Source organism: Panicum virgatum, chromosome 8K (genome assembly GCF_016808335.1).
Source record: "Panicum virgatum strain AP13 chromosome 8K, P.virgatum_v5, whole genome shotgun sequence".
Lineage (NCBI taxonomy): Eukaryota > Viridiplantae > Streptophyta > Magnoliopsida > Poales > Poaceae > Panicum > Panicum virgatum.
This window is the reverse complement of record NC_053143.1, coordinates 7425809-7497343: the sequence shown is the minus strand read 5'-3', so window position 1 is coordinate 7497343 and position 71535 is coordinate 7425809. Positions and strand designations below refer to the sequence as shown.

Here is a 71535-nt window from a genome sequence, read left to right as displayed (position 1 = left end):
GTTGGCGCCGCCGTCGGTGGACGCTCGTGGTGGGCGGACTTCGTCTCGTTCCCCAGGATCTTCGGACGAAAGCTCTGTCCAGTGCTGTGCTAGGCCAACAACGATGGCGCATGCGGGCATCGTTCCCTTTCCTAGAGGCGTTGTTGTGTTGTCCTTGGAGACGTCGTCCTTCTGTCTCATCGCTGCGGTACTATCTCCATCCTTTCGGCGCTGCTTGTGGTGGGTCATCGTCTCTTGGGTGGGTGCTCTGGGGTGGAGCCGAGGCGAAAGCCTTTGCCTGTCCGCAGGCCGATGATGGCGACGCCTTTGGGAGCCGTTTTCCTTTGTGGAGGCATCATTCGTTCGCTCCTTCCCCAGTCGTGCCCACCATGGCTGGTCGCCTTACTCTGTACCTGCCTCGCTCCGATATATGCACTGTCGTCTTGGAAGCCTAGGTCGTGGCGGATGCTTTGTCGCCCTGTTGTGATGTCTGCAGATAGTGGATCGTTGGCGGATGCTTTGCCGCCGTATATTGGCGGATGTTTTGCCGTCGTGATTGTGTTGCTTGGTGGATGCTTTGCCACCTGTGGTTACTTCGAGCTTGGCGGATGCTTTGCCGCTATGGTCGTACTTTTCGGTGGATGCTTCGCCACCATCTCCTGATTCGTGTTGATGATAGTTTTTTTGTGCAGGTCCAATTCTTCGGGTGGCTTTTATTTGGGTGGCTTGCTTGGAGTGTCTGCCCCTCTGTGTTTCTTCTGTTGTCTGTTCGTGGCTGTGGCCATTTGTGAGTTTGTCTTCAGTGTTTCTTTTTCGTTAGTCCTTTGTGTTCTTGTGTGGACCAAGTTCTGTTTGACCGCAATAAGGTTGTGTCTGTAACTGCTTTCTTTTTAATGAAAAATGTGCTCAGTCACCGTCGCGAGACGGCACCCTGGCAGACCGAAAAAACCAGCGAAAGAAAAATGATTCCGCCAAACTTCGGTGTTTTTTCTCACGTCGTCCTCGCGCGTACCCGCCCATCGCTGCCTCCCATCGCTCCGTGAAATCAGCCAATCAATCACAGTTTGGAAGGTGAGCGATCCACAGCTTCCATTCTCCTCCGATCCGCGACGCCATCCCTCGGCTACACCTTCTCATCTGTGCTGCGAGGACGAGGGGAGGAGGGATGGGATGATGAGGCGGAGCAGGGACGCCTTTGAGGGGCGGAGGGCGTTTTCGCGCCCGCGCGGCCGGCGCTCGAGTCGCCACCCCGAGAGACGCGGCGGACAGTCCCAGATCTGCGGCGCGTCACCCTATGGCGGCGGTGGGACGATGCTGCCCAGCTTGGCCCACGGTTCCGATCGACCGCCGCGATGGCCGGGTGGGACGACGAATCCTCCCGGCACTCATGGTCGAGGATATCCCCGTCCGCGAGTCCCGCGGCAAGAGGCGGGCCTCCACCTCCTCCTCGCCGGCGACAGCGCTGGATTCAGCACCAGGTGCGTTCTCATCCATTTAATCAGCATCGGATCCTGAAGGCGCAGGGCCCGCAGTCCACGGTGAAGCAGCTGCGCGTGTCCATAAACCTCCAGGACGACGAGATCACCGCGTCGGGGAGGGGCAGGATGAACGCCACTGGGGGAGCCAGCAGCAACAACGGCGGTGGCGCCCGGAAGAGGAAGACGCCGGTGCCCGGAACGGGGAGCCAGCAGCAGCAGCGACATGGAGCACGAGGGTACCGGAGTGGAGGAGGTCATCGTCGCGGAGGACAAGGAGCATGGCGGAGGTGCTGCGGGAGGGTATTCTGATGGCTAACGTGACCACTACTCCTTGACAAGTGTAAATTTCAGCGGAGAACAATGTCAATATTGGCCATGACGTGAAATCAAGGTGGCACTTTTCTGCATGTATTTTCCGAGAAGCAAGTACGATTGAAAACTGTGGCCCAATAAAAGAGAAAGAAGCAAGCACCTACAGGCGCTTACAAAGTTACAATTAGGAGACCTGACAGTTACTGTGTCATTTCTCAACTGAAACGTTTTTTGGATGTCCCTGAAAGTGTTTCTCATTGCCTGGAAGGTTCACATTACGGAAGAGGCATTCTTGTGCTTGGTGAACTTATGGAGGCAGGCTTAGTCTACACTGCACTTGTTCCATCATAGTAAGTTTCTTTCATGGAATTGCTTTGGGTGTAAAACTTCATGTATTTGCATTGCTATCTTATGTTTCAGTAGTCCTACTTTTTACTGGCTGTTGTGATAACTTTTAGATGTAACAATATATACTTATGATCCGGTGAGCAACATGCCACTCCCTCGATCCGCATGCATGGCCATTGTTGCTCATTAGCTTTATATTAGCTTCTCGGTTTTAATTTTAACCTATACCATAATGAACAGCTTTAATTTGATTCAATGTGCGTGTGAACAACCTTCAGATTTTCCATGTTGCCTAATTTTGTCCTCTAGAATCTAGACAATGAAGAACATTTATTGTACGGAAATAGATGAGTAAGACAAAGCATGCAGCAGCATCCTCTTCAAGCAGTTGTGTCCATAATTTTCTGTTTCTTGCGAGCTATGGATCATATAGATTCATAATAGAAATAGATGCATACGTATACATACACAAAAAAGGGTCATTAATTTCCGTTCTAAATGTTGTTGGCGAACAGGTATATCAGGGGCCCATTTTCTATTTACTAATCATATCGCTTACATGTTTCTTCAACATCCTTAATACTTTCCCTGTTATAAATCAATTTTTAGCAAATTTTGAGCATGTAAATGCTTGGATGTATTTAGAAAAATCAATGTAGTAACATATTGTTGCCACCTTGTTTCCTTGAACATGGACATGAACAAAGTTTTTGTGACTTCCATGTTTTTTTTAAAAAAAAATCCTCCTATAGGGGCATCCGGTAGTTCAATCTTATGCATAATACTAAACCTATAACTCAACTTATCCAAGTTTCTGTTGCTTATGTGTGGAGCATTGTTGATTGGGAACATATCAGGTGCAAACCAACCCCTTCATACAAACCGTGCAAACTTCAATCTGGGCCACCGGATCAACATCCAAGGGGTGCATAGAGGGAGTGGGAGGGGGGATTTACAAAAGTGTGATTAGAGGCGGGCGGTTAATTGTAAAATTATGCCCCTTGGATGTTAATCCGGTGGTTCAAATTAAAGTTTGCACGAAGGGGTTGGTTTGCACCTAATATTCCCTTGTTGATTTGATGTTGACAAGTGAACACCGTTTACTCCTAACATTGTACTAAAGGATTTGCATGAATTCCAATTGTGAATGGTCACTTAATGATTCTTATAGTATTCTTGAAGGCTGCAAAAAATAATTGAACAAGTATATTCAGTTCTTCCAATCTACAATAAAATTGTCCTAGCATTACTTGATGTTGGAGTTTGGAAGCTTCCAGAGACATATGCAAATTTTCCATAGGTGTCCCTGTTGGCCCTATGTTAGCAAAAGCAATGAAATCTGTCTCGGAGATCATTGATAAGTTTCAGGGTCTTGAGTATACTTGTGAGTACAAGTATGATGGGGAAAGGGCTCAAGTATTATCAAGCCTCATGACTGTTTAGCCCTTCTTATATTTTGACCCATGTTCATCTCAGTTGACACGTCATAATATGGAATCTAGATACTTTTCATGGAGGATGGATCAGGAGAGATTTATAGTCGGAATGCTGAAAGAAACACCGGAAAGTATCCAGATGTTGTTGATGCGATTTCTAGGTATATATCGTTTCATAATTCATATATTTTCGCCTACCATTGTAAATTTATAATTCTGTAGTTTCCAACTGAAGAAGCACAAAAATAATGCAATTGTAGTTATAGCCTTAGAGAATCCCCATGATTGTTTCTCCTCTGCAGATACTTAGCGCAAGGGCCCGCAAGGGTGTTATCATAAATGACATCAAAGTTTCAGTCTATACTTTTAGCTTTGATATTCTTTACATAAATGGACAACCTCTTCTCCCGGTACAACTCAAAATTCGTCGAGAGTAACTGTACTTCTGTCCTGTAGACTCTCAATGTACGATAGATATCATTTTGTTTTGCTACTGAATTACCTTATTTGTGCTATCCCATGGTTGCTATCAGTTTTCAGCCCCTTTGTTTTTAAATATATAACGTCAAGGACGAGTTATTTTGCCCTTAATGTCGTATACTTAAAGATGGAGGGAGCATTATTTTTTCCTAGAATATGTGGCTCGTATGTATCTTCAGAAAACCAAAGGAGTATTCTACTCTGAAGCTATTAAATATAAAATTTCGTGGTATTGAATCACACAGAGCACACACATGTGTTCTTCTTTCTCCAGAGGTCTAATTATTCCTTTGCATTGAATATCTGGCATCATCTTTACAACTCTTTCGAAGAAGTGGTGTATTCCTTTTCTTTTGGGCAGCATTGGATACTCTTTGGACTTAGTACCGATTGCTGCCTTTTATGGGAGAGGAAAACGAACAGGTACATGGTTCTTTTTCATCTTGCACACTGAAAGTGAACTAAATTTGAACATTTCTATTTGTATTTCTTCCTACAACTGTTTCTGTCTGTTAATTTGGCAATTTTAAAAAGCTCGATTGCTTTAATTTTTTTCCTCTACTAATGCCTGTTTCTTCCGCCCTTGTGTATATTAGGTGTCTTTGGATCATTCCTCCTGGCATGTTATGATGAGCAAAACGAAGAATACCAAACAATATGCAACATAGGTAGATTTTTTTTAAAAAAAATGAAAAACTCAAGCTGCTACTTTGAGTTCTCTTCATTCTTTAAATCTTGATGCATTTAGGTACTGGATTTTCTGAGTAACAGCTTGAAGAACGTTCTTCAAGCCTTCGAAGTAGAGTGATAGAAAAACCAAAGGTGATGAATTCCTTCACCCCTTCTGTTGAATGGCAATTTCTTATTGATATTTTTTTATTGTGTTCTGTTGTCCTTCATAGTAATGCTTTCAGTTGTACAGGCATACTACAGATTTGACCCGGATGTGTGGTTTGAACCGTCAGAGGTAATATGCACATTAAACCTCGATAATTTATTTTCAGTTCACTTTATTCTTGGTTTCTTTGGAGACTCTGTTTATGCTTTCAAACCTGACCCCCCTGGATTTTTGCTCATCTAAAACCAGTCCTATAATAACTCCGCCTATGTTGACGGGAAGACTCTCTCTCTCCTGAGTCGTCTCAGCATAGCCGGTCCCAAGCCCGGGTAAAGGAGGAGGGTTGCGTTAGATTTTGGCAAACCAACATAAAAAATAGCCACTCTAATGGATTTGAAACCCACAAGAAACTCGTTGGGGGCGTAACCCTCTTAGCGACGCGCTACATCGGAACCCGGGTGTGGTGATAAATGGGCAAGGGCCGGGTCGCCATCCCCCCAAGGGCGCGTCGTATCGTGACCTGGGGTACGATGATAAGTGAGCAAGGGTCGGGTCGTCACCTAAATGGCGCGCTACATCTGCGCCCGGGTGTAGTGAAAAATGAGCAAGGGTCTTCACACTTCCCTCGACGAGTGCGAAGGGTAAGGAAGCTAGCCGAGCCAACTAGGATTCGTATAGGTAGCTGGAACGTAGGGTCCCTAACGGGTAAGTTGCGAGAGCTAGTTGATGCAGCAATTAGGAGGCGTGTAAATATTCTATGCGTTCAGGAGACTAAATGGAAGGGCCAGAAGGCGAAGGAGGTTGAGGATACTGGCTTCAAGCTTTGGTACACGGGGGCAACTCCGGGTAGGAATGGTGTAGGCATCTTGATTGATAGGAGCCTTAAGGATGGAGTCGTAGAGGTTAGAAGGCAAGGCGACCGGATTATCCTCCTATGCCCCTCAGGTAGGCCTTAGTGAGAGCACCAAGATGCAGTTCTGGGAAGATCTAGATAGCATGGTTAGTACCGTGCCTGCCAGCGAGAAACTCTTCATAGGAGGAGATCTCAACGGCCATGTGGGTGCGACTAATGTAGGGTTCGAGCGAGTGCACGGGAGTTTTGGCTATGGTAGAAGGAGTCAAGAGGGGGAGGATGTGTTGAACTTCGCGTTAGCCTACGACTTGTTGATAGCGAATACCATGTTTAAGAAGAGGGAATCCCATCTTGTGACGTTTCGTAGTGGACAACACTCAAGCCAGATCGACTTTATCCTTATTAAGAGGGAGGATAGACGTGATTGCTTAGATTGTAAGGTGATACCTGGGGAGTGTGTTGTCCCTCAACACTTGTGGTGGCAGATTTTCGTCTTTGGGTACGTGTCCATCGGGACAAACGTGCCAAGATTGCGAGAACAAAGTGGTGGAAGTTTAGAGGGGAAGCGTCACAAGCGTTTAAGGAAAGGATGCTAGGTGAGGGGCCTTGGGAAGAAGGAGAAGACGCAGATGACATGTGGCTAAAGATGGCAACATGTGTTCGGAAGGTGGCCTCAGAAGTGTTTGGCGTGAGTAGGGGAGGCAAATAGGAGGGGAAAGACACCTGGTAGTGGAACGACGAGGTGCAAAGGGCTATTAAGGAGAAGAAGGAGTGTTTCAAACGCCTCCACCTTGACAAGAGTGCAGCCAACATCGAGAGCTATAAATTAGCGAAGAGGGTTGCAAAGCGGGCAGTGAGTGTAGCAAAGGGTAAGGCGTATGATGACCTGTATCAGCGGCTAGGCACGAAAGAAGGGGAGAAGGACATTTATAGGATGGCTAGGATCCGCGAGCGGAAGACAAGGGACATCAACCAAATCAAATGCATCAAGGATGGGACAGATCGACTGCTACTGAAGGATGAGGAGATCAGGGATAGATGAGAGAGTACTTCGACAAGTTGTTTAATGGGGAGAGTGAGGGCCCTACCCTTGAGTTAGATGACTCTTTTGACGATACCAACAGACATTTTGTGAGGAGAATTCAGGAGATAGAGATCGGGGAGGCTTTGAAGAGGATGAAGAGAGGTAAAGCGATGGGCCCTGATGGTATACCCATTGAGGTGTGGAGATGCCTAGGAGATAGAGCAATAGCATGGTTAACTAAGCTTTTTAATCTCATTTTTCGGTCAAACAAGATGCCGGAAGAATGGAGGAGAAGTATATTAGTACCTATCTTCAAAAACAAGGGCGATGTTCAAAGTTGTACTAACTACCATGGGATTAAGCTGATGAGCCATACGATGAAGCTTTGGGAGAGGGTTATCGAGCATCGCCTAAGAAGAGTGACAAGTGCGACCCAAAACCAATTTGGGTTCATGCCTGGAAGGTCAACCATGGAGGCGATTTTCTTAATACGACAATTGATGGAGAGATATAGGGAGCAGAAGAAGGACTTGCACATGGTCATCATTGACCTTGAGAAGGCGTATGACAAAGTACCGAGAAATATCATGTGGTGGGCCTTGTAGAAGCACAAAGTCCCAATTAAGTATATTACCCTCATTAAGGATATGTACAAGGATGCGACGACGTTTGTCCGGACATGTGATGGCGACACCACTGACTTTCCTATTAACATAGGCCTACACCAGGAGTCAGCATTGATCCCTTATTTATTTGCTTTAGTGATGGATGAGATCACAAGGGATATACAAGGTGAGATCCCTTGGTGTATGCTCTTTGCTGATGATGTGGTGCTAGTTGACGAGAGTAGAGCAGGGGTTAATAGGATGTTAGAGCTGTGGAGACACACGTTAGAGTCGAAAGGGTTCAGACTTAGTAGGACCACGACCGAGTACATGATGTGCGATTTCAGCACGACTAGGCATGATGGGGGAGACGTTAGTCTAGATGGGCAAGTGGTTGTCCAGAAGGATACTTTTCGGTATTTAGGATCGGTGCTACAAAAGGATGGCGACATTGATGAAGTTGTTAGGCATAGAATTTCAGCTGACTGGTTGAAATGGCGACAAGCTTCTGGCATTCTTTGTGACAAGAGGGTGCCACAAAAGCTAAAAGGCAAGTTCTATAGGACAACAATTCGTCCGGCGATGTTATACGGTGCTGAATGTTGGCCTACAAAAAGGCGACATGTCCAGCAACTGAGTGTAGCAGAGATACGGATGTTGCGGTGGTTTTGCGGGCACATAAGGAGGGATAGAGTCCGGAACGAAGTTATTCGGGATAGGGTCGGGGTGGCACCAATTGAGGAGAAACTTATCCAACATCGGCTGAGATGGTTTGGATATGTCCAACAAAGGCCTCCTGAGGCACCGGTGCGTAGTGGGGTTATTGAGCGGGTCGATAATGTGAAGAGGGATAGAGGTAGACCTAAACTGACTTGGGATGAGTCGGTTAAGAGAGATCTTAAGGATTAGAATATCTCTAAATAGATAGTTTTGGATAGGAGCGCATGTGTTCGAAGATTTGATGCGACGGATACTGTAGGAAATTTTATAAGAACTGAACAGGGCCATTGTGTTAATAGTTATGTATATGTACAGAGCAGAAAAAGAGATAATTCCCTCAAACTCAGCCATGCGTGTGCAGTGGTCGCTCAGCTCGCCCCCAACGTCGCGCACATCGCGTCCTCGGCTATCCCGGCGCCGACGCCCGCACAGCCTCCTGCGTGGTCTCGAGCACCCGCACCGCCTGTGTGGTCGTCGCGCTCGGCTGCCGTTTGCACCTCTGTCCTATCGCCTCCTCGACGGCGATGCCCCTGGCCCTTCCACACCTCCCAGCTTGGCCTCCTCAACGGCAGCACGGAGGCACCGCGAGAGAGAGCTCGATGGCCTGCGAAGCGCCCTCGTCGGAGCAGCGAGGCTGGCAAGAAGGCTCGGCAGCGGAGCGGAGTGAGAGAGAGACCAGAACGGACAAGAATAAGGGCTAGTTTGGAAGCCCACCTTCCCGGCCTTTTCCCCGGGCTGGCGCCCCACGCGGAAATCAGGCCCGGCCCAGATTTCCCCGGCCTTTGGAAGCCGACCCGCGGGGGGAGCCCAACCCTAACCCCACGTTTTCCCTGGGGCTGGCGCTCCCCACCTCTTGGGTCCGGGCGGCGCTTCCCTGCGCGACGCCTCCGCCTCCGCCTCCGCCTCCGCCTCACGCCGCCGCGCCAGCCTCCGCGTCCAGGCTGCGCCGCCGCGCCACCCTCCCCGTCCAGGCCGCGCCGCCCTCCATCTCCTCCACGGCCTCTCCGTTTCCTCGCCGTCCAGCCGCCGCCGTCTGCCTCCCCGTCCAGCGCCGCTCGTCTGTCTCCCCGTCCAGCACCGCGTGGTCACCGCCCCTCGTCAGCGCCGCTCGTCGGATCCGCAGTTTCTGCTCCGCCGCCAAGTAGGTCCTCCTCCTCCTTCCCTTTGCAATTTCTTTATCTGTGAGATCTGGCGATGGCACTTATTGGCCTAATTTCAGTGATTCTTAATTTATCTTGCTACATTATGGATCCTTAATTGCCTTGGTGTTGGAGTGTTTGTGATTGGGGAGTTCAACCAGTTCTTGTGGTGTACTCTTTTCTTTGTTGAAGAATTTGCCTTCTTTTGTACACGGAAACTGTCCTAGATTTTGAATTATTTCTGTAGCTTCCTTTGTTTGGTAAATTTGATTTGTATTTGAACACTGAGCTGCTGTCAGTAATTGAATGATAACAAGTTGACATACCAGGTTCAGGAAGATGATACAAGTAGCTCCATTGTATGGACATGTGCCATACTGAATAAGAATTTATGCTTTCGTACTTGCTTGGTGCTGTGCTAAATGCCATTCAATTATATATTTCAAAACTAAACATAAAACAGAGCTTGAATCTTCTGATGCATTGTAAGCATATAGAGCTTATTCTGCTATGACTTTGAACTTTGGTCTCCTTCCAATTAAATGGTGATTTAATTGTTTTTTCCCAATGGTTTCTGGCAACCAAAATGGAGCTGCTTTTCCTTTTAGTTCAGTTTTCCTGATGCACAGCACATGCCTTTTCTTTTGCTCTGCATGCTTTCCACCTAAAGCATAACTTCCGATTATGTGTTGTTTGTATTGAAATTATGTGTGGATTAATGAACTCTGGTAACTGGTTTGTGCTTGTGTGTTTACGTGAAACAGTATGACATAAGCATTAATAAGTGATATTTGAATCTGTGGTCAGTTTGGTATACAATTCTTGTTTTCAATTGTGCCAGTTCTAGCTTATATTGCCAAGTTATTTGGCTAGTTATCATAAAGGGAAGTGCCATTAATTAGGAAGTTTATGTACCTGAGTAGTTTCAGTGAAGGCAATCCTTTGCACTTGCAGCATGTCTTGGTTCTTGGAGGAAGATATTGTACCTCCAGCCAAAGGGGGTGCTATAGCTTCCTTTCAGACTATAGTTCTAGATAGCCCGCCATAGCTTTTTTAGAGGGCTGGTGTGCAGACCAGTATGTATGTATGTATGTATGTGTGTGTGTGCGCGCGCGCGCTTGCTTTGGTAACATGAGGATGAGGATGTTCAGACTGTTTTTGTGTGTTTTTATTCAGACTGTTCGTGCCAATAGATTTAGAGTTTCAGCTAAGAAAGCTTCCCTTTCCTGCTGGAGCTAGCTTTTAGAGCTAGCCAATGAAAAAAATCGTGGGCTATTGAAAATAGCGTTTGACCTTTTCTGGCCGCTATTGGTGCTATAGCGCTGCGCTATGGCCGCGCTATAGCGGCAGCTAAGCGGAGTAGCGTTAGTTGATTGCTGCTCCGCTTAGCTGCCGCTATAGCGCGCTATTTGTTTACAAGTGACAGGAAAAAATAAAAAACTATGATAAGTTGATAATAACATAATAATAGCCAACATAATACATGAATTTTTAACATAATCCATGAGTTTCCGACATAATAACAGCCAACATAATCGATGATAAGTTGATACTTGATAACATAAGCTATTTTAGGCCTGGTAGCAAAAGTAGGGAAATAGCGGCGCTATGGCGCTATTAGCATTTAGCGGTGCAATAGCGCGAAATAACGTCGATAGTGCCAATAGCGTGAAAATTAGCAATAGCGTCGCGGCACTTGCTTCGTCCCGCTATAGTGGCGCTATAGCCAATAGAGTTTTAGTTACTAGTACAATTTTTTTTACTATAGCAATGAATTTAGCACCCAAGTATAGATAATCATGACTTAAATCAATTGGCGTCCATTGTATCTGCCTCCTTTTAATGATTCCATGCAAGAGTCTGTACCTTTGGCCTTCACAGCTAATTCTATTTTGCTACCTGCATTTGACCTTGTTCCAGGTACTTCGTACTATGCTTCCATTGGCGTTCATTAGAAGATCGATGTGTTGTTTATTTCCGGATCGACATCATGGAAGGCTATCCTATTTCTGTGATGGAATTACATCTATTTATCTAATAATTGTGGGCTATAATTTGAATAGTTGTGCAATTTTTTTTATTTGTCACAAAAATATTGCTACAAATCATGTAAATTATTTTTTAATATTTCATATAATTCTTGTTAATGGTAGTCAAAGGAAATAATAGAATTTGGTAGCTACACGTGAGAGCCCAGAACACTCTGGCGTGCATTACGGCTACACGTGAGAGCCCAGAGGTCGTCTGGGCCTGCCCCCTCGCGAGCCTCCATCTTCCAAACAGTCACCGGGGTGGGGGAGGTCTGGGGAATTGCTGCCCAGGGAATTATGTGGACGGTGAATTTTCCCGCCGGGGCTAGACAACCCGGTGCTGGGCGCGACGCGACGTGGTGGTCTCTCCTGAGACCTCGATGGCCAGCGTCACGCTTTTTGCCAGGACACCTGGTGAGCCGGCGTGCACCGGTGCCTCTCAGGGGCCTTCTCTTCTAGTATTAAGAGTATATGATGAGAAGACTAAAGGTCAAAATAAACTAGGGTGTTCCTCGTCTGTTGTGATTATGGGGCGATAAAAGCCCAGAATAGGCTACCACTTCTGAGCAAGTAAGTTTTCTGCCGCATGCTATTTTCAATGGGTTTGTGTTTTATATTGTTTCAATACTGACTGTCCAAATTTTGGAGGTTGCTGACATGTACCGTGCTCAAAAAATCAACCATGATTATAATCAAGAGGATGAGGGCTTATGCCGGTTTACTGGATTGTCTTGCCGTCTGCAATGATAATTTGGTGTGGATTGGAATACTTAAATTTCAACAATATCCCCCTTTCCAGCATTATAATACAATCTGAGTATTTTGCTTTTGGAGGGGTTTCGCATATGTTGGTCATTCAAATATTGGTGCAACGAACCTTTGTTATTTATTATTGAGATTTTATAGTAGTTCTATGCATTCTAATTATTTTGAAACAATCTAATTTTAAACACGTGCATGTGGCACGTGCATCTCCACTAGTGGACCAAAATAGTGAAAGAAGTTCTGTACTGTTTGCAATATTTGAAACATATCAGAGTTTTGAACCTAGCGGTTTCAAAATGTTTAAAGCCACTACACCACAACACCAAATTAACGACGGGAGCCAGTCGCTAAAAGTGCACTATTACCAATGTACAATCGCTTACCGATGTGCGGTCCGTCAATGATTCTTGTTTTACAGACACACCTGTCACATACTCACTGTCCTTCTACCCAATTTGGGAGCTAGATTCAGCTCGAATCGAGCGAGGAAGAAAGGGGAATGGAAGAACATAGCAAGAACTAGGAAGAACAGAGGAGGAAGACGATAGACAGGTAGTTCAGAATCTGTTTTCGCATACCCAACCCTCGGGCAGGTCGCCGGCCTATATACTTTCAGTTTACACGGCCATGGGCCAACAACAAGATAACTTGCCCCATGGGCTGGCTGATAACGAGGCCCAAACGAACTCCTTTACAACCAATGTTTGAACTAGCCACTTGCGCCTGTCGTCTGCTTCGCGGCCGTGATAGCACCGTCCGTCGGTAAATATATCCATATTTACCTTCGATTAGTCAGTCGGCAAAACCTTATACTACATCGAACCGTCAGTCGGCAAAAGTAATTCATTTTGGCACCGGTCGTCTTGTAAATTTTACTTTTGCGCGCGAGTTTATTTTTGCGAGCTCGCGCACAAACTGAATATTGTAAAAGCCACCCGGCCCACATAACACACGTAAGAACAACAAACTCTAGTCCTTAGCCTGTGTTCTAGACTCCCAGCCTCCCGGCCGCCGCACACACAGCACTGCTGCCCGCCCCTTTGCAAGCTGAGATCCTGCGGCGATGCCCGCGCCCCAGATTCTCCTCACACCGGCGCCTGCCCCGCACAGTGCCACCGCCAGCCCCTCCTCGCTCACAAGACCGCCTCTCGTGGGCGCCTCGCACGCTGACCTGCCACCCGCCCCTCCTCGCCCCCAGGGCCGGCGCCCACCCCTCACCGCGCACAGGGCCGCCACTCGCCCCCTCCTCGTGCACATGCCTGCCACATACAGCGCCGCCGCCCGCCCCACGCAGCTTGTCCTCGCCACAGCCCGCCCCCACACAGCTTCTCCTCACAGAACGCCAGAATCCCCTCCTATCCACCGCCCACCTTGTCCTCCTCCTCACTGAACGCCGCCCAAATCCCGTGCCTGCAATTTCAGTACCCTCCTGAAGTTCAATTAAGGTAATAAAGCTATGTTCTTTTTAATATAAAATGCTACATCATTTGCTTGAAATAGATTTGATGTTATTTGATAATCTCACTACTACAGAAACTGTTTTTACCACAGCCATTTTCACCGCCGGTCAGCCCAATGACTATGGGGCCGGCGGTGAAAATGGTCCCCTTTATAAACCCTCCCCCCTCCTCCCTACCCGAGTTCTCCATTTCTCCCCACCATTTTTTCAGCCATTTCTCACCATGGTGTTCAAGATTTTGGGCCTCTTTTGAAGTATTAATATCAACTACTCAGTTTGAGGTTAGTAACTAGCAACCATTAAATTCTTTGCTTGTTCCTTTGGGTAAATTTCAAATTTCAAGTTTGAATTTGATGGATGGAGGGGCATGTTCATTGTAGAAGCAAAATCCATGTCTTGTTTTATAATGATTACCTAGATGCACATGCAATTCATATCTTGTTTCGTTGTATTGATTTTGATATGAATTTTACATTGATTTGTCATTTATAGATGGAATGAGGGTGGATGTATAGTTCAAAGGCTCCGGATCCCAAGTTTGTGAATGGTGTTGATTCATTTGTGAAGACCGCTCGGGCACTAGATCTAGTACACTGCTTTAGGTCAGTGTAGTCTAGATCTATAGAAAAGGCACTAAATTCTGCTGCTTAGTTTTGGGACTTTACAAGTTTCCTCTGCTCCAGGGACTGTTTAGGACTATATTCACTCTGCAGGACCATCCATCGCTATGTCGGTGTTGTGGTGTAGTGAGCTTTCATAAATGTTCCTATATAATCTAAAAAGTTCCAAATATTCAAAAGAAGCTATGCACTATTTCAGAATGTTTGAAGAGACATCAAACATTATAAATATTCTAAACTTATCCAAAAAAAGGTTTATTATATTTTGAAATGTTTGAAACATTTATAAATGTTCCAAAATATTGAAATAAGTTCGGTAGCATTGCAGAGTGTTTCAAAAACATTTGAGGATGTTTCAATATTTAAATGGATTGAAAAACAAAATCTCAACCCATTTTAGAATGTTGAAACTACTGTAAATAGAAAGAGAGGCCCGATGAATATAAAGATTGACTAGTATCTCAGTGCATTTCTGGGAATGGCCCTCAAATCATAGCCCTCATATAGCTTTTGAGAGCTGGTCCTCACCTCATAGACTCCAAATAATGCATCTAGGTCCAGCAAGAACTTCAATATTTTAGCCTTGCTGACGGTCCTTAAATGCCAAATCCGATCGTCAACTAGACTCATTAATAAAGGAAAACTATACGCCTTACTCACATATTTGTATCACTAACCTTGCTCCACAGTTGTTTTTGAGTTTCGTACATTTTAGATGAGCAAGAGCAGAATAAGAAGAAAACACGCAACAAACGCCACACAACTACGCAGAAGATCGCATCCAGCATTACACACTTACAAAGAGGGCCCATCTAGCAGAGCAAACGGGCGCGCCACGCATAATGCACACAAGGAAAGAGACAATGGCCCACATGTCAGCCTGCCAGAGAAGGATAAGGACAAGGGGCGCCAAGGTGGGGTCGGCCGAACCTGGCCTGAAGAAAGTCCAGGTGCATTTTGAGGAGGAGTAGCTGCCAAGTCACCTGATCACATTCCATATATACATTTGGCGGGAACCGACCTCCACTAGTATAAATAGGGCCCCCTCTCACCCCCCTCAACACACATACACACACTCTCATTCCACTCATTTCCAAGGAGGCTCTCTCTCTCTCTTGCTCTTAGCTAGGTAGTGGAGCTAGGCTAGTCTTCCTTAGCGAATCAAGTCGTCCTCGGGGTCGTTGAGCAATCCTCAGCTCCCAGTATGGCTTTGTATCTGACTTGTCAGACTTCTATTCATAATATAGAGTTATGACATGGTTGCTTTACTATCTTGATAGTTTATCAATCCATGCTTAATTCGTTCATGAGTTATGCTAAGGTCTTGGTTAGGCCAGATGATCCGGGTACGGATAGGGGTACGTTGTGCTTTTGGGCTTGCTCTAGCGTTTTACTTGTTCATCCGATGGGTTGGAGACCCGGGGATGCTAGGGTAGTGACCTCATGCATGAGCGTGGTGCTCGGTATATGTGGGATCCTTCGGATATGACCGTGCTCCATGGTGTGACTGGGGTAGACGGTAGGTGGTGACAGCCCTGTCTGTCCGGCATAACAGTTGTGTTGCGTTTAGCGTACTCCCCGACGTTCGGGTTCGGTGTAGGATTTTAAGCAAAGAGGTAACGGGACTGGATGTACTCCAGTGTGGGAGCTTCTCCCCGCTATCCCATTTTACTGGCACCTGTACCATGTCCTAACATGACCCCAGCTTTGGACAGAAGCACTAGGTCACCTAACCTAGCCTAAGCTCCAGCTGACTTAACGTAGGTAGATTAGTTCTTTCTTTTGGTTGTTTCTCTCTTTTATTCCTTCCTCCTAGATTGTAGTTGTGTGCTGTCTCGCATTACCCTTGCTTATTTCTTTATCTTGACTTACCCCTATCAGAGTTTTGCCTATTGCTTAAGGCACAATGTCATGTTTAATGTTAAGTACAATATCTTTGCCACTGCCATCCTTTGGGAACAAATAAATAACAATACTCTTACTCTCCGGGTGAAATACAACAACGGTTGCTAGGATGGGTCAGTGCCCTCATTTCTAGTGATTGGACTAAGGACCATCTGTAATCTATAGATTATACTACGAGAGTGGCACCCCTTGGGTGCAGTTGCTAGGATGGGTCGGCGCCCTCATTTCTAGTGATTGGACTAAGGACCGCCAACAGGCTTTTCTGAGGCCATTGCCGAGGTCTTCGCAAACCCGTTAGCGACTTAAGAAATGCCAACAAGCCTACATCCATCCTGCAAGAGGATGTTGAGTGAGACCCACGGATGGAGGGCTCCCTAGAGACCCCTAGACCTAGGGGTGAAAGGGGAGATTTGGAGGTCTCCCTAGTTTAGGGGCTCAAGTAGAGGGCCTACTAGAGGTAGAGGCCTCTCTAGTTGTTTCTCTTGACTCCACCCATCAAATTTGAGATAAGGAGATTAATAGAGAATCTGCTGGAGTTGCTCGAAGAGACTAGCCAAACTTGGTTGTACAGGTAAAAAAGAAGAAAAAATCTAAAAATATAATCCAATGGACTAGCCAAACTCCTCTACTCGCTATCCACCTCGCCATCCCCACTCCGTCGCTCGGTAAATTTGCCGAGGTGCTCCGCCTCGCCATCTCCCTCCCGCGTCCTCCTGCATCCTCTCGCGAGAAGCATGGGCTTCTTTTTCCTCTGCCTCCGGGCTTCTTCGTCCTTGTCTTCTCTCGCCCTCTGCATTTTCGATTTCCTCTTGCCCGCAGCTCCCATGCCAATAGATCATTTTCAACAACGAAAAAAACATGCTCCACAGCGTCTATGCCAGGCACTGCCCCGCCAGCTCCTTCCTCTCCTTACAGTCTTCGTCTCATGGCGGCATGCTCCGCAATGGTACAGCCGGCCACCGCCGAGGCCGCTCCGGAGAGCAAGCCGGCCGGGCGCCAGCATGAAGTTCTCATTCCGCCCCAACGTGGCCATCTTGGTCAGCATCTTCACCATGATCTTGTCCCTCACTTTCCTCCTTCTCATGTACGCCAAGTTCTGTTACTCATCCTCCACGTCCCTACCCGCAGCGATCCACCCCTCGTGCTCGGCAATGACGCGGCTGCACCGCTGGGCGGCATCCCCATGCCAGTGCCTTGCCCGCTTCGACGATGCCGACCACCTTCGCCTCCTCCCGCACTGTTGTGTGGGGTTGGATCCGACGTGGATATTGTTTGAGTATGAAGAGTCAAGATTTGGAGAGCCTGTTGGTTTCTCCACCCTTTGAGAAACTTTTAAATTTTTTATCTAGTCTTTTGTCTTTTCATTTAGCTAGAATTTTTACCTAGTCTGTTGGAATTGCTTAGGGACTGTTTTGGTGGCCTTCGGTGAACGGCGGGGCATATGACAGAAAAAGCATATGATGGAATGGCGTGCAGCTGCGCATGCGATGAATAGATTCAGTCAAAAAAAATGCCTCTAAAACTACCAAAGAGGTTATTTAGATGGCTTCGAATAATTTGGAGCGTAAAATATTCAATTTTATAGTTCAGCATAGAATAATATATATATATATATATATATATATATATATATATATATATATATATATATATATATATATATATATATATATATATATATGCTGTATCTGCTTGAGTGTGAGAACCAATGGTGGTCATCCTTGGAAGATGAGAGATAGACATCATTGTGTGTATTTTGATGTATCTCTTAGCTCCTGATTTGCAGGTGTAGAATGCAGCATAGCGGTCGACGGCGCAAGGTGAAGGGCAGGCGAAAAATTCATGCTGAAGGATTATGGTGAAGGATGAACGCGAGTAGGCTTGGTGAAGCGAAAGGTTCATGCCAAGGGACAAGACGGTGAAGGGTGAATGCGAGTAGGCTTAGACCGAGGGACCCGAGGTGGCCGGATGGAGTCATGGGCGGTCCACATGGTACACGGATGACCAAGAGTACATGGTGATGAAGATGGCGTCGACCAAGTTGGCGGGGGCGATGACGAGTCAAGTAGGCGGCCTGTGCGGTGGGCGCGTGCGAACGACTTGAAGGCGTCAAGGCTCGATAGGAGGTCGGACCGCGTCGACATCGGCGGTTTCACCGGTTTGGCCTCAAAACTGAGGAGACAGTCACATCGTGCAGTAGTGTGTGAGAGTGTTTGACAAGTTTGACCTCAAATCCTGGGAAGACAGGTTTGACCGGTTTGGGCCTCCAAAATCGGACGCGGACTTGATGCGGTCAAGATCCGATCGGAGGGCACGTGGCGCCATTGCGAAGCTTGCGTCGAGACGAAGTGAAGTCGTGAAGGTGACATATTCGTTCGTTGCTCTTAAAAAAGATGCACGTGGCAGCAGCAGCTAGCGGCGGCGGCCGGTGCACACGAGCACAGCGCTCGATCGAGCTCGGCAGCCAGGCGCGCACGAGCCAGATCGGCCACGTGCAGTGGCGTAGGAGGAGGGGGCTACACCGCGCGGCCCAGTCACGCCCAGTGGGGGGGGGGGGGGGCGTGGTTGTACATCGCTTCAAGGGATGATTTTGTAAACCATCACCCAAAGCGGACGTTTGGGGCAGCCCATTTAAGTGTTGTGTATATTACTGGAGAGAATCTGTTGATGCACGCATATTTAGACGAAAGTGCTGACATCATGTGATTCACATGCATGCAAAATTGGAATTAAAAAAGCCGAGCATCCAAATTAATTTTGGATTGCACCATTATCTTTCTTATGACAAGATCTTACAAACAAAATCACACTTCCCTATATTTGCACAATGATTTTTTTAAGCATTTTTTAATGATGAATACTTAATTTCAGAAACTAGGAATGAATATTTTAAGAACACGAACAAATAATTATTTTCTGCGAACAAAAAGTTAAACAAAAATGAACAAATAATAATGTATAACGAACAAAATATTATAGATCACGAACATTTAATTATATAGAATAAATAATAAAAAATAAATATCGGGAACAAATAGCTCAATGTCACAGAACAATTTAATCTAAAACCCGAACAAATAATTTGACATTGTGAACAAATTAGTTACATGCATACAAATAATTAGAAGATGAAAGGAAAGAAAAGTAGAAAAGTTTTTGTACATCGCTTCAAGGGATGATTTTGTAAACCATCACCCAAAGCGGACGTTTGGGGCAGCCCATTTAAGTGTTGTGTATATTACTGGAGAGAATCTGTTGATGCATGCAGATTTAGACGAAAGTGCTGACATCATGTGATTCACATGCATGCAAAATCGGAATTAAAAAAGCCGAGCATCCAAATTAATTTTGGATTGCACCATTATCATTCTTATGACAAGATCTTACAAACAAAATCACACTTCCCTATATTTGCACAATGATTTTTTAAGCATTTTTAATGATGAATACTTAATTTCAGAAACTAGGAACGAATATTTTAAGAACACGAACAAATAATTATTTTCTGCGAACAAAAAGTTAAACAAAAATGAACAAATAATAATGTATAACGAACAAAATATTATACATCACGAACATTTAATTATATAGGATAAATAATAAAAAATAAATATCGCGAACAAATAGCTCAATGTCACAGAACAATTTAATCTAAAACCCGAACAAATAATTTGACATTGTGAACAAATTAGTTACATGCATACAAATAATTAGAAGATGAAAGGAAAGAAAAGTAGAAAAGTTTTTGGATAAAACTAAAAAATAAAAATATGATTGAAAGGAATAAAGAAAAAATAAAAAAAGGAAAAGGAAGAAAGAATTACAGTGGAATTGCAAATAGCTACATGGCTACATAGGCTAGAATCAATGCCTTTGCATGGGTATACGCATGCATACTCTACATGCACGCATGCATAATAAATCAACTAGAGAATCAACGCATCTACATAGCTGCATGCATGGATAACATCTGCAGAATGTGAACGAAAAGGGTTAAATATTAGGGGCCGTGAGCCCTTGGAATTGACCTGCGTGGCCGGTGTTGCTACTGGAAATAAAACAACTAAACATGTAATAAGGAAGTTTAAATAAGTAATAAGAGAAAAGAAAAAAATAAACTAAATAAACTAAATAGATTGGCAAGATGAAAAATAAAAATATAAAAATGACGATGGGAAAGAAAGGGTAGCAGAAGATGGAACAAGCAAGGAAGGAATAAAAAGGACGAGAGATGAAGAAAATGAGAAAACAAAGAAAACAATCTATCACGTACACAGACACACAGCAAGTTAGACTCACGAGCCATCAGAAACAAATTAAAAAACTATATATTAGGCTGAATTCTATATAACAGTCCAAATAAGATTCAGACTAGAACTCAGTGCGCGGCGTTGCCGCGCAGTTCCGAGTCAGGCCATTGTTTTTCTTGTAAGCTATTGTCTAGCTAATGGTTTGTTGTAAGATAATCGTGCCATAATATTAGCATTTAGATGAGTATCAAATAATACAATACTTCCTCCGTTTCAAATTATAAGTCGTTTGACTTTTTCAACCTCAAGTTTTGATCACTCGTCTTATTAAAAAAATTATGCAAAATATCACTTCTTTTGTCGTGGTTTGCTTTATCAATACAAGGTCTTCAAGAATGACTTCAATTTTATTATGTTTGCACAAATTTTTTGAATAAGACAAGTGAGCAAATTTAGAGTAAAAAAAGTCAACAAACTATAATTTGGAACATAGGGAGTACATACAAGAGTGATCAACGTGAGATTTTCACATGCTTTATTTGTAACAACATACGTAAGAAATTTTGATTAGTGCCTTAGTATTCCTTATTTTGTTTTTCTTGCCCTCTAAACTAAGCTTAGCTAAGTCATAGTATGGAGATGTGTACCTGTCGTCTACTGCATTTTTATGTTGTTCTGACTGCAAAATCGAGATAAGTACCTGAAAATATGTTGATAGTATCCCAAAACTCCTCAAGAAAGAAACATTCATGCAAATTCAGCAGACGTCAAATTTTGATTGCGGACAAAAGATATTGCACGGAAAGGACATCAAATCCTCATGCAATATTTACATAAGGAGCTGTTATATTATAGGGATCAGCCATCCAAAATCATGCAATCCCTACTTGTGAAGTATGACAATACCAACATTGAAATTTGAATTGAGAATCTCGAGAAGCTCCATTGTACAGCGTGAACCTATGAAAGTGATTGGGTGCTCTAGCCTAAGAGGGGGAGGGGGTGAATTAGGTACTTTAAAAACTTAGACCTATGGCTCCAACTAGTTTGCACAAAACTTAAACTAAAACATGCTATCTAGATGTGCAACTAGGTTGTTCTAGTGTGAAACCCCTATCCCAAAAGAGTTTAGCAACCTATAGCTTTTCCTATCAAGAAACTATTCTATGAAAGTAAAGGCACACAAATTGCTAGTATGAAATGCGGAAGCTTAAGGAGCGGGATAGGAGATAGCAAACTCTTGACGCGGGTGTTTATCCCGTGGTTCGGTTAGCCACAAAGGCACACCTACATCCATGTTGTTGTAGCACTCACTAAGAGTATTGCTACTCGGCCACCAAGTCTCTTCCGTGAACACAATCACGGTCACCTTGGCCCCGGGTTCCACTAAGGAGCTTCTCCACAAAGGATGGGGGTCTCCACGTCCCCCGCACAAAGATGTCGTCGCCGCTCCACACTAAGTCGGAGGGTCGATGACGTTGCCGGCGAGCTCCACGCTCCAAGGTGCCGGCGCACCAAGCTCTTGTTTTGGTTCGCTAAAGAACCACAGCACAAAGGCTCGAAGCCTTGCAATCTCACTCACTAAGAGCTAATCCTTTACACAACACTCTCAAAGTGTGCTAAGGGCTAAGGATATGATCTTGATACTTTTGTATGGCTTGGAGATGTTTTTGGGTGTGTGTGAGATGTCTAGCAACTCCAGCAAACTTCAAATGGCCGGGGTGAGGCGTATATATAGGCCACCAAGTCTTGTAGCCGTTGCTCCAACGGTCAGCTGAAAATCTGCGTATCACCGGAAGAACCGATGCCTCTGGCATGGGTAGCGTCGGTTCTTCCGGTCACTCATAAACCGAAGTAGCCGTTGAAGTCCTGACAGCTGACGCAGTGACCACAGGTTGAACTGATGCTTTGTTCCGATGCATCACTGGTTCATCCGGTGCTTAAGAATCTTCTCCTGACAGCTGACGTCATTACACCGATGGTATGCACCGATGCCTCACCGGTTCAACCGGTGCTGAAGAATCTTCTCCTGGGTCTTGACATCGTCTCTGGAACATAGGACGCCCAATGCACCGATGCCTTGATTCTGAACCGTCGGTTCAACCGGTGCCTATAGGCTGACTTGGCTTCGATTCTCTTCTGTAGGGGCGGCCCTTCGGGCCTTGCAATGCCTATCTTCTCTTTCTCTTTGTCATCACTTGAACCTAAAAGCCTGAGAATGGTCATCTTAACAATCATGTTAGTCCAAGTGTTGTGTTGTCATTCGATCACCAAAATTACTCGAAATGACATAAATGGTGCCATGTTCGTTACAACCTAAATCTACAGGAAGATCAATATGTTTGGATGTAGGGGCGGAGCTAGGAATGCCCTCCATCCCGGGCTAAACCAATGAACAAGTGCTAGTTTGATTAAATTTAAGATAAATGCTATTACCTTAGGCCTAATTACTATAGAGATTTACATGGCACGAACTAGTTTGGACCCGTGCTGCAGCACGGCCAGCACGGGCCCTGGCTCTGCCCCTGTTTGGATGTCACAATCTAAACCAATAGTCTCAAATCAGATCGATGGATCATATAGTATAACTTGGAATCTTTTTAACGGAGATGAATACCTGTCAGGTTTTGAGCTAAATAGCAAGCAGTCCAAAGCTGCAAGCAGTACTACTTCCTTGATTTTATATGCAACCACTCATTTCAGTAAATCAACGTGGATGGGGGTCTGCCGTGGGAGAAACGTGTGTCGTGGACCGCAGCTTGGGTGGAGCAGGTGAGTGGCAGCGAGCCGCAGAGGGACAGCAGTCCATGTTTCATCGCCGTGGAGACGAAGGCTCTAGAACACCGGCTGCTTCACCGTGTTCGAACGTCTCATCAATATCCAATGGCTGAGATAAAAGGACGACGTGGCCCAATGTGTGGCCTGAGTCTCTGGTGCAGATTTCGTTACGTAGAGATAATGGATATGCTAGCGCTATTGGGCCAAATGCAATTAAAAACGGCCCAATAACCCTTTCTGGGATTCTCTAATTGCAATGAATTCTCTAATTGCAGAGCGCGCGATGTATATTCTTTCCGTAGGTGGGGGCGCCTCACGGGCCCGAGGCCCAACTCTGCCACGGTGCCAAGGTCCAGGCAGCCAAGGCGGCGCTTTTTTCTTTTTTATATTTTTAAAAAATAAAAATTTCAAAAATATATGTTTGTTTTGAAATATTTCAAAAATATCCCCCGGTCGCCCCCCCATAGGGCGACAGGCCCTAAGTGTAATTTTTTTTTCATCAAATTCGCAACGAGGTCCCTGGCAAAAAAAAAGGGCCGGTCGCCCCCCCCCCCCCACCACGGGCGACAGGGGGCCTGTCGCCCCCCCCCCCTCGGGCGACCACTGGGCCCAGCCCACAGCCGCGGCAGGGGGGCCTGTCGCCCCCCCCCGCGGGCGACGGGGGGGGGGGGGCTGTCACCCCCCCTCGGGCGACCGGGGTAACCCCCTTATATAAGATCCAACCCCCCCTTCCCTCCTCATTTGAGCCCGAAAATTCCACCAATAATCCAGAAAAAAAGAGAGAGGTGAGGAGAAGGGAAGCGGCGAAGCCCTGCCGGATTCAGCACTTGTGATCTGCAGGTTAGTACATTTAGTTTATATATTTTTCTATTTAAGTACTACGCATTTAAGTAGGAGTAATTTAAATAGGGGTGAGTAATTTAATTTAATTAGTGCTATAGTAGAACCATTTAAGTAGGAGTTTAATGATACTTTAGTTTGTAGTTACGTAGTAGTAAATTAGTTTAGAGACATGTTTATAAATTAATTATGATTTAGAATAGAATTTGACATATGCAGTATAGAATTTGAGTGTCATCACGTAGTTATGAATACTTATACGTTGTAGTTGAATTTCATACTTAGTTTTTACGGATTATTGAATAAGGTAGTGAAGTAAAGAGTATAACTCGATAAGTATTATGTGATATATAGATATGTCGAGCAAGATGCAGTTTCAAGTATTTTATGGTGACTACAATGTTATGTATGGGCCAAATGGAGTAGATCTTTCTGCCTTTAAGTGCACATCTAGCGCCATAGATAAACCTCTGGAAAGGAGTTTTGGTTCCATATGTAAGTGGCTGCAGCGTGGGTTCCGTGTTGATCCGTTGACACATGTGATCACCGTCCAGTCTCTTGTTAATTGGGAGGTAGAAAGTGAATTATGGGAATTGATGATGATACACAGCACTGATGACTGGCAGAAATACATGCAAGCAGCTCTAGAGCGTGGGTGGCCTCTGGCCATTGTTGTTCAAATCCGGGAGAAGACACAAAATGAAATCCAACACTATGCAGATCAAGGAACTCCGAGTATTCGAAGAGAGACCAATTATGTTGAGCAAGATGAGTCAGAAGAGACAGAGAACCAAAACATGGGACCACAGGGCCTTGCTGATGAGGGAGAGAGGATACATAGCATTGTGAACGAGATGGAGGCAGAAGACCAAACCGCAATAGAGATGGAAGAATATGAGGGCTCATCTGATGACGAGCAGTACTCATTGCCAAAAGAGTGGAAGGAGCATGGTTTTGGCAGTCATGTCGCAGAAGATGTACGAAATCAGGAGTGGGAGTACAGAGGGAATGAGGTAGTGCAATGTGCAACATATCCAAACATTGAAGCCGTAAAAGATGCTGTGAGACTATGGGCAATATCATTGAAACGAGAATTCAGAGTCGTAAAGTCTGGCAGTAAAGAATATGAGGTGAAGTGTGTGAATGATGGATGTCCATGGCGAGTACATGCATTCAAGGGAAAATGGAAGTCAAACTGGAAATGTTCCATTGTGACAGAGCACACTTGTTTGCTGTCAGAAGTTATTCCCTCGCATCGCATTATATCTTGCGACTTTGTTGCAAAGCAAATGTATGGGTTTATTATGGACAACCTAAATTATGAGCCAAAAATGATTGTTCGACACATTGAGCAGACTTACTAGTACACCATCAGTTATTTGAAGGCATGGCGGGCTAAACAAAGGGTGTTCGAGATGCGGTTCGGCACATACGAGGCATCATATGATAACCTACCTCGTATGTTATCCCAGGTTGCTGCTAGAAATCCTGGAAGCTTTTATGACACATACCTCGTACCAGCCGTGACTAGGGGACAAAGAATTATGCAACGAGCCTTCTTTTGCATAGGTGCTTGTGTTAGAGCATTTCAGTTTTGTCTTCCGGTGATCTGCATTGATGGCACATTTTTGACTGGAAGGTATAAATGTCAGATACTCACCGCAATCGGTGTAGATTGCAACAACCAAATAGTTCCGCTCGCATTTGCATTTGTTGAGAATGAGAACATAGACAGTTGGTATTGGTTCCTTGAACGAGTGAAGATTCATGTTGTTGCTACACGTCCAGATGTGTGCCTTATTAGTGATAGGCATGCAGGTCTGCTGCAATCAATACTGAAATGGCAACGTAGAACTGCGACAACGCCTCCATTGTGGCCCGATGTCCAAAACAGGTGGTGCATTAGGCATATGGGTGCAAACTTCTATGACCACTTCAAGAACAAGGATCTTAAGAACCTGTTTAAGAGGTTGTGCACCCAAAATCAACAGAGAAAATTCAATGCATTATGGCAGATGCTTGATCAGTTGACTGCAGAGCTAGTGAAGGTAAGGGCATCAGGAGCAGGCACGAGTCAGGCTGCAGAGGCTAGGGATTCAATTGAGAAGCCATTTTTACACTGGATTCGACGTGCACCTAAGGAGAAATGGTCATTCCTTTATGATACCAACGGAATACGGTATGGTATTCAGACAACGAACCATGCTGAGTGTTTCAATATGGTTATGCGTTCTTGTCGTGCCTTTCCTCTTGTGGGAATTGTTGAGTTCATCATGTATGGGTGCATGAAGTATTTCAGAGAGCGTTACACGGCTGCAAGCATAAACATCAGCAACCCCAAATTCAGTTTTGCAAAAGAGTGACACAATATATGCAAGAGAAGATTGAAAAGGCCAAACTGCACCGCGTAATATCGACAGGTACAATGGAGCATAGATTTGAGGTTCTATGCAAGGATAGAAGTGGTCGTGGTATCCGTAGAGATATGGTGGTACAGGAGAGTTTGATTATAGTAGATGGCAAAGCCTTCTGCTCCTGCATGAAGCCTAAGTTATTGCATTTGCCATGCTCCCATCTCATTGCGGCATGTGCAGAGTCTGTGTTGCAGCCAGGAGTATTTGTTTCACCTTACTTCAGCAAGGAAGCAGCTGTATCCACCTGGGGACATGAGGTATACGGGATTGGAATTGTGGGGCCTTTCACTCAAGATAATGAGAATAAGATGTTTATTCCTGATCCAGCCACTAAGAAAGGCAAAGGCCGCCGTCAGACACGTCGTATTCGGAATGGTATGGACGAGTCGGAAGCAAGCAAGGCACAAAAGCGTTGCAGCCAATGTGGAGCATTGGGTCACAACTACAAGAAGTGTCCTCAGAATGCACTTCACGATGCTGCTGACGTCGGTCCTTCCGGAAATCCCAGAGATGGAGCACCTCCTACGTTCAGACGAGCATCGGCGAGAATTGCTCGTGGAAGGCATTCGGTGTCATGATCCACAATTGTATTTCATTATTTGTAATATGTAGTAATGAAATATTGTAGGTATGTAATGAAGTATTATTGTACCTATGTGTCTAGTTTGTATGAAATATATATTTAGCTATGTGTTCTCATATATTTTTGAATGCAGGTATGGAGATGGACTCCTTGCTAGACCCAGTTATCGACTCAAGCCACAGGTCTTACTTTGCAGCTGTTGAGCACAGAGCCCTAGAGGTGCTACGTCCTCGTCCACCCGGGGAGGCGATCTCTATACACCACGATTGGTGTGACCGGTATGTAATGAAATATTATTATTTATCACTTATGTATTCGTTGGTATTCCTTTGTTTCGACAATTTTGTTTTTTTGCAGGTTACGTGAGGCCGGTCTACTGACTCTGAGCGGTCTTGTCGAGGTTGGGCCTATTCAGCTCGATCGATCCCTCCTGACGGCGCTCGTTGACAGATGGAGGCCGGAGACACACACGTTCCACCTCCCGTGTGGGGAGATGACTCCTACGCTTCAAGACGTGGCCTACCTCCTCGGCCTCCCTATCGTCGGGGAGGCTGTAGGTCCGCATGTGGTGGCGGCCTCGTGGAAGGATGACCTGGAGGCCCGTTTTGCCCTGGTTGATCGCGTGGAAGAAGCAGGTCCGATCAACCCGCACCCGCGAGCAGCAGGTCCTTCGAAGACCTGGTTCCTACAGTTTACAGTACGTATTCATTCCATATATAAATTTAATTGTTACAATTCACATGTTCCATTGACAGTTGAAACCATAAATCTTAATTGTTTATGCAGCCTGCCCTGTTGGCTGCGGATGCCGACGAGTACAGTGTGACCAGATCGCTAGAGGCATACCTACTTTGGTTGTTTGGTTACATAATGTTCAACAACACTCATGGCAACTCGGTCGATATGATTCTCCTTCCGTATGCACGGGAGATTGCGGATGGGGACGAGGACGTACCGCCCTATAGCTGGGGTGAGGCGGTACTTGCAGCCACTTACCGTGGACTCTGCGACAGCTACATGAAAACACATGGGAACGCTATCCTGGCAGGGTGCCCACTACTGCTACAGCTTTGGTCGTACGAGAGGCTAGCCGTTGGTCGGCCCATAGTCAGCCACGAGCCTTACCACGGGGGCATGTACGGCGACGAGGAGGACGAGAGGCCCACTATGGGAACTATCTGGATCTGGCGTCAGGTACGTTAGCAACAAATCTAATTTTGTTATTCATTGTTACATGATGTATTAGCGCACTTTTAATTTTACTTATTCGGAATGCAGAGGTCCTGGGCGCATGCGCAGGTTAGACGCGCATATCCTGAGTTTGTTTCGGAGCTCGACATGCTGACGCCCGAGGACGTTGTCTGGGAGCCTTACAGCCCAGAGGCTGTGGCTACCCGTGCACCAGCAGGCCTGTCTTCGCACTGCTCCGCGAATGTGAGCCTGTGGCTTACTACCGCCGTCCTGGAGAGTCAGGAGACAGTTTGGGCAGCGCCAGGAGTTTCCGGTGCCCACCGCGTTGGAGCGTGTCAGTCACCAGGACCACAGGTAATTATGAATGAACTTGGCTCATACATTCGTGTCGAATCTAACGATTCTTCGTGGTCCATTTTTGTAGGTTGTAAAGGAGTGGCTTGCCGTGCTCTGATGATTGGCTCACCAAGATGCAGCCGTGGGTGGACCAATGGGAACAGGCAGACGAGCACTTGGTCCATCCAACAGGACCACACACAGACAGCTCCTTTAGGGCTTACCTCACCTGGTACTTTCCCCGGACTCGGGCTCGTCTAGTTTATGTTGACACTCACCCGCAGCCACACCAGGCGAGGCCTCAGGATGGCTATGCCCGGCACCACGTGGAGGCACTAGCTGGCGCGGTGAGTCTCTTGATCATATTTGCATATATATATATATATATATTCATATTTGTAAGATAATTCATGTGTTTCTAACTGTACCTTTAATGAATGGTTGCAGTTTCGCCTTTGCAATATGATGGAGACGGACTGCTCGACTTACTTGACGAGGGTACGTGCCGGATCCCCAATGACCCAGTTTGAGCAGACAGAGGCATGGTCAAGGCAGCGTGATCAGTTGCGTCAGGTAGTGCACAACTTGGGAAGCCGTGTGCAGTACGAAGACAGCCACGGGTCGTCCCAGGCCTCGTCGTCGTTCCCGTGTCCGTCGACCATGCACGGGCCGACGTCGCAGTTCTTCCCAAGTGCAGGTAACGTACATATCTCTTTAAAATTAGATCAAGTGTTCCTACATATTTACTAATATCACATACAGGATATGATCCAGCTACTGTGTTCGGTCATACTGGAATGTTTAGAGGGACATCACCAGTTGGCGGACCGTATCCAGGGATGGTACCGGGGCCACAGATACCAGTCTACACAGGTTAGTTTATGTTTCGTATTTCGGTTTCTACATGTCATTACGAAATATACGAGCGTACGCTAACATCCACATTTTTTTGCGTAGGATTCTACCCCGATGCGGGCGCCGGACCTTCTTCTTCCTCCTTTCGACCAGATAACGAGACCATCACCTTAGACGACTTCGACAGCTTGACTCCAGAAGAGCCTGCCGCGCAAGGTGACCCCGATGTCTTGGGGTATTCACAGCTAGGAGGAGCACCACTTGGGATCTCTCAGCAGCAGACACCGTAGCCCTTGCGCGTCCTGAGCGATAGGTGAGGTCTCCGGATGTTCTCACCTACTCCGAGGGCCATGTCTGTGCCCAGCAAAGGGCTAAGAGGGTTCGACGCCCTAGGGGTGGTTAGATATATCTGATGTTTGTATCTCTGATGTTTATTTGTAATGAGATAGCTGTGGACCGCTTATTTGTATCCGATGTTTCTGATTGTGCTAGTTTACTTGTCATTTGTTTCTATAGATACTATTGATGTGAAGTTGTTATGTTTGTGGGTTCCATAATGCTCGTGAAATAAGGGAAGTTCTTGTGATTTTTTTCCGTGATTTAATGAAGGACAAGTTAGGTGCGGTAGGAGTTAGCGGTCGAGATCCTGCCGACGATGATGACGACTACACGCTCGAATAGCTCAAAATAGGAACCATATTGTATCTAGCTGCGAGTACGAGATCACAAGTTGCCACTGCTCAGCACGACGATCACGGGTTTCCCAAATGTCGCATTCTTTGCCCAGACATACGTGACATGTTTAGTAGTGCCCTTCCACCATTTCAAAAAGATGTGACAACAGGGCAACCACTGCAGCTCACCTTCAAAGCAGTCTCTCTGGCGAGGACGACGAACCTGTCATTCTACAGCGCAGGTCTGTGGCGTGTAGTGGGGAAGGCGGCATCTAGGCGCGATCGACCGAGCGGCATCAATGCAGCGCTGTGAGTCTGCATGCACAGAGGTGCTGAAGCATGACTCGACGAACCTCCGGGCATCTGTTCTTGCGCAGGCCAAGTACTATCACCCGAAGATCTTATCCGCCTCCTTCGTCTAGTTTGCGGCATAAGTCCACCGAAGATACATACCAATTTACGGAAATTTGGTATCGTTTTGTTAATCAACTCCGTGTCCTCGGGGTAATCCTAACATATAATTAAAAAACAATGTTACTGTTTTATAAATATGGATTCGAAATGACGGACGGGATTACAACTGAATGAGAGTTACCTTAATGTGCATCTCATACACCTCTGGCCGCATCCATATCTTACAAGAACTTTGTAAGAATCCAATGATATTAGGATGATTCGCTAGTTCACATACTCTCATGTATATCTTCCGACGTTCTAGCAGGTGTCCCTTTACATCTTGCGTCGTAATACCTCGAAATAATGTGAAATCTTTAAACTCTACTACTTTGGACAACACCATCTCTATCGTACCATCCGCTAACGGATCCAACTTCTTACTGATAACAAGATGGGTCATGATATCAAGTATTATACTAGATTTTTCTTCGGTCCATGAAAATCCTCCACAATTGGAGGCAGCCATTGCCTTATGCTGCAATATCAATAAGGTACTTTCATAATTCTATTCTAAGTCATAATTAATTTAAAAACAAGTCTGTAATAGTACTGAAATTGTAATACTAAACGAGTGTTCTAAAGCACCAAATCTAATTCAGCTAATCCTCTAATTAAATTAAATTTTTATACAATATCAATGGATTCATACGGAAGTTACCGGTAGATCACAAGTACGCAATTCGGCAAAGCTTCGCCGCTTTTCTTCTCCTCACCCCTATCTTTTTTCCTGAATTTTTAGGCTCAAATGACAAAGGGGATGGCGGCATATGGCGGCCAGGGCTTATATAGGGCAAAGGGGACCCTGTCGCCCCCCCCCCCCAACGCCCCTGTCGCCCCAGGGGGGCGACAGGCCCCTTTTTTTTTTCCAGGGACCTCGTTGCAAATTTGAAGAAAAAAAAATTACACTTAGGGCCTGTCGCCCTATGGGGGCGACCGGGGGATATTTTTGAAATATTTCAAAACGGACATATATTTTTGAAATTTTTATTTTTCATTAATATAAAAAAGAAAAAAGCACGCCAAGGCGCCAGTGGGCTTTGCACCAAGTCACGGGCCGGACTAGCAGGTTTGAAAATCCAGCAGCAGCCTGCTCGTGCAAGGGTGCACGTAGCCCAACACAGGGCTGACGACTGCCCATGCAGGAGCTTGCCTAGGTGAGCATGTTCTGACTTGTCTTTTATTTTCTAGGCTAATCTGGTCTAGCCTTTATTTATTTGATTAATCCTTCATGCTAACCCTGCCTAGCCTTTTCACTATATGATCTTGAGCTCGTGGATTTAGTTCATAGCCTTTGAGCTAGATTAGTTAGTTTGTATTTGTTAATCATGGCATGCTTATTTAAAGAGAGCGTTAGTTCTTCTGTGGTGTTTAGTGTTAATCTTTTTATTGAGACTCTTCATTGGCTTTTTTATTGAACTCTGCGCCCACTTGTTTTTAAGCTTTGCTTTCACTTGTTTTGAGCTGTGCTAATTGTTGATAAATCATTGCATGCTTAGTTAAGTGAAAAGCTTTTTTGATATTTTGTAAATGGTTGCTTCCGCTTTCGGTCGCGCCTTGCTCGAGTAAATTGCTTTTCACTTGCTTCCATTTTAAGTCGAGCTTTTCCTAACTATTCCTAGGGTGAGCTCGTCACGAGTTGACTTGTGTCATCTTGGTGGTTAGAAGAGTGATGTGTCGGAGTGGCAATTGGAGGCCTTGTTCTCTTCTAAAGGGCTCCTATTCACTCCCCCTCTCTAATTGTCTGTCTCGGTCCTTCAGAGCGTTAGTCAGGCCACACTGCCTGTCAAGTCACTCAGTCGTCGTCGTACTCGTGTCCCCATCGGCCGGTCAAGCTACGCATGCTACAGAGCTTGGGAGACCACAGCGTGACCCGATCGAAATGAACGTCACGGCAGGGCAGGGCACAGGAAAGCGTGTGAGATAATAAGTCCACAAATTAAACTCAAAGGTTCTGGAATGAGAAGAATACGCAAACGGGCACACATGTCAACAATGCCAGTTTGTTCTCAACAGCTCCAAATTATTCGTTTCCTATTTGTAGGTTGTAAATGCCTGAATGATGAAATTTTGAATAATGCAAATCTATAGCATCAAGTATTTAAATTTTCAAAATCATATGTAAATGAGTTTTTGTATGTGCGAAGCTCGAGGGCAGCGGACTATCGACACTAGCACGGAGGGTTTTCATCCATGACAGATGAAGGACTTACAGGTCTATAATGCGTTCTCATCATCTATACTGCTCAAACTAAGCTGCCTTTTTGCAACGAAAGAAGACCAAAGGAATAACCCCTATATGGATAATCCCTTCCATGGGGGACACCTATTTTCTTTTTCTCTACCTCAATTTTCACCCTCCACCTTTCCTCTGGTGCGGCTAGCATCTACATGTTGGACAGTCCCTCCACGTGGAGGATGATTTGGAGCCCATCAAAGTTATGAAAACAGCTCACAAGCCCAATGCTTGTGCACCGTTGATGTGATACTTCATCCGACGGTTGAGGACACTTCTAAAGGAAGTAAAAGGCACAAAGAAACCCTAGCTACCACCAGCCCCAGCTCTGTTCGTCACTTGAGTGATGGGGGAGAGTGGAACACACACAACACAACTTTTTTTTGGGCAACACAAACAACATAACTAGAGAGAAGAGAGGAAGAAGAAGGAGAAGAGGTCAGCCCAGATTTGGTGGCTGTGAACCAATCTATTTCAAGTCAGTGATTGGAGGCTCAAACGTGCTTGGATTTGCGCCAAACTTGGTGAGCTCGTTCTACTCTTGGAGTACTTCGATCTGGTCAGTTGGTTTAAGAATTGGTTGAGCAGAGCATCAGATTTGAGAAGGGTTTTGTTAGTTCGGGTGACTGTAGTTTCAGCACAGAGCAATTTGGGTAGATGATTTGTTTGGGTGGTGAAACGGTGTCTGATTGAGCTGAAAATTTGTTAGTGGTTAGGGGACACGTAGATCTACTTGCCTACCAAAATGTATGCACAGTGGACCTGCAGTTTGTGAGATACTAACTGAATACCGAAGGGGACATAATCTATTACTTCTCTGTTTGACAATGAGTCATACCTCTTGTTAGATAGTTGTGGTTGTTGTTGTTGATGCCAAGTTTGCATCATGGTGAATGTGTTGCTGCTGGTATAATCCTCTAGAGGTACTAGAGGACTCCTTGTAACCATTTGTTGATTATAGTGGAAGTTTGGAGTGGACCGGTTGGTCTCATGGGTTTTACTCCTCACCATGAGGAGATTTTTCCACGTAAATCGCTATGTCTTTGTGCATGTGATTGTTATTATTCCGCTGCATATCTGTTGGTAAATGTTCTCCTCAATGTTCATCACAAGATGAGGGACTAAGTTGTGCATTATTGTTTCCTTTTATCCCAACACTACCCCTCCATCTCAGCAAGTGAATCTTCTCCGGTAGTGGCAGATATCTAGCATGTACATCTAGGGGCTCATTCTTCTTCTTCTCCTCCTCCTCCTCCTCCTCCTCCTCCTCCTGCATTCATTCATGGATGAAAATTGTTGGGGGAGGCTCCATGGAGTGCATGGGGGGGGGGGGGGGGCTCCAGCCCCCTGCCTCCACGCTAGATCCACCCCTGTTCTCCAGCGAATTAGGTTTAGGGACTTTGAATGTCAAAATTATGAGTTTACAAAGAAGGCCTGGCAATGGTAAAGAAGAATAGCTAGATAGATAAGCTGTATACACTCTGGTGAGTACACTGGCAAGGCGGCGGTGGCACCACCGTCAAACAATAATAGTGCGGAGACGATAATTCAAGAACACAAAACCAAACTACAAGATCACACGAAACAAGAATGACACTCTGACACAATGTTTCTTGACAAGGTATAGTTAAATGAAAAACAATTCATGATCCATGATTCGTTTGCGCATCCTCATAGAATGGCTATGGGTGCCGGGCGAGCGTCAAGCACGTCTGGTTGGTAAACCACTGCAAACAAAGTCCTCAATACTGGTCATCTGGACATGTGGTCGACATCGTGATAGCAGCTACGTCCTTGGCTAGCTTGACCCGAAGTCATCCGGGTACAGATGACAGAACTACTAAAAATGACAGATGACAGAGCAAACTGTTGTTGCTTTTGACTTAGGAGTATTTAATTTATTTGCTGAAGAGCAACGTATCCATATTCATCCAAAAGTGTACCTTAAAGTTTTGGAAAAAAATAAACCTGCCATGTCAACCATAGTTCACGTGTCTTTGATTGATGTAGTGATTTCAGTTCAAGCAAAAATAAATGGGTGTGCCAAGTTTTATTATTTTTATTAAAAAATACTTCCAAATAATAAGTTTTTGGGTGAATGCCAGGCTTTTCTCCCATCTCCATCATCCACATCGGCAAGGCTTGTATCCTAAATCCAGACGCACAATTTTATTTCTAGACATCGGCATGAACGCTTGCTTTGGATGCTGCTTGTCTTTGCCACGAAGACTTGACATTTGGGCTCGCCTGCCACACCACACCCGAGATCTCTCCCGCAACCCTGTCCTCGATCGATACAGTGCCGTTGCTCCCACTCTCGCCTGCCCGTGCTCGCTCTCCCGTCCGCCGCGTGCTAGATAGTAACGCGCCACCTGGATGTAGATGTGGCCACCGAGATGCCCCTGTCGTGCGCTCCTTCGAGGTTGCCAGGCGTACTCGGCAGGATGTGTGCTCATGCTGCTACTGCTAAGAATGGAGAGATTTGATTGGAAAATAAAACGGAGGAGAAAATGGAGTACTATGAGGGAGACAGGAGGTGTTGATATCCGTGGTGCGGCACAGGCCACAGGGTGACCACGAGTCCACGAGGCACATAGAGCTGATACACCTGCTCGTGCAGCATCCCTACTACGCCATCAACAACGCCAGGATCAAACGCCCTGAAGCCCGCCTCAACGAGGCCTCCGGCCAGTCTTGAAGTGAGGGACGGATGAGCTCCGTAGCCCCAATGCAGAGTTGGGCATTGGGTTGCCGCCTCTATCACAGCCCACAACCCTCTTCGACTCCGTGGCTCGGGGCGCGTTCAGCCGACGACACTACGAGAGGGATCGTCGGCGGCCGATGCAGATTTTTGATGCGAGTGGTGGTGTGGGGAAAAGACGAGAGGATAAGGTTTCGTAAAACGTCGAGTAAAACTAAGCATTACCACTCTACTCATGGCTATAGTGGGCTGCTGGCCTGCTGTGTTTCAAGTAAATGAGTATGCTTCACATTTAATTCAAACTATTTTGAGATAAGTTAGTATCACATGTACCGCGCACAGGCTTAATTTTGATCTTGATCTTGTCTTTTTTTTTTCATTTTTTCTAAGAAGGTGAATGGAGGTGAGATCATTTCTTTTTGTATGTTTGGAATGCTTGATTCTGTGGGAGAAATAATGCATATAATTTTTTTTCAATTATTCGTTGCAGTCCCTTTTCTGTTGCATTAGATTTGTGTCAACTTAAGCTATAGATAGTAGTAATGTTTATCGTGATACATATTTTTAGAATTTATTCTAAATATTAATTTTTATACTTTTAAATTAGAATCTAATCAGATTTCTTAAATTACGAGTATGTCGTACGTGCATCTATGCTAGTATCAGAAAATAATTCAAGAAATCAATCAGCTCGTCGGCTATGGGTGCCGGGTGGAGCGTCAAGCACGTCTGGTTGGTAAACCACGCACTGCAAATAAAGTCCTCAATACTGGTCATCTGGACATCTGGTCGCCATCGTGACAGCAACTACGTCCTTGGCTAGCTTGACCCGAAGTCATCCGGGGACAGATGACAGAACTACTAAAGAGACCTTTTACAATATTTGTAAATACTTTCTAACGCCTTCTAATACATCCCAATACCTAGTAAAAATATTATGTTTTATTAATTTTAATTGTTAAAGGGCATCATAGTCATTACACAAATACCCAACCCCACCTCCCCTACCTGCCTGACCCAAACCCACGCTGTAATGCCATTAAAACTAAAATGTCACTAATCACGTATACTTCATGAAAAATTTAGACTGATGTTATGATGTTTGGTTGTCTATGTACTAATGGATTATACCTTTGAGCAAAATACGCTCTGTCCGTTAGAAAGTATAAAATATGTAAATGTTGACTGGGTATTTTAAGAGGGGTAAAAGTTGATTTTTTGATCCGTAGTTCGTATAAAAAATAGGAGACTGTAGATGCGTAGATCTTTCCGAAAGCAATCCGTTTGAGTACTCATATGTAGTATTTAGATTTATGATCATGGGGATATGTGCATCCGAAGAATCAAGGGATGGGATGAATTTAGAAAAAAAAGGAACGTACCCCTTCAACCTAGTTCAGCCTCCCCTTCCCCTTTGCCGACACCCCTGTAGCGCCCCCCCTCCTCACGACCCCTCCCCCCAGCACACTTTCTCCTCTCTCCATTGCTCCCTCCTCCCTCAGATTCGCTCCATTGTAGCCTCAATCAAGAAAGCGGAGCATCAAAACGGATTGAGGAGGAAGAGAGGATCGAGGGGATAGGCGAGATTAATGTTTTCCCCAACCTTCCCTTACGGATTCTCATGGAGAACCCCATGGGTAAGTATGGAATCTGACTTTATACCCTTTAATTAAGTATTTTGGAGGATTTGACTGTGGGAGATTAGAGGATTAGGTGTTGGGTTTGATTCCTACCACATTTTCTAGTTGCTGTTTCGTAGCAGATTCGGCAGTTCGTCTAGGGCGCGAGATTTGGCTATGTTATGTGCAATAGTTTACAAAGTTGTAGAGAATTTCTTAAGCTCTCCAGATTATATTTAATTGCAATTTTTGGTGGATTAGAACTCGAGATATGGCTGAATCAATGTGACTGTTCGTGTGGCCTGGCAGATCTGGTCAGGTATGTTCTTTGGTGATTTTCACCTTGTAAATGGCCGAATTGGCTCTTCCATCTATGAAGACTTTTGTAGAGCGATAAAAGTTCTTACTGCCAGAAAAATTTCATGTTTTTTTATTGTATAGTTTAGGAGATATGGATTTCTCTATATCAGATTCAGAAGTGCTGTTTTAAGTGATGTTTTACGTGACCTTAGAGGCTCAACAAAATTATTATTTGACTACCAAATTTTTAGTTTATTCTCGGAAGTTTCCAAATATATATTTATTTGGTACCTAACCTGTTGTATAAAAATAGATACGAAAAAGAGAAGCACTACTGCTCTTCTTTAATGATGGTGACAGGGCTTGATGTTTGTCGATTCTTGTTTATATTGGGGGTTTTGGTCATATGACCACTTTATATCTCTATATGAGAATACTGTTTGGAGTTCTTGTGCTGATATATGACTGCTTTAGCAGGTGGTGTTGCTATGAGGAGTCTATGCATAGATACATTTTCGATAAAGGCAAGTGAACGTAGCTGTTGCGCTGCTACAACTTTAACATTCTATTTTTTACTGCCTCCACTTATAAAATACAGCACACATACTTATACGTGATAATGTAAAATTTTAGAAATGACTCATAATTATTGGGTGAAGTATGAAACGAGGTCGCTAATATAAATTTAGAGGTAACATTGCTTTTTACATCAGCATGGGTGGATAGGTAAATGAAATGGTCTATATGTGGTAGATTATGAATTATGGTTGGGGATAAAGGTATATTTACATATGACAAATGCTTAGCAATTTATCATATGACATGTTTTTCATTGAATAAAATCTATGGAATTCTTGGCAGTTTACTAGTGAGTGGGCTTGTTATAGTAGAGATATGTTAATCTTGGTGTATGAAAATCTCTGAGGTGTTTACACTACCTTATGTCTCCTAGTGCTATCATGTGAGGTGAACTTCAATTTCGATTTTGAGTAAGGTTTGATGTAGATTCCTACTATTCTTTGGTTTATGTGTTCAAATATATGGATTGAATCTTGGGTTGATTGCCTCTACTTAGTTATGTTTTTTCTTTATCTAATAGATATGCTTGGGACTTGGATTATGGAATTATTTTTCTGTATGTTTAAAATCTTAGTGGCTACACGCTATCCCGTTTCTGTTGACTAAGGTGATCTACATATATGAAAGTACGAATAATTGTCTATTGATATCTGCATCATATGATTATTTAGTCATGGTTGGTGCCGTTTATGTTGAAGAAGTAATGTTTGCATCTCTCGCATTAACTATCAGGGATTATCCTTATTTTCCATCATGGAGTACTTGGTATTTGAATTTGGAGTATATGATATCTGGCTTTGAAGATCCTGTTGCATTGCATTGCATTGCACCACATTTTATGGCATTTGGAGTTATGTTACGAACCTATGATTGCGACCGTACTGGTACAACATCGTTTATTGGGCATAACGATGCAGCTTCATACCTTGTTGGGTATGAAGGCAGGAGTTCATATGCATCCATGTGCATAAAGCATCATTGGTTTGGCATAATATTACAGCTTCATGCCTTGATGGTATGGATACAGGAGTTCCAGTGCATTGATTTGTTATTTTTTAAAAAATGGTTGAGTGTTGGATGTGGAGTTATCTTTGTAAACACATATGCTATGCTCTTATGCTGACACACACTATGGTGTTGCTTATGGAATTTTTTAAATACCATATGAGTGCCTCTTGCATTCCCCTGCTTTACTATGTGGATATTTGAGTATTGGTGGGTATAGTCACATTGAAGCTAATATAGTTGTGATGCTTCTCCATCGTGATGTGCATTTTGGTATGACTTACGAGAATATGGAGATATTATCTACATTCCTATGCACCTCAACTTGATAGAATATGTTATTCCATTTCTAGTATGCTATATGGTCTACACGTCTCTACATTTACTTCTAGTTTTATGGAGACCTATATGTCATGTTTTGGATTACTTACTATCATCCTTTTTGGGATCTTATATTACCCGTTATAAGTAGCTGGTAACAAAAGAATGTTATGTTGTCATGGGTATGTTCTGGATATACCAAGTACATTCGTGGAGCTGCCTCTTCAATACTCGTTATATTATCAAATGATTAAATAATCTACTGCAGTTTAAATAGCTTGTTAAAGTAGTTCACTTGCTGAGATTATTCAATCTCACCCTTATTTATCTCTCCCCAGGAAATCCTTTGAAGCTAGCATGAAGGGAAGTGGGTTAGTTGCACGCCATATACTTCTATGAGATCTCTTAATAATGTGGTGTACCATTTTTGAGTTTGATATATCTTATAGTGCTCTTTCTCATATTCATTAAGGATGTAAAGTTATCTTGTTGGAGTATCACGCTTTACTTATTTATATATCTATCTGTCATTGCTTCCGCGTTGTACTCGTTTCTACGGTTAAGCTGTCGAAATTTTCTATTTCGGCATTTTACAGTGCAGTTGTGTAGCATCCTAGGGTTACGTGATCCCTGTGGTGTTACACACGCAGTGACGCCCACTGTGAATCCCGCCCTGCCAACGCTGCCTTACACTGCGACCTCACCCCTTCGCCGTCGCTACATCCCGCCACGCCGTCACCCTCACCCTTGCTGTCGCCATCTCCCACGCAGCCGTCTACACAGCCGCTGCCTCCTGCCGCGAAATCTCCAAATTTCAGGGCTCCCTCCCCCTCCTACAAATCTCCGGGATCCTCCCCCTCCTCGAAATCACGAGGAAGGCCGTGGCCGTGGTCACCATTGCCACTGCCCGAGCTCCAGGTGAGCGCCCTCCTCCGGTCAGTGTTTTGGCCAATCAAGCACAAAAATGGATTCAGTCAGATCCTAGGGATAGCCCTGCTCATGCCCGTTTGCCTTGGTTTCAGCAATGCTCGCCGGAGCCGCCATCCATCTGTCTCACGGCACAGAGTTGAGTCAAGTACAAAGTTGAGTCAAACCATTTTAATTGTACAGGATTCAAAATTTTGAACTCATATGTCTAAGAATTGTGGTATATACGATCAACATTACTGAATTAGTGATGATACTTATATTCTATGAAGCTGATAGTAGAACATGCAACTAATTTTAGAGCTGGTCATGGTACTCTGGTACTCAATCATTTAGAGACTTGCAGTAAGTATTCCAATAAAAAAGGTGTAATATAAGTCTACCTGGGTGAAAAAAACAAGATCATGTGTGGCCCAAAAAGGGTAAGATTTGATTTAATTCCTTGTTGGAGTCATATCATTTCCTCCAGCTATTTCATTTCAATTTGAGCATTGTCTTGCTAACTTGATTGGGAAACTCTATTTGTGAAGTCCTGTTTTAGTTGTTGGCTTGTTGTATTTGACAAAATAGCTGAGTTGCCCTCCATAGAAAAAAAAGGAGAGATTTGCATGATTGTTGAAACAGTAACAGTAATAGAAAAAAGGCGCCCTTTCCGATTCAAAGAAGGACGATGTGGAGATTCGAGTTCGAGCTCCGACGTTGACGTGTTAGAAGAACAGGTAGAGAATTTCTCTTTGCTGATAAGAACCAATGTCATTACGGTTAACATGATTGATTGTGTATCAAATTGGATCTTTCTGCACTAGTAGAAAACAAGCCAAAGGTCCACCCTAAAAGTACCGGTATGAAGATGAACCGGTACCTATGCTAGGTACCGGTTCATCTTCATACTGGTACTTTTAGGGTTGATGGAATCTATGGATGAGCCTTAGGTACCGGTTGGTAACACCAACCGGTACCGAAGGCTCACCATAAGTACCGGGTGGTAACTTTTACATTAGTACCGGGTGGTACCATCAACCGGTACCTATGGATGAGCCTTAGGTACCTGTTGGTAACACCAACCCTTGTTGGTGTTACCAACCGGTACCTAAGGCTCATCCAAGGGTTACTTCAAAAGAAAAATATCTCTCTTTCTATCACAAGTGATGTGTAGGTGAGATGGTAAGAAATGTGCACGTGACGCAAGAAGTCCCAAGTTCGAATCCCAGCCACCACCGCATGCATATTTTTGACAAAAATGAATGCCATTGGTACCGGTTGTGTTACCCGGTGTTAAAGCCAAAAGCCTTTGGTCTCGGTTTCGGGGTACCGGTTGGAAAAACCGGTACCTAAGGCCCTATTCAACCGGTGCCTAAGAGCCTTTTTCCAGTAGTGCTGATTGCAAGCAATTTGATTATGGCTAACATTTTAAATTGTGTATGAATTAGATAATATTTGTAATTATAATAGTGAAGTGCTTCTGAATCATTGAAGATAGGAGAGTACCCTTATTTCAGCTCCTTCGTCCAATTGGGCAATCCAGGTAGTGGGATTGGGGGTGTGGGCAAATTTATGCATTGGAGTTACACTCTCGAGACATTTTCTGATTTGGGGATTCAGGAAATAAATTATAGATTCAGACAATTGATGAACTTCTGAACTTTGTTCTTATATAGCATATTACATGCATACGAGCTTAGATGTGGCTTCACAATAACACCAAAATTTAGATCATGGTCTGCAATTTTGGAAGCCATGTGTTGTTGCTGTGGAAGCGTGTTGTTAATGTCTACCACTATCATGAGGCCAGCACTGTTGTATGCCTTTTTCAAGCTGATGATAGAGGACTGCTTGCTGCTGGTCGTTAAATCTTCATTTGTTAGTTTACAGTATCATGTGAGTTTTTGTTACATGGACATCATGGGCTGATGAAACAAACTTCATTCTGGCAGCATTTCAAATTGTGTATGAATTAGATAATACTTGGAATGAACTGCTTCTGAAACATTGATGATAGGAGAGTGAACTTAATTGGTTATTAATCTATATCAGGAATGCTGGAAGATTGATTAGTCATAGCATATTCGTAGTCAAAGATCATCTTAATCCTATTTGCATAGGTGAGTGTGCCAGGTTCAGACTTGAGGGCACTTTTTGATGAACTTCAGAGCATTTATGCATTTCTTCTTCTGAATCTCCTAATCCTATTTGCATGGTCTATGTATGCAGGGCTTCCCTGACAGCTACCGGTTGGCCGGCAACATCCAGTGCAAGCACAGGCAGATCAGCGATGCCGTGCTGCCTCCACTTGCCTACGCGCTCGGGAGGAAGCTCAAGGAAGCCATCGACGCCCAGCGCTGAGCCAGCCGCTTGCATGTGATCGGCACCGGACTCTTCCAGCATTTTGTGAATTGTAGGCAGACATTTTGTACATCTAACGGGAGGAGGATGATGGTTAAGTGGTTAACACCAACAGGATCATAGCATTGGTGTTATAGTTTTTGTGGACAGTGACTTATCTCAGCGGGGTATATAATCTATTTTGTACTGCTATGAAGGCATGAACCAATTGTAAAATTTGTGAGACTTTCTGGGCATCTTGTCAAGCAGGGATGACCATCATCAGCTTTACTTTCTGCATTTCCATATATGCGCTCCACAATTTCACTTGGCCCTGGATCAAAGTTTAGCTAAGCTCCCCTGCATTTGTTTTAGTTTAATATACAAGTGTTTAACTGGTGATCGGGCCTGCCTTCCCCGAGCTGTTCGTGGCCACCTTCCGGTCTCAGGAGCTCTGAGATCGGGCTTCGGCGGCGAGTGTCTCCCAGGAGAGGCCATTGCTCTCCGGTGGTCTGCTGGGGCACTCTGGGGCTGCCACACCCATGACGCTTGTGGAGGTGCCGCCTGTGGAGGTGCCACCATCGGCCGAGGTGGTGCCGGCTATGGTGGTGCCGCCTATGGAGGTGCCACCACCGGCCGAGATTGTGGTGCCGGCTTCTGAGGAGGCAACCGGCACGGTCGGGGCGTCGGAGGACGGCAATTCTGCGGCCTTGGAGGACTTACATCAGCAAAGTTACGAAGAATATTCCGCCGCCTCTTTTGAACAAGCCACCTCGTCGCCGTTGAGTTGACCCTGTCCTCGTCGACGCGCCTCCTCAGCTGCCTTCGTCTGAGGCATGTGGCCCCCGGTGAAGCCATCGCCAAACCTTGGACCCTCTCTCGGCCGTCAAGCCGGCGAAGCGAGGGGTGGTGCTCCTGATGCGCCGACTCGGTGAGGTTGGCACGCCTCTGCCCTTGGCAGCTTCGGCAGAGCAAGCGGTGGAGAATTTCTTTCGCGAACCTCCGCCGCACCACATGGGCGCATTGCATGACATATTTCCGATGTTGAAGAACAAGAGCAAGAGCTCTCCCTCCATGGGATGGAGCGTTGACTGAGGGCTACGCTTAAAGCCAGTCGTTTAGGTTGTACGAGATGTGAGTAGTTCATATTGGAGTTTATCTTTCGGGTTGTGTTCAGCTGGTTTGCTGGCTTATATCCATCTGGAGTCCGTTCCATTTGGGTTGTAACCGAACACTGTACTAATTTCTTCTTCATCTTAATACAATGATATGCTGCGCGCGTATTGGAGAAAAAAACTGGTGATATACACTTCCCGTCACAGGATGCTCTGCAATTGTCTTAAAAGCAATTTAAATAATCCCAAATCCCAATCACCTCAGAAATGCACAGAAATTACAGAATACTACATCCAAATCAAAAGGAACCTGAAAATTGCTATACACAACATGCAAACTACAAATGAAGTTAAGAACACGCTGCAAAAATAGTAAGAACATCACAGCTTCCATGAACACCTTGCAAAATCCTAGGGATGGATCAGAACCATCAAGAATCCCCAGACTCATCCAAGAACACAATCAACAATCTCATCAGCTGAATTGCCTCCGCCTCTATCATCTCCGGGACCATGTAGCCGTATCCATTATCCGTGAGTGAGCCACCGGCGACGTCGAACGCGTCCCTCTCGTCGAGGTAGTAGTTCATCCTGAACGTGGCGTGCACGCCGATGACGGCTGTGGCGACGACGAGAGAGACGAGGAGGTTGAGCCTGGCGAGGGTGAGCGCGACAACGGCGAGCACCGTGGCGGCTGAGAGCACGGCCAGCACGACGAGGGTGCCGCCTCCTCGCTGCCCGCTGCCCTGTCCGCCACCGCGGCCTCGACACCCTCCGGCTTGGCTGGCGGGGGCAGGGGAGAGGTGGGGACAGCGCCATAGCGCGTGACCGGGGTGGGGCGAGGGCGAGCCCTAGCCGGCGGGGGCGGTGCTGGATCGGGCCTCGGGCGGTGGGATTCGGGTCGGCGCTCTGAGGCCGTCGGTGACGTCGGCCGGCGAGGACGAGGGCGACAGGAACCTAACAAGATGAATATGATCATCTTTTCTTTAAAACAAATATTCATCTTCCTGTAATACTAAAATCATACCTCCTAACTATACTATTCAAAATATTATTTCTATAATTTTGAATTTACTATAATACCCTTAATTGAAAAAAATAAATACAGAAGCAGAATTATCATGAATTTCTAATCCTTTTAACTTTGGATGCGCTAAGAGGCGTTGGGAGGCATTACGGCACATATGGGCCCACCCACCATAGACACATCTAACGCCTCCCGATGCCTCCTTATTGACGCCTCCCAACGCCTACCCTCAATTGGGCTCATAAATCATAGACACATGAAATGTCTTCCAATGCTTCCCAACGCCTCCCCAAGCATTGTAAAAAAATTATTATTTATTTTCCACTGTTGAGTGTGTTAAGATGTCCGTCTTTGAAACCGATTAAAAAAAATAAAAAAATATAGATACAGCCCTGGACCTCTCCGACACCAGTGACGGGCCCACGAGGTCGTCCTGGTCATAGCATCTCGCTCTCATGGCCGGCCTCCACTTGGAGGTACCACATAGCCGCGCGTTGAACTGCACATGCCATTGATCAAACAAAAAACTTAGGAAGGCAGCAGTAGATCCAGAGGAACCTTCTTCTCTCTTGTAGAGGCACTCGCCGTTCAAGGCCTCAAAACACTACTACAATAAAGGTTTGTAGGGGTGGGTAAAAACATATTTTTAGGGCCAGGTAGAAAATCCGTGGCTAGTTCTCGCTGCTAAAAATACCCCTTTTTCAGGGACGGAAAACGAACCCGCCCCTAAAAATCCATTTCCAGGGGCGGTGTACCCCCTCAACGCCCCGGGAAATGCATTTGTAGGGGCGGTCCACAAGCCCACCCACCCCTACAAATGGATTTTCAAGGGTGAGGCACCCCCTCAACCGCCCCTGGAAATGCATTTGTAGGGGCGGTCCACAAGCCCACCCGCCCATACAAATGGATTTTCAAGGGCGGGCAGGGCGATGACCCGCCCCTGAAAATGAATTTCAGGTCCAAAAAAATAGTAATTCATTTTTAATTTGTTTCACAGTGTTTTAAAATTTGAATTCCCACTTTATAAATCTGATCCAACACTCAAATAACAATGCAATCAAATATAATTTCAGAAGATAAAGAGTAGCAATACAAGCTGTTCAATGACAATAGTAGCTATACATCCATGCATATTATAAATCTGTAGCTACTGCATTGCTCGCATTCATCGATAGATAAGATAGTTGTGGTCTCCAATCGTCCACCCTAGAACTTCATCAAAATATGCTAGTGCACGAACAAGTGCACTCTCCTCCGCTTCCCATTTGTTGCTATAGATAGAACTACAAATGTCAAACAATGGAGTGTTTAGCTGACTTGCCCTGCAGAAGGAGAGCTTTGCTTGAAACTTGCAATTGTGGAGAAAACATGGCTCTCCAGCCATCCAAGTCAAACCAAAGGTGTCCACGACTTGATTCAGAATAGCCCGAAAGCTAACTGATGCAATGGTATATTGATGATCAATGAGATCTTGCAAAAAGGTGATAATAACGTTATGAAAGTTGAAAGAACAATGCAATATTACTAAAGTTAACAATGATTAAAAAGAAAATCTCATACTCTGTCTTGTCGATTAAGACAACAAAGCCTCTCTGTAGTCAGAATAACATTGGATTCTCTCGCCTGTAGCTGCTTACCTCAAAAATATGAAAAGTCGGGCACAAAGTACCCATGATTCTTTAGCTGCTGTAGGCATGCCTCCACTGCTAGCCTCTCATAAGTTGTCCAAATATTTGTCTCTCCACCCACAACGGTAATTGAAACCATGGGTATCATCGAGGAGGATCCTGGTACCATTGTGGTCCACTCTGCATGTCGCACAGGTATTTGAAAAGAAATATGTACTCTCTTGATATCTGGTTGCCAAACAAGCTCTTGTCGAGCCACAAAAGTAGTACCACCCAAACCCTCGACAACATCTGGAAGCCATCTAACAAGGTTGATAATCTGCATTGTATGTGACGAAATTTAGAATTATTTGAAGCTGCATTGTATGTGAGCAAAAGTATATGAAACTAATAACAAATGAAACTTACAACGTTAGGAATTGTTCCACGCGTTCGATCACCCAGTGGCAAGCCAACCTCTTGATGGAAGTGTATGCCTGGCTGCTGAGCATCAACATTGTCCATAAGCGCACGACCACCGCCACGACCCCTACCACGACCGCCACCACGAAACATCTAACAGTATTCACATTGAGTAAATATGAATAATGAAATTCATAGTGTAACAAAAGTTCACTAATTCATGTACTCGCATTCTCATTCAAATGGAAATTCTAACCCTATTCCCTTATCCTAAGCCTAACCCTAACCCTAACCATTCTAACCCTAACACTAACCCTAACCCTAACCGTAACCATTCTAACCCTAACCCTAACCCTAACCCTAGTGGAAGGCAATGGCACCTACCGTGTGGCTTGGAGGAGGCACGAGGGTGGCGCTGTGACGAGTCATGGCCGAGGAGAGCTGGTGGCGGCATCGACGGCGCAGGTCCTCCTCGGCGAGCTCCAGGCATTGCGGCGGATCCCGCCATCGTTGGAGGAGGAGGCGCGGCGAATCCCGTCGGCGGCGGATCCCTGCGTCGGTGGAGGAGGCGGCGGTGGTGGATCCCGGCAAGGAGGAGGGAAGGAGGAGGAGGAGGTGGTGGTGGCGGCTGCGAGGAGGAGGCGGGGGCGGCGGCGGTGAGGAAGAGGAGGAGGCGGTGGCGGCGGCTGCGAGGAGGAGGGGGAGGTGGCGGCGGCGACGAGGAGGAGGAGGAGGTGGCGGCGGCGGCTGCGAGGAGGAGGCGGCGGTGGCGAGGAGGAGGAGGAGGTGGCGGCGGCGGCGGCTGCGAGGAGGAGGGGGAGGTGGCGGCTACAAGGAGGAGGAGGGAGCGGAGGGGGAGCTGCGGTGCGGGGTAATATAGGGCCGGTTTGTAGGGGCGGGTGGTGGCCCGGCCCGCCCGAACAAGCCGATTTGTAGGGGCGGGTGGCGGTCCGGCACGCCCCAACAAATCGATTTGTAGGGGCGGGTGGCGGCCCAGCCCGCCCCAACAAATATTTTTGTAAATTATTCAGAAAAATGGATTAATACAAAAAAATAGTAAAGCACATGATAAAATTGTAAAATTTTCAGCATAGGAAAAATAAGATATGTGTAACATAAGAAAAATATCAAAATTATATTTCATAGCATATAATGAATAAATGTTTTCAAACAACATTGTATACCTATGTCACACTACAATGTCGTACAACTTAAGGCTAACTTTGTGTTTTCAATACACTTCAACACTAAACGTGCTGAATTATATTTTTCATATTTTTTTACAATTTTACGTGACAGTTCATTCTTATGGTAAAAATTACACGTTGTTTTGAAGTATTTTGCATCTCCATTTGAAATAAATGAGTTTTTTGAATAAATTGATAAATCATTTGTAGGGGCGGCTGACCCCCTCAGCCGCCCCTGAAAATGAGGGCATTTTTAGGGGCGGGTGGGGGGGTGAGCCGCCCCTAAAAATGATTGTTTGTAGGGGCGGTTGACCCCCCCCCGCCCCTGAAAATGGCTCCCATTTTCATGGGCGGCAGAGGGGGTCAGCCGCCCCTACAGATGCTATCTTTAGGGGTGGACCGTTTCCACAGTATCCTCGCTCCATTTATAGGGACGGGTGACTTTTTCGTCCGCTCCTAAAAAATGAGGCGTTGCTGCAAATCGTTTTTGTAGTAGTGAAACTTGCTAATGGCCGGTGTTGAATTATGGTTAAGGTAATTTTTTAATGGGCCGTAGCCACCTCTATAAATTGATTTACAGAGGTGATGCATAGTAGATTGTTTCCAAAATTCACTAGCTATTTTATAGGACATAGATTTTTTTTTAGTAATGACCGAACAGAAAAGGAAAAACAAAAGGCTAACTAATAAGGGTTTGTTTGGGTGAGTTCCTCACATCTCCGGCTCTTACTACCGTACCCTAGAGACCCAGAACTGATGGATAAAAAGTGGCCTAGTCAGCTCTTTATTCATTGAGACTCTTAGGCCTTGTTTAGTTAATTAGTTCCCGTCAAAATTTTTACACATCAATATTTGGACACATGCATGGTGCATTAAATGTAGTCAAAAAAATATCGCATTACACAAATGGATGTGTCGCTTAAGTGCTTGTCTCAACCAGTATTTGCCTTTCCTTGTGTTGGCATCATGTCATGCGTTCCTACATTTGTGAAGTACATTTCAATGTACTCACCCTTCTCTTTGTCCCCCTTCTATCCCACCCAGCTATTTGGACTAGAAGATGGAGTTTCTAGAAGATAGTGATTCTGGAAGACGGTGTTGATGCTAGGATGCTGTACCCCCAATAATGGGCTGCCTGAGGGGATGGAGACCCTTGCTTCCCTTGAACTTTGATGTAATTTTGTTTTAGATCTGTAATAAGTTATTGTTTTTGTAAACACCTCAATGTATTACTATACTGTCACCGCATGTACGAATAAACTGATCCTAACATATATATGATGTGCATTTGTTTTTGTCTTTAAAACTAGGTGTGACATATTATTTGCCACCTGCCTCTGTAAATGAACCAGAATGTCTCCTAAAATTGTTTTTGTAGTACTGTGTTTTCTAAAGTCTTTTTTGCAGTATCATATCAACAACCTATGCATGATTGGGGATGGTAGGTTGCGGGTCAAACTTGTCACAACGAATATACCCTTTTTTCTTTCCTATTTTTCAGTCGAGAGCAATTACATATAATACGCAAGAATCAAGTAGGTAGAGATTAATTATACTCGCGATTTGATTATATGGAATCAAGTAGGTAGATCGCAAAAAAAAAAGAGAAATCAAGTAGGTAGAGGTTAATGTTCTTGTTTTGATAGAATAGTACATATATACGCTAATACAGCCGAGCAATCAAGTAGGTAGAGATTAATTACGGTTCATGGTTTGATTGAACGGATTAAGTAAAGAAATCAAGCCAGACTGGATTTTGTTATTAAGTTTGTCTTAACCTGCCGACTAATAAACGTCAAATAAAAAAGGAAAGGATTTTGTTATTAAGTTAGGGAAAGTTTGGAAGGACTCGCCTGGCTCCCGTTCCGACTGCAATCGGAATGGGAAAACAGGAGGATAACACACCCCTCCTGTTTTCCCGTTGTGATTGCAGTCGGAACGGGAGCCTTCCAAACCTTTATTGTAGTAGTGGATACAACCAATGTATCTCATCACGAGTTTGTTTCACTAGCTACATAACGGTTGTAGGGAATGGTCCGTTACTAGCAGTTTTATTTGTGACATGTCAGATAATAAAAAATGGTTCAGTTTCGCTATTTTCCGAACCGAATTGTACGACATGATGCCTAGTCTGCATTATTAGTCATTATTGATTGGGGACGATGCCAAATGTCGTAGCCATGGAAAACGTGATGAACAACACTTTACTAAGCGCTAGCTATACTAGCCCCCGCAAATTGTCCTTCTAGAACCTTGGAAGTATACTGATCATACGCTGGCTGCACATGCATGTACAGCTGGAATTGCATTGTAGGTACATGCATGGTTTGACGTTGTCAAGGTAAAAAAAACTACGGAACTAGCACTAATTAACAAAAAAAAAGTAAATACCTACTCTCTCCATTACAAATTATAAGACATACCCCCTCTGTTTCAAATTATAAGGTATTCTGGCTTTTCTAGATATATTGTTTTTACTATGCATCTAGACATAATGTATATTAAGTGTATAGAAAAAGCTACATATCTAGAAAAGCTAAAATATTTTATAATTTGGAGCGGAGGGAGTAGTTTTTTTAATACATAGCTCTTGATATGCACTTTGATATATACACACTATGTTTAGATTTACAGTAAAAGCAATGTATTAAAAAAGCCAAAATGTCTTGCAGCTTTGGAACGGACGAAGTAGTAACTAGTATAGTAAGTTGGACGATACTTGCTGTTTTTGTCTCGACCTTACCCGTGACATGTGACCTTTGCTTGAGGATTTTGTCCTGACTAGAAGGGTGTTGGTATGCAAATACATATATATATACACGTATTGGATTGATGACCCCCGCACAAACACTGACACTGCTGCTGCGTTCACAATGACAACCGGCGGCTCAGGTTCCGTCGTCCGCCGGCCCCTAATTACGTGGCTAGCATCATTTTTAATTACGTCCAGTTTAATCTTTCTAGTTCTCCTATCACCTCTTTTTTGATTCACCCATCGGGTTTTCTTAGACATCCCTTTGCTGTATGTTCCACAGGTTCATTAACGAACAAGGATGACCTTACAAAAGGTCGAGAGGATCTCCCAGAGTTAGGTAAACCAATAAAAGGTGCACGCGAGTGAGCTTGCTGATGTTTCGATGATCTTTTTTCTTTTAAATTTGCAATAATGCACACACTGATTTCAATTTCAACCTAAAACCATCAGGATCAGAAAATAAAGGAAAAGGAAAAGGAAAAGCAGAGAATCAAGGTACTCATACTATTTTATTAATTTTTGTTACTGAAATGCACACCTAAGATTAGCTAATCTTAGGTGTTTGCTGTTTGCCCACGTACCAAAAGTACCACTTTGGTCAGTTACCAACAACTATATGGATTTTTTCAAAAAAAACATGTTATAAAGTCATAACATTATTACGGAATGATTCATTTTAGAAACTGAATTTCAGAGGTGATCGACGACTTAAAGTTTCACCACATGCATGTCGCTGGTTCCTATGCTAACAACAATCACTACCAAATTCAATGAATGGTGGCACCTGCCATTCACACTACAAACCCAATATAATTATTCAGTTTTCTGTTTGCCCACGTACCCTCATAATCTATTAACCCATTTAACTCCCGCAAACTATTTAATTTAGGTTTTCATTTTTCACCCGTAGTGAGATTTGTGCTTTTTGCTTCTCATGTAGTAGTAAAACAAATAAATATATTTATTACATATACTAATTCAAGATGGAGAAGCTGCCTTTTCAACTATATATAAAGTAACCTAAATCTCTTGTGGAAACTTCTTCCCGCTTTCTTTTATATTCGTGTCACAAGACGCACACATGAGCATGCAACGGTCGTCATTATTGAGCTTGAATTGTGTTTTGAATCCTAAACAGAAAAAAGGATGCTGCCCGCTGGTGTATTTATCTTGACTGCCATTGCTGCCATCGAAATTGAGCATGAACAGGTGAGGTCGTACGTCATGCTATTCTCCTTAATATATATAGTCGTAAATTTGTGCTGCCTAGTTGCATATTATCAATAATTTATTTATCTAACGCTCCTATGTATGTTAGTAACAAGCAGTCGTCTTTGTTGTGGGCTTAGGGCAATCCTAAAAAACACATTGTGCAGCTGACTCGCGCTGATGCTTTTCCGGAGATATCCATTACTTTTCTTACCGAGGCTCCAAATGAACCACTCGTCCAGGAAATAAAACAGAAGGTACTGTACTGTATAAAACAGAAGGCTCCAAACATGAGGGCTAATAGATGAGCTAATTTATTAGCCAAGTCTTCAACTAGTTGTTAGCCAACTATAGCTAATTTAAGTGATTTTTTCTCTCCAACTAGTAACTAGTCATGTGCATCCAAACAGGCCCTGTATGTGGCAACTCATCAAACCTTTCTGCTCTCATTGATGCAATCATAGATTTCCCTTGCTCATGTACTTCGATTATTTTGAGCACGGGATGAATTTAATTTTCTGATTTATGTCATGTCGTACTGTATGCACAGGTGAGAGAATGTGAGATTATTTTGAGCTTCCTTGAGACCGTCCATCAAGACACTGTTGAATGACGCTGCTAAAGGAAACTCAGCGTGTGACAAGAACAAGTGCAGTGGAGACACACAGCTTGGGCGATGTCTTCGTATCATTCATCTGGTGACATGTATATGTTCCAGTGTTCCGCTTGCAGACACTTATGTTTGGGCTTCGATTATGTTGAGCAGCTTTTGTTAGGGCCTAGCTGCTGCATGCTTCCTTAATTTATCTTGTTCAGTCTTCGTTTCAGCTCTTTCAATTGTTGTCCTGTGGTCGTGTCCAGGCTTAGAGGTGGCCTGCGTAACTTGTTCACTCTCATGCATGTTCGTAATAATGATGTCAAAAGTGTTCACTTCTGTGAATCGGTGTGCCCCCTCTTCTAGTCAATCTTCTTATGTTGAAGTAACCTTTCTCCATCATTTACTGGAATATGATGCATGGGCCCAGCTGCCATTAGCTAGGATGTGTGCAGATATCTTTCCCATGTTGCTTTGCCGGAGTACAAACTCCCCTCCTCTTGCCTCCTAAATACGACTGTTTGATGAGATTTTGTACCACCATATGAGCTATGTATGTTAATATGGATCATGTGTGTCATATCTCTAAGCAAGAAGGAGAAAAGAAGCAAGAAAAAGAGAAAAAGCTAGCAAGCTCGTGGGTTTCATATTCATATGCATGCACGTGACAGCTAATGTGAATGTGGCGTCCTGATACGTGAACAAAATCAAGATAGAGTACATGCGTGTTCATGTACGTACTCGCTCGTGGCTTATAGTCTTGGTCCACCGGCCAGCCTGCTGCCCTGCTGCCATACGAAGATGGAATCCCACGGTCGAAGAGGATTCACTCAACATGCGTCCGCAAAAACGACGACGAGTATGAGTATCTCTTTTGGATGGATATCCCTCCGCAACGACTTCCACGCTGCTCCCGTGAAATAAGCCAACGCTCAACAGAGTCTCGGCGGCGCTCGATACGCGGCCAGGCCTCGGCCCCTGCCCTATCTGCTGCCTGTAAAAAGCCATCACCTCTTCTCGTTAAGGGGACTTCTTTTTTGGGCTGGAGGAGGTTCCCATGGAGGAAAGGAAAGAGTCCGGCCATCAGGATGACGGCGTCGACGCAGAGGAAGAAAGCAGCACCTCTGCTCGTGTCGACGGCTCGGCCGCCGGGCAGGGTGCCACAGACCAAGGAAGATCGTGCCTATGCATGCGCTGCCATAGGCACGAGTGCATATCCACGGCTAACACAAAAGCTAGCAAGATACAGTGGCATGCATGAAGATGTACGTGCGCCACCAAGAGAAACAAACTACTGGTGTACTGCATCCATCCACGGATGTCTCGCCACCACCAAACTTCATCGGCGACGCAGAGCAAGGCAGCAGCGCGGCGCCTCCGGCTAGATCGCCGTCGACATCCACTTGCTCGTTGTGGACGACCACTTCGGTTCGACTGTTGGCGGAGCTGCGGCACCTCTCGTCCTCACATCCACCTCCTCGTCGTCGACGACCAGCTTGGCTCGGCTGCCGGCGGAGCGCCCTCGTCGTCGACATGCACCCGTGCTCATCGTCCTCGCGCCCACCACGTCAAGCACGTAGACGAGGTTGCCGAGATTGGATTGAACGGCACGTGAAGCAAGGAAGGAGAGAGACGGCCAAGAAGCCAGCCATGGTCCCATCGCCATCAAGATGCCGCCGCCGCGGGCCGACGCAGCATGACAACGACAACGCCGGCCAACGCACCTAGACGTCGTGCCATACAAGACGGGCTGCCGAGCAAGCTTGGCGCCGCCAACACCGACACATACGCACTATACCCGGAGTTCATGTATACGAGATCATTGTCGCGGCTATCTTGCGGATCTACTACGTGTTCACGACCAACCACTACTACAAAAAACATTAACCGAGGCGGGCAAAAACGCTTAACCGAGGCGTTTTTGACAACCACCTCGGACACACCGTCACAGTAAATAAACCATTTTCCGAGGCGGTTGCTTGCCCGCCTCGGTTAATCAAATAAAAAAACAAAAAAAATAAAAAAGCCAGTGGACAAGCCCGCCGAGCCCATCCACGGGCCCGCCGAGCCCATCCACGGGGGAGGCCTGCCGCCGCCGCCCCGCTGCTGCCGGGGAGGGCCTCCTCCGCCCCTGCTCGGCCAGATCCGCCGCGTCGCCGCCGCCGGGGAGGGCCCCCTCCGCGCCCTGCTCGGCTGGATCCACTGCGCCGCCGCAGGGGAGGGCCTCCTCCGCGCCCTGCTCGGCCGGATCCGCCACGCCGCCCCCGGGGAGGGCCTCCTCCGGGCCCTGCTCGGCCGGATCCGCCGCGCCGCCGCTGGGGAGGGCCTCCTCCGCGGCCTGCTCGGCCGGATCCGCCGCGCCGCCGCCGGGGAGGGCCTGCTCCGCGCCCTGCTCGGCCAGATCCGCCGCGCCGCCGCCGGGGAGGGCCTCCTCCATGCCCTGCTTGGCCGGATCCGCCACGCCCCCTCAACGACTAGCGCCGAGGCCGCGCCGGAGGAGGCCGGAGGAGGCCGCCCGCGGCGGATCCGGCCCTACCATGCCGAGGACCGGGGCCCCGCCACGCCGTGCCCCCTCCACGCCGTCCACGCAGGGGCGCTGCGCCGGCGGGTCCACACCATGCTGCGAGAGGGAGAGGGGAGAGAGAGGGAGGGAGAGAGGGAGAGGGAGGCGGTGGAATGGGGGAAGTACCGGAGACCTAGGGTTATGTTTGTTTTATACTCTTTTTCAGCTATTGGGCTCATATGGGCCACGTTTGGGCTTGATCTATTAACCGAGGTGGACCATTGTAAGGTGACCGCCTCTGAAAATAGAACTATTAACCGAGGTGGTTATTTTAATGTTGACTGCCTCGGTTACTCTATTTTGCGAGGCGGTTTTTTCTGACCGCCTCGGTTAATAAAGAATGACTGCCTTGGTTAATAGAAAGCATTAACCGAGGCGGTTTTTTAATGTGCCCGCCTCCGAGGCCTATTTTAAGTGCCTCGCAAAATGGAATTCTGTAGTAGTGAACTCGACCACGACAAGCTGATGAGGCATCTGGTTCGGTCCAACTCCCGGCCTTGCATCTTCAATCTACTACTACAACTGCTCCGCCGTTCGAGACCGACGAGGCCGAACGACACGAGTGGGCGCCGCTGATGTTCCAGCTGCGCTACACCAGCTCATGGACACTGACAAGGCCATGGATGACCCTGACGCCCACATCTACACCACCACCACCATCATGCATGGAGAACGTGAAGCGAAGACCGAAGACAACGACCACAGCAACAGAATCGGAGGTACTCCAGTAAGCCAATCTTGCAGAGGTAATTAACCGGAAGCTTTCAAGGCTCCGAGAACCAGAAGACCACATCGCCCAAATCAGATCTGCCCAACGGCGGGCTATGGAGCGCACATACATATAAGGGAACCGGTATTTGTATTTTCTAAAATATGAATAAAGTTTATGTTCCCTTAATCTTCATTGTCTATTTATTTTTGTATACTTGGTACACTAGCACGCCCGCACTCTTTATTTCTCTCACAAAGAAATCCCTAGCGTATGTGATTTTTCTCTCAGCAAACAACGACTAGCAAGTTGTCCCGCGCAAATATCGTAGGCATCTCGTTTTCAAATAGTTTTATTCATTTATTTGATTATAATTGTTTCTATCTCGATGCATCTTTACTTTATCTATTGGCATGAACTCCATCTTTGACTTGGAATGTGCTTGGTTGTGTTTTTGAAAAGTGCCTGCTATAAAAAAGTAGAAAGCCAACCAAACATGTAAAACCCGAAGCTTCTTTTTGCAGAAGCAGCTATTTTCTCGTAGTACAATTTTGAAAGCAGTTGCTTTCTCATAGTACAATGTTGAGCAGCTTTTGTTATATTAGGGTGTGTTTAGTTCTTCCGGTGTAAAATTTTTGAAGTATACGAACGCACATTTGAAGTATTAGACATAGACTAATAACAAAACAAATTACAGATTCCGTCTGTAAACTGCGAGACGAATTTATTAAGCCTAATTAATTCATCATTAGCAAATGTTTACTGTAGCATCACATTGTCAAATCATAATGTAATTAGGCTCAAAAGATTTGTCTGGCAATTTACTTACAAATTGTGCTATTGGTTTTTTCCCCCACATTTAATGTCCCATGCATGTGTCCAAATATTTGATGTGATGTTTTTAGCCAAAAATTTTTTGGATCTAAACAAGGCCTTAGCGCCTAGCTGCTGCATGCTTCTTTAATTTATCTTGTTCAGTCTTCGTTTCAGCTCTTTCAACTGTTGTTCCGTGGTCGTGTCCAGGCTTAGAGGTGACTTGTGTAACTTGATCCCTCTCTCATGCATGTTGGTAATAATAATAATCTATATCTATTTATTCTATACTGTCTAACCTAATTTTTTTAACCCACCTATATCAAGACCTTTAGATGACTCAATATCTTTATTGGGATGGCGGATCCCAACAGAGTAGAAAAGCATGCGGATCTCGGCCCGCCGAAGGCTGACTCTCAGAGGTCCAACCTTCGGCGAGTCGGACATGATTGTAGAGCTAATACGTTTTTTGGAAATAAAGCAAGGTAATCTCTGATTTTATTGAGGTTCGAGTCCCCCTTTTATAGGTAAGGGTGGATATTGAGCTGGCTCGGCTCGGCTCGGCTCGGCTCGTTATGGAGGCGAGATAGAAGTTGGGCTCGGCTCGGCTCGGCTCGTTTGCAAACTCGAGCTGGCTCGGTTGGCTCGCGAGCCAGCTCGAAAGCAGCAGAGCCTCTCCATGCCAGCAAGCGAGCAGCCCACGGGAAGCGGGAGCTCGAGGTGGCGGCATCATAGGCAGCTCGACTGGAGCTAGGCGCGGCAGGCAGGGTGGCTTGGCGATGGGGCTGTACGCCGTCAAGCAACTGGAGCTAGGCACAGGTTCATGGCGGGCGCGGCGAGGTCCATGGGACGACGGGGTGTAGGCAGCGCGGGGGCAGCGGAGGTCGCAGCAAGGCGCTTGATGCATGGAGTGGGGCCGCGTGGCGGACTGCTGCCGGCTTAGGCACAAGAATTGCTGTCGAACGGCCACTGAGAATCGGGGATTGGAGGGAGGGAATAGGACAGGGCTGGCATTTTTTTTTTGCAAGGGGGGCTGGGAGATGGACGGATGAGGCTGAGAGTTAAAAGAAGCTAGGATTCAACGTTACCAGGCGATGATGTCTACATTGTGGCTCAACAAGCCACACAAGTTTATTATCTCTCATACCCATGCTAAACCGACCAACGTCTTCAGGGTTGGGATGTTGTGTACAAGGTATCACCTCACGACAAACTGTCTATCCCAAACAATGAAGACTACAACAATGATAGAGAGTTCTTTCAAGAAGAGGGGCTAGAAGGGAGTTTCGAGATAGACTTATCCGACGTGATTGGAATGGAAGTAGACAATGAAAGGGTTGTTGATGAGGAAGCTGGAGATTAGGTCGAAAATATTCATGACTTAGAATTACTAGAGCGACTGTGTTTTGGCTGAGACAGTGAAGACGACATTCCGCCTTCGGATAGTGCTGGTTATGTTGACATAGCTGATAGTGATGACGAGGATTACAATCCAGCTAATTCCGATCATGATAACTATTTCTAATACATGTATGATTCGCACTATTTAATATATATTATGTTAATTTCTAGTTATATTTTTGTTCATTTGCATTAATTTCTAGTATGATGATTATTTCTGATTAGTTCACTATTTTTTATTGCAGGTAACTACACAAAGATGCCATGTGGTGGTGGCAAGATGACTTGGCTGAGCTCGTTCTACGGGGGTGGTGGACGGCGAGCGGCACCTGCGGGGTCCAGTGAAGTAGAGGCGTCCGGGAGCCATAGTGGACGGAGAGGTGGTGGAGGAGGGAAGGGGGGAGGAGGAGGAGGGAGAGGACACCTTCACATGTACAGGAGGAGGAAGAGGAGGAGGATGAGGAGGAGGGGGAGCAGAGGGAGGAGGAGAGAGGGGAGGAGCAGAAGGAGGAGGAAGACGAGGAGCACGTGCACGTGGACGATGAGGAGGAGGAGGAGGGGCGGCTGGAGGTACGCAGGAGGTGTGGTTGTGTGGACCGTCACAAATCCCGCAGCGGGCGATACCTCTGGCTAGACGGCCGATGATTCGACCAGTAGGGCCTCGGTAAGTAACTTAAGATGTTATTTCTTTTTTATATAATATGTTGAAATTCACAATACTAATGAAAATTTTATCTTAAACACTTTTGCAGGCATTGGGTCCTAGTGCAGCCAGATGAGCACAAACGGAAGCCCAATGGTATCCTGGGTCTTTTGTACAAGTTGCACTTCCCTGGGCTCATGATGCATGCCGGGGTCCTGGAGCCGGCCTACACGTGGGACCACTACATCGCCGTCTCAGACACAGAAGATCGGGAAGGCAGGAATTTCGGCACCAAGATGAGGCGGCTGATCGGGGAATTGTGGGTAAGTCATCCTCGCACTAAAATGGTCAATATATCACATTCGCATTAAATTTTTGGAATAATAATTGCAATTATCGGGTCTATATGCAGGATTTCTACAGGTGCGTGGAAGGACAAGATGCCAGGGCGGCTCAAGTTGCTGAAACAGCCTGTTACAAACTGGTGAAGGACATGCACTATGAGGTGCGTGTTCAGGCCGTCGTTTCGTACTGCGCCGAGTATGAAAAAAGGAAGGTCAAAAAAGAAGAAGCAAGGAATATCTTTCTCACGCGGGAGGAGTACTTGAAGGTAAATAAATAACATCTCTACTTATTTCTCTTGAATTTGATATTCCAATATGTCATACACTTGATTACGTGTAGGTGCCTCCGAATTGGTGCGCCGGCAAGGGTGCGTGCAGGGCTGTGGTGGTGGACAAATGGATCAGCGAGGAGTGGGCCCAGAAGCACAGCTTATGCCGGAAGTGCCGTTTGATGATGTCGGGTGCACCACATCATCAAGGTAGTCGTAACCTCCCAGAGTACCAGGAGATTATTACCCACCAGCTGCTGCACACGTTTATTACCCCCCCCCCCCCTCTTTTGTTGATTTACTAAAATGCTGTTTGCTATTTAGCTCAAAACCCTTTAACACGATTCCATGGTGTGCTATATGATTCATATATCTGATGGATTGTAAACAAGATGGGGTTGCTGCGCGTGACCTGATTTTTAACTTTTATTTGTAACTAGGTTCGTGCCCGTTGCAACGGGCAGCAAAAGATATCCAATGCAATACATATATTGAGTATGAAAATATATTAACATCCTATTTTGAGCATTGTAGTGGGCATCAAATAAATCAACGTGTTTTCTTGTTGTTTTCTTGGCAGTCGGCGTCACATGAAGGCCAGCCTTGCAACGAGTTCATGGCATACGCCATATGGCTTACAAGGGCAAGGCGACGTCCGACGTTTCCTTCAACCCGGCGGATCCACCCGACGCCTACAGCAACCCCAGCGTCCACAGCCGCATCACTGAGTACACGGAGATGGGAAGGGTGCTCCACGGGGACACATGGGATCCGGCCACGGCGCCACTTTCTGGAGAAGCCATCATGAGGGCGGGAGGAGGGAAGAAGCACGGCCGGTACTGGCTCACCGACAGCGTAGTCGACACGGCCAGTATGCCTACTCTCTCGCAGCTTTGGGCAAGGACCACCGACTCAACCCCGCCCATACGCCCACGGCCTAAGACTTCAGTGGCCAGTGTGCGCACACTCCAGGTTAGTTCTGTTTCAATCGTCGGTATTTGTTTTTACACATTTTTTCTTCGCATTGTAACATTGGGGTGAAATCTTGTAGGCCCAGATAGAGGCTCAGTTGAAGGAAGAAAGGAGGAAGCGGGAGGAGATCGAGTCGAGGTTGGAGCAGGAGCGGAAGTTGAGGGAGGAGCAGGAGCTGAGGTGGCGGCAGGAGCGCGAAGCCGAGTGGCAGCATATGCAGACCATGTTCGCCTACATTCAAGGTCTTAGCGCATCTGTAAACTATCAACCGCCGCCAACGATGCCATGGCCTCCGCCACCTCTACCTCCGCCACAGATGCCCTTTGCATCGATTCCTTTTCTTCCTGCTGGCCCGGCAATCACTCCCGTGAGTACAAGTGTATTTGCTTGCATGCGCATACAATAAATATTGACTCAAAAATATAATCTTGTCTCCTCTTCTTTTTGCAGAATCAATCTGGGGAGGCATCTAATGAGCCTCCGGACGAGCACTCACCGGCGTCCAAGTGGCCAGCTTGGGGATGAGAGCCTCGCAGTCGACTTGTTGGACTTGTGCCGGTTAGACTTGTTGCACTTGTATTTGTTGGATTCTGTTGGTTAGACTTGTTGGATCAGACATGTTCGACTTGTGGCGTAGACGTTGAACTTGCCGTATGTGTGAGACTTGCTTTTATTTGTTGTATTTGTGAACTTGTCGTATCAACCTAGCGATATTTGTGATATTATGTGACATTTGTGTTGTACGTGCGATATTTGTGCCATATAAATGTTGTATTAACTGCCTGTGATGTATATATTGAGTTATGTTTGATGATTGAATGTGTGGGACTCATAAAAGTGAGAAACAAAACAAAAAAAAAATTGGCCACTTTGCCGAGTGCTTTTACCATAGCACTCGGCAAAGATGCAATTCCCAGGAACCCAGGAAGCAGCTTTGCCGAGTGTATTGGCTCAGACACTCGGCAAAAATCACTACTTTGCCGAGTGCATTTTTGAGGGCACTCGGCAAACCTCCAATCTTTGCCGAGTGTATTTTTTTGACACTCCTCGGCAAAGCTACAATCTTTGCGGAGTGCATTTCCGTCCGGCACTCGGCAAAGTGTCCGTTAGCGATCGAACGACGTCTCGCTTACCTTTTTTTGCTGAGTGGGATTTGGCACACGGCAAAGACTTTGCCGAGTGCTCGAAAAAAGACACTCGGCAAAGTTGGCTTCGCCATCACCTTTTTTACCATCTGCAGTTTGCCGAGTGCCACACTCGGCAAACCCTTTGCTGAGTGAAAAAGGGTCTTTGCCGAGTGTTTTCGGCACTCGGCAAACCTTCGAAATCCGGTAGTGAACCTAGCAAAGTAATGGCTTTATACTTAATTATTCTGAGCATGTCGGTGGATAGTAAAGATCCCAGAGCATGCCAACGTTGGGGTCAGAGAGACAGATATAATGCGCTCAAGAAGATCACTTGCTGGAAATTGAAGAAATGGATGAAAACTAATACTTGACACACAATAATAATTGCTTCATTTGTCAATTTTCACTTGTTTAGCATCAGGAACAAGATCAATAAGTGCTTCGGTGAAACATGCTTTGCTCCTGCTCAATTAAGTTTATATGCTACATTGACATTTCATCAAACTGTAAATGGGCATGGAAGTAAATGAAGAAGGTCATCAGTAACCACACTTTGGCAGGGCTGATTATATCCCGGGGGGGGGGGGGGGGGGGGGGGATTTACCTCTGTGCTAGCAGCATATCCTTGCCAAACCAGCTTGCTTGCGGTATAGATGATTGATGTAGTGCTGGAGCTTACGGTCAGTGGCGAATCTAGTCTCAATATTTAGAGGGGGCTCATATCTACTATTTTCTTCTTCCTCATCTTCTCTTCTTCTTCCTCATTGTTTCATGCCAAAATTGAAGGGGGGGCTTAGGGGGGTATCTATGGATCTTGGGGAGGTAGGGGGGGCTTAATCCCCCCTAGCCCCCCCCTTTAGATCCGCCCCTGCTTACGGTCTCACAAAAAGGTGCTGGAGAGTACAGAACCTGGAGCTGGAGTTGGATGCGTGGAGGTGGTGCCAGCAACAGCACCCGCAGGCTTGCGCTTCTAGACCCTGCGGCAGAGACGCCGCCACTACGACCGGTGAGATAGCGGCGGCGGCGGCGGCGGCGGCGTGTGCTTCACCACTAGAGTCCACGGAAGCCCAACATGGAGAACGATGAGGGCTGCCGGGACAGCGTGGACAGCGGCTAGGAGGAATTGACTCCCTCGCCGCATGCCGAGTTCCCGGCGAGTGAGGCTTGGTGGAATGGATGTTGGGGAAGCAGCGATGGAAATAATGCCCGAAACGAAGGATCGTGAAACCAGGCGCTGGAACGACGGCATGAGACACTTCGTGATAACCAGTTCCAACCGTTGGATCACAATCGCACGTGTAGGAAATAAGAACGACGTGGCTGAGCCAGCGATCAGTTTTGGCCCAATGGCAGGGTCAAGTTTTGTCTATTAAAGATTATCTTATTTCGGAATTAATAAGCATCCTATACAGCACATCCAATATCTCCACCATCTATACTTCGATTGACTTGATTCTTTTTCCTAAATTCCTATAAAATCATATACTACGCATTCCTCCTATTTTCATCTTCTTTTAAACTCATTTTGTTTTGCGCTGTGCTTGCTTGTGTTTGTTTGCCGTTGCGCCGTAGTTGACGGAGTGCTCGAAGAGGAGAACCAGTTCGAAGACCAGTACCGCTAGCCGGAACCAAACGCCCCGTACCGCGAGGAAGAACTACCTGAAGGTTGTGAAGATGGCAAATCCAACCCATTCCCTTTTGATCATATTTATCCCAGTTATCTAACACAACCCGTAGAAGCCTAAAGCTACTTGCATCCAGTTAAATATATATATGCCTGAATTATTTTACTGCTTCATTTAGTTATAAGCCCGGTTAGATAGCCACTCCTTATTTGCCATTACCTCGCTAATGATACATAACTTAGGATTTATCACTAGACATGATGCCGCTCTGTTTATGCGATCACCTTGATATTAACTAAATGCTTAGGATCTATTATTCAATATTATTTATACTGCTCATTTTACAAATGCAATTGTTTTCAAACGAGACAATGTGTTGAGTGTATTGTTGGTGTACAAATGGGTTGGAAATTTTGAAAAGTGTTCATGAACAATAAAGTGTTGGTGATTACCTTGAGATGGGGCGGATGAGGGTTCCTTGTGTGGGATGCCTGGAAGTTTGGCTCGTGCCTTTGTGGCTTGAGTATGGAAGATGTCCGTCTTGTCTCATTTAAGGACCGAGTTGAAGTGTTATCTTGCCTAATTCAGCTTATCGTACAACCACTCCAACCTTTTGTGTGTGGCTGCAAGGGCTTAGTCTAAATCCCACTAGCTAGTTTACTAGCCATTTGGAGGTAGGTGCGCAGCGAGAGGCTAAGGAGAAGGCATAAGCAAGTGCAGGCTTATTCGTGGCCCGGTTGGAGATCTCGTTGGAAGGTCAAGAACCTCTTAGTTAGCTCTCGTGATGACTAATCATGACGATACTAGGGTGGGTAATGATTTTGATGGATCCACACTGACACTAAGGTGATCGTGCTGCGGTACCCTACTTATGGATAAAGTGTACACCTCTGGAGAGTTTAAAACCTATTCTAATAGCCGTGTCCACGGTCTTGAATGAGTTATGGTTTGGTCACTTTGACTAGTTTTGGGAAATGGGTAGACTCCTTTGGTGTGAGTATTGTGTGTGTTGATTTGGGAAATTCCAGCAACTGTGCCGTGTGCTGCTGTGGATGGGGTATCCGGTAGTAATTAAAATTTGGATCCTTTGTGTAGGATCACCCCACTCTTTCATAACTACTATCATTATGGCAATTGTTTGTTTTACAAATATAACTTACTAGATAAACCTTGCATGTGTATAAAAACTGGATTTATGCAAAATAAACCTCACCCTATTCCTTGAGTTATCCTTATGCATGTATACTTATACCCCCTTCATAGGGCGGTGTTGGATTTATTGAGTACGTTTGTACTCACCCTTATTGCTATTACAAAGGAAGATCCGAACTTCGTCGCTGGTGAAGATTTCGAGTAGTTCAGCGCATCTGCACCGAACTTGCCTGTGGCATTGGGCTGATAAGGATGTTTCCGCTACCGTGTAGTCTCGAGTGTTGCTCGAGGATCTTTATATCCATAGTGAGCTCTCTTATTTTGTTTTGGTTATTTATCTTTTGGCTTTGATCACTCAGCCTTTATCGAGAGATTTGTATCGAGACTGAATCATTGTAACGAACATGGCACCTTTTATGCCATTTCGAGTGATTTTGGTGATCCTATGACAACGTAATCAATGAGACTAATGATTTTGTTTAGTGAACAATTCTAGATCCTAGGGATGGAGTAAAAAGGTCATACAAAGCAAAACATGAAGAAAGAACTCAAAGAAACGCTGAATTGGACGAGTTCTGCAGAAATCAGTAGCACTGGAAGAACCGATGCCTTAGCATCGGTGCATCCGATGGTTGTCGGAAGATCCGACGCCCTAGCTTTGGCACAAGTCTGTGCGCCTCTGGAGATCAAGTGAAGAAAGAAGTGAAGCACCGGATGAACCGACGGTGTCAAGAGAGGCATCGGTGCATTCAATGTACTTTGTTCCAGAGACGATGTCAAGCGCGCAGGAGCCACGCCTTCTGCACCGGTTGAACTGGTGGTGCATCGGAGCATAGAACCAGTGTAATGACGTCAGCAGGAGAGAAAGAGGTCCAACGGCTAGTTGAGTGCTGTGAGTGACCGGTTTAACCGACACCCAGTCATCGGTTAAACCGATGGTGCTGCAGACAGTGCGTTAGAAGCTCAACGGCTACTTCAGGTCTGAGAGTGACCGGATGAACCGATGCCACCCCATGCAGAGGCATCGGTTCATCCGATGGTATGCTGTTTTCTGCTGACCGTTGGAGCAACGGCTACAAGACTTGGTGGCCTATATATACGCCTCACCCCGGCCATTTTGAGTTTGCTGGAGTTGCTGGACATCCCACACACACACCCAAGAACACCTCCAAGCCATCCAAGAGTATAAAGATCAAATCCTTAGTCCTTAGCACAAGTATTGTGAGTGTTAGTGCTAAGTTAGCTCTTGAGTGAGTGATCAAGCAAGGTTTAGATCATTGTGCTGTGGTTCTAGAGTGAACCAAACTTGTATCTCGGTGCACCGGCCTCCTTGGAGCATTGGTGGCTCGCCGGCACGTCAACGACCCTCCAGCTTGGTGTGGAGCGGCGTCGACAACTTTGTGCGGGGGACGGAGACCCCTCCTTCTTTGGCAATCTCCCTTAGTGAAGATCGGGATCAAGGTGACCGTGATTGTCTTCACAGAAGAGACTTGATTGCCGGGAAGCGATACTCTTCGTGAGTGCTTCAACAACGTGGACGTAGGGGCGCCTTTGTGGTAATCCGAACCACGGGATAAATCCTCGTGTCAAGAGTTCGCTTCCTCTCATCCCTCTCTTTAAGCTTCCGCATTTCATATTGCAATTTGTGTGCCTTTACTTTTTTAGTGTAGTATCTTTCTAGGATTGGCTATAGGTTGCAAAACTCTTTTGGGATGAGGATTTTACACTAAGGTGGACCGTAGTTGCACATCTAGATAGCTTGTTTTAGTTTAAGTTTTGTGCAAACTAGTTGGAGCCATAGGTTTAGATTTTAATAGTGCCTAATTCACCCCTCCCCCTCTTAGGCTAGAGCACCTGATCGCTTTCAATTGGTACTAGAGCCGGGACTCACTTTTCTCACAAAGAAAACCAATTCCATTGGCAAATTTGTGTTTACCGGCTCATTAGATCGGTAGGCTTCACCGCCTAGTGAGTTAGCTCTTAGGGGGAAAGGATGGATCCTTTTAGACCCACTCCAGGATTCGACGGCACGGGCTTCCAATGATGGAAGATTTTAATGCAAGCCCATCTCCAAGCTACGGGACTAAACGTTTGGAGAGTTGTGAGTGAGGGCGTAAAAAATAATGGTCAACAAGAGAAGCAACATGATGTCACTGCTAAATGCATAATCTTGTCTTCTCTTAGTGACAATGTTTTCAATCGTGTTTATTCTTGCGAAAATGCTAAAGAGCTATGGAAGACTATCATTGAGAACCATGAGGGCACGGAGGATGTTGCCAATAAAAGATATCATGTTCTCATTGATAAGCTTAATAGTTTTAAGCAACTTGATGAGGAGAATGCCGAATCTATGTACTCACGATTGAATACTCTTGTGAATGAGATTAATTCCTTAGGTGTGAAGCAAATTGAAGATTTGGAACTCATTCGCAAGATCCTTCACTCACTCCGAAAGCTGGACTATGATTTGGTGACCACAATTCTATATGAGAAAGAGCTCGACACGATGACACCAAATCAAGTCCTCAACAAGGTGATTGCCCATGAACTACGCAATGACATCAAGACAAATGCGCCATCTTCTTCACCAACACATAGCGCACTTGCATGCAAGCAACTCAAGAAGTTGAAGAAGATGGCCATCAAAGGTAGCTCAAGTGATGAGGAAGAAGAGGATGCAAGAAGCTTCTCAAATGATGAAAAAGAACCAATGAACCCCAACCTCTACAAGCAAGTGAAGAAGATGAACAAATGCTTGAAGAAAATCAATTCAATGGGGTATATGGTCTTCCTCAAAGATGGGCCTCACCATCAACTCATGAAGGTTGAGAAGAAGTTCAAGAAGAACAAGAAAAAGAAGGATAATAAGCCCAAGCTTGAATCATTTACCATATTTGGTGAATGGGTAAGCGGTGGTGAAGAATTAAGCACGAGTTCAAGTGATGAATCAAACAAACAATTCACTACCCGTATGGGATCATCATCCAACACTTGCTTTATGGCCAAGGTATGGATAGCGATGTAAGTGATGATGACTCCGACTCTCCTTCAATTGATGAACTTTTTGACCTTGTTCATGAGCACCAAAAAGTCATTAAGAAGCAATCAAAAGGAATTAAAAACCTTAATTCTCTCAATGATCTAAATGCTTCTCTTGCTACAAATTTTGAAGATTTGATGTGCAATTTCAAATTGCTTAGCAAGGAGCATGAAGAGCTCAAATTAAAATTTGAGAGCATTAATGATACTAATGACTCTTTGGAATTGAAGCAAACTATCCCTTGTGCAATTCTAATCTCTAGGGTAGATGCTTCAACTTCTTGCATTGATTTAATTGTTGAATCTTGCTCTAACCCTTGCAATGAGAAATGTAATGAGAATGTTGTTGTAGAATCATATGATGATCTCATTGCCAAGGAGAATGATGAGCTCAAACAAGAAGTGGAAAGGCTCATGAAGAACTTGTATAGATTGAAGGGCAAAGGCATAGAGAGCAATGTCCAATCTTCTCAAGATAGCCGTGAAGACATGGTGAAGAAACTTGAGAAGGGGTCCACCGTGACTTGCTCAAAGTGCCAAAAAGAAGGCCACAAGTCCAACAAGTGCCCTCAACCAAGGAAGAAGCTTCCGGATGAGAAGAACAAGAAGAAGCTCACAATCAAGAGTTCTCTCATCTACACCAAGCCCAACTGGAGGAACAAAAGCAATAGCACCTCTTATATGATCAAAAAGAAGACCAATGGTAAGGTGGTTGCTCACAAGGTTGGGAAGAAGAAAAGGAGTTGGAACCACTCCATTTAGGTGCCCAAGGACATCATCACCAATATGAAGGGGCCTCAAATGGTGTGGGTTCCAAAGGAGACTTAAAGCCAAGGACGGATACGGGGGATTTGGAGGCTTACTTTACAAATTGAAGTGAAGGTTCAAGTCAAAACAAACTAAGCTCACAACTTGGACATTTGTTGCCCAAGTCCCCTATAAGGTAATGGTAGTTAGATTTCAATTCAAGCATCATGTAGCTCCATTGCTCTTGCTAGGATATTTGCATGTCTTGCATCTCCTAGTGTTATTTATGGTGGGTTGCTTGTGTCATGATTCGAACCCATGAGCAACCTACATGGTTTGATAAGTGTGTAGAAAGCTATACAAGATTACCCTTCATGGTACATGGATCTCATGAGGTATGTATTTCATATGTGTACCATGAACACAAGCTATAGGGTAAACTTCCCAATTGTGTCAAAATCAATGTGCATACATTTGCTTGGTGATTCAAACACTAAATGCACACATTTAGGGGGGAGTTCATCCTATGGTTTGTGATTTTGAGACAAACATGTTTGCAAATTTATCCTTTGTAGTCTCACTACGGAGTTAACACTCTAAGAGAATGTTATTCACAATCAATGTGAACAAACAACTCTATAACAGTGATTAGATAAAACAATGTGCTTTCATGCATATTGAGGCATGCTCTATTGAACTTAAATGCTCATATCTAAATTCATAGGCTATGTGCTCATACATTTGCTTAACCTTGGTGTACCAAATGCTCATCTTCTAAAGACTTCAATTGCAAGTCACTCTTATTTGGTACATGCAAGGTAAACAAAGTTCCCCCGGAGATATGCAAAGTGCTAAACTCATTCATTTGGTATCATTGTCAATTCCTCATTATTTTAGAGCTACATCCGTGCATGATATGGTCTAAGCTTTCTAGTTATAACATCTAGTTGTGCACTTGATTTTTACATTATCATTTTGTGCACATACTTATGGAAAGCTTAGCTCATGTCATGCTAGTTTCGTGATTTTGTGTTCCACCGTAGTGAAATTTTCAATTGGTATCTTCATTGATATCATTCATTTGGATCAAGAGTCGTGAAACTAACTCCCTAGGCTACTAATATTCTCTTGAGTTATATGGTTTTGCAAGACCTTTTAGGTGCAAGACCTTTTAGGTGATTTAATTCTAAAGGGGGAGAAATGTGGATCAAAGCAGGCATGTTCCCAACAAAGAGGGAGAGATGTTCCCAAGAAAAAAAAGTATATTCCAAAGGGGGAGACATGCCGAGTGAATCAAGTCAACATATGAGAGAGGAGTACCAAATAGGGGGAGGAACAAAGGGGGAAATCATGGTTTTAGGGGGAGGTCAAGCCATCATTTAATGGTGGTAAACATCCAAGCGAGTGTAAGTGGTTCAATTTGTCAAATTTTTGCAAATTTTATGCTTGCTTTGATTGTGTTGTCATCAATCACCAAAAAGGGGGAGATTATAACGAACATGGCACCTTTTATGCCATTTCGAGTGATTTTGGTGATCGTATGACAACACAATCAATGGGACTAATGGTTTTGTTAAGTGAACATTTCTAGATCCCAGGTAGAAAGGCCATACAAAACAAAACATGAAGAAAGAACTCAAAGAAACGCTGAATTGGACGAGTTCTGCAGAAATCAGTAGCACCGGAAGAACCGATGCCTTAGCATCGGTGCATCCGATGGTGGTCGGAAGATCCGACGCATTGGATTTGGCACAAGTCTGTGCGCCTCTAGAGATCAAGTGAAGAAAGAAGTGAAGCACCGGATGAACCGACGGTGTCAAGAGAGGCATCGGTGCATTCAATGTACTATGTTCCAGAAAAGATGTCAAGCGCGCAGGAGCCACACCTTCTGCACCGGTTGAACCGGTGGTGCATCGGAGCATAGAACTGGTGTAATGACATCAGCAGGAGAGAAAGAGGTCCAACGGCTAGTTAAGTGCTGTGAGTGACCGGTTTAACCGACACCCAGTCATTGGTTAAACCGATGGTGCTGCAGACAGTGCGTCAGAAGCTCAACGGCTACTTCAGGTCTGAGAGTGACCGGATGAACCGACACCACCCCATGCAGAGGCATCGGTTCATCTGATGGTATGTTGTTTTCTGCTGACCGTTGGAGCAACGGCTACAAGACTTGGTGGCCTATATATACGCCTCACCCCGGCCATTTTTAGTTTGCTGGAGTTGCTGGACATCCCACACACACCCAAGAACACCTCCAAGCCATCCAGGAGCATAAAGATCAAATCCTTAGTCCTTAGTACAAGTTTTGTGAGTGTTAGTGCTAAGTTAGCTCTTGAGTGAGTGATCAAGCAATTCTTGTTTGTTTTTCCTTGAATTCCATATATGGGTTCCTTCATAGCACAATTCACCAAAACTTGTGAAAATGGTTAGAGTAAACTCCTATAGCTATGTTTGGTGATCAAATTGATAAGAAAGATACAGGAGTTGATGGTTGATTTTAGAACTTTAGTACCATCAACAAGATCCCCACACTTAGCCTTTTGCTTGTCCTCAAGTAAAGGTTGAGGACTGAGGTGGTTGCAACTCCTTGAAGAAAACTGCATACAAGTTATTCCAAACTTCTTCTAGTCCTTGTGAACTTTTGTTTGAGTAGCTACCATGCTTTCTTGGGTAATTGAAGGATGAAACAATGTAGACTTCAGGTTCTAGCTCTTCATGCTTAGCAACTTAGATTTTTATTTTGAAAGAAATAGTCTTGCTCCTCAAATCATTATCTTGAATCACTCTTTTCATTTTGATTCCTCACCAAGAAAAAGTTGTTTCCTTCTTTACGCTGACGACACGCTAATTATTCTCAAAGCTGACGAGCACCAAATACTTGCCCTGAAGCAGATGCTTCATTCCTTTTCTACTGCTACCGGTCAACATATTAATTTTGACAAAACCACATTCTTGCATTGCCTATCTGTGTTGATGAAAGGAATCGGTGCTTGTAGCCTAAGAGGGGGAGAGGGTGAATTAGGCAAACTTAAAACCTTAAACTATGGCTCCAACTAGTTTGCACAAAACTTAAACTAAAATATGCTATCAAAATGTGCAACTAGGGTTGATCTAATGTGAAACTCTCATCCCAAAGAGTTTTGCAACCTATAGCCAATCCTATAAAGATGCTACTCTATGAAAGTAAAGACACACATGATTGCAAGTATGAAATGCAGAAGCTTAAAGCAAGTCATCCGCCCTTGCAAATGCATATTTAGGGGCGGATGACGCCTTCACCCGCCCTAGAAAATGGGCGGAAAAATCTGGGTGCCACTCTTCTTCCTCCTCCCGACAGCACACTCTTTCTTTAGGGGAGGTGCTGTCCGAAAATCCAAAGAAAGAACTAGGAAAAAATATGATAAACACATTTCAACACTGACAATGATCAAGAGTGTTGAAGACACAAAGTTATCCTTGAGTTGTATGCTATAGTAGTGTGGGTTAGCTATATGTTTTGCTTTCAACACATCGAACAATTATATGCGGTGAAATGTGGTTTTAATTTTTTTATATTCTACATGTCATAATATGCGATGGTAAAAATTTCCATTTTTTGATGTGTTTTGCTATTTTCTTTCAATTAAATTATTTTTTGGAGAAAATCTGAAAAAGATTTGTACCCTACAAATCACTTCCTATAAAACCCCCAACCGCCCAGGACTTGGCCATTTTTTCGTTCACTCGCGCGAGACGTCGTTAGGCTGCCAAAATTTTGATCGGGCGACGCCGACGCTGGACCTCCTTCACCTCCTCCCCATGTCGCTACTGCACCTCCTTCCTCTCCTCACTCCCCTTA

The 71535-nt window shown here is 45.1% G+C and overlaps 2 protein-coding genes, 3 long non-coding RNA genes and 1 pseudogene across 7 annotated transcripts; all 6 read left to right on the top strand.

The window, feature by feature from the left end:
• The first annotated feature begins 1331 nt into the window (after window positions 1-1331).
• Window positions 1332-4797, top strand: LOC120645378 (annotated as a pseudogene).
• Window positions 4798-8953: 4156 nt separating this feature from the next.
• LOC120643780 lies at window positions 8954-11370 on the top strand. The gene is made up of 2 exons (XR_005663176.1): window positions 8954-9214; window positions 11133-11370. It is a non-coding gene; the product is annotated as an uncharacterized LOC120643780 (long non-coding RNA).
• Window positions 11371-36701: 25331 nt separating this feature from the next.
• LOC120643778 lies at window positions 36702-37751 on the top strand. Its single transcript, XR_005663173.1, has 3 exons — window positions 36702-36939; window positions 37183-37240; window positions 37699-37751. It is a non-coding gene; the product is annotated as an uncharacterized LOC120643778 (long non-coding RNA).
• A 2284-nt stretch (window positions 37752-40035) lies between these two features.
• On the top strand, window positions 40036-42677 carry LOC120643779. 2 transcript variants are annotated; one of them, XR_005663174.1, is made up of 2 exons: window positions 40036-40772; window positions 42265-42677. It is a non-coding gene; the product is annotated as an uncharacterized LOC120643779 (long non-coding RNA). The 2 variants fall into 2 exon arrangements; XR_005663175.1 differs by lacking the exon at window positions 40036-40772 and adding an exon at window positions 41730-42155.
• Window positions 42678-50578: 7901 nt separating this feature from the next.
• On the top strand, window positions 50579-52638 carry LOC120643777. Of its 2 annotated transcripts, none has more exons than XM_039920249.1 (6): window positions 50579-50626; window positions 50770-50841; window positions 50940-50984; window positions 51628-51698; window positions 51839-51955; window positions 52249-52638. In XM_039920249.1, the coding sequence occupies exons 1-6, from the start codon at window positions 50608-50610 to the stop codon at window positions 52309-52311; spliced, it is 387 nt and encodes a 128-aa protein (XP_039776183.1). In that variant the 5' UTR covers window positions 50579-50607; the 3' UTR covers window positions 52312-52638. The 2 variants fall into 2 exon arrangements, with proteins under 2 accessions (XP_039776183.1, XP_039776184.1); XM_039920250.1 differs by having other exon boundaries at window positions 50582-50626; window positions 50770-50826.
• A 6984-nt stretch (window positions 52639-59622) lies between these two features.
• LOC120646123 (max-binding protein MNT-like) lies at window positions 59623-60799 on the top strand. The gene is made up of 3 exons (XM_039922828.1): window positions 59623-60007; window positions 60087-60374; window positions 60458-60799. The coding sequence occupies exons 1-3, from the start codon at window positions 59666-59668 to the stop codon at window positions 60530-60532; spliced, it is 705 nt and encodes a 234-aa protein (XP_039778762.1). The 5' UTR covers window positions 59623-59665; the 3' UTR covers window positions 60533-60799.
• Window positions 60800-71535: the final 10736 nt, after the last annotated feature.

What these genes read in the sequence shown, in the direction of transcription:
- LOC120643777 (XM_039920249.1), top strand. An exon ending in GTTAGGTAAACCAATAAAAG is followed by an intron (nt 50,842 to 50,939) that starts GTGCACGCGAGT and finishes TAAAACCATCAG; the next exon opens with GATCAGAAAATAAAGGAAAA. An exon ending in TCCAGGAAATAAAACAGAAG is followed by an intron (nt 51,956 to 52,248) that starts GTACTGTACTGT and finishes CTGTATGCACAG; the next exon opens with GTGAGAGAATGTGAGATTAT.
- LOC120646123 (XM_039922828.1), top strand. Translation starts at nt 59,666, where the DNA reads ATGGCTTACAAGGGCAAGGCGACGTCCGACGTTTCCTTCAACCCGGCG. An exon ending in CCAGTGTGCGCACACTCCAG is followed by an intron (nt 60,008 to 60,086) that starts GTTAGTTCTGTT and finishes GAAATCTTGTAG; the next exon opens with GCCCAGATAGAGGCTCAGTT. An exon ending in CTGGCCCGGCAATCACTCCC is followed by an intron (nt 60,375 to 60,457) that starts GTGAGTACAAGT and finishes TTCTTTTTGCAG; the next exon opens with AATCAATCTGGGGAGGCATC.